The sequence below is a fragment of the Prorops nasuta genome, unplaced genomic scaffold, assembly GCF_024137725.1.
Source record: "Prorops nasuta isolate Cenicafe-Biocafe unplaced genomic scaffold, Cenicafe_Pnas_1.2 PNAS00007, whole genome shotgun sequence".
NCBI classification, from domain to species: Eukaryota; Metazoa; Arthropoda; class Insecta; order Hymenoptera; family Bethylidae; genus Prorops; species Prorops nasuta.
Genome location: NW_027116804.1, coordinates 5,522,722 through 5,594,810, shown reverse-complemented (window position 1 = coordinate 5,594,810; position 72,089 = coordinate 5,522,722). Strand labels below are relative to the sequence as shown.

Below are 72,089 nucleotides of genomic sequence, written 5' to 3'. Positions count from 1 at the left end.
AAACGAGCTCTATGTAAAAGTTTTAAAATGAAAGACTTGGGGAAAGTTTCAAAATATTTAGGAATTACAGTAAAGGAAACAAAGAACTCGATTGAGTTAGACCAAAAAGACTATGTGCAGCAAATACTGCAAAAATATCAAATGGATAACTGTAAGCCGAGTGCTACACCAATAGATCAAGGGCTCAAATTATCAAAAGAAAATTCGGCTAATACAGAGTTAATCATTAAATGCAGACAACTTATAGGCAGTTTGATGTATGTTATGATAGGGACACGTCCTGATATATGCTATACAATAAGTTACTTAAGTAGATATCAGCAATATGCAAGTGAAAGTCTTTGGAAGGCATTGAAAAGATTATTACGATATTTGAAAGGTACATTGGATATGAAGCTAGTTTATAAGACGTATGAAAGCAAAACTATTGTATGTTATACTGACGCTGATTGGGGAGGAGATACCAATGACCGAAAATCAACATCAGGTTATATTGCCAAATTGTATGGTTGTACAGTCTCATGGTGTTCAAATAAGCAACAATGCGTATCGTTATCTACCACCGAAGCAGAGTACGTGGCACTGGCCAAAGGAGTTGCCGAGGGGTGTTGGATAAGAAATATGTTAAAAGAAATAAATCTTGAATACAGCAATGTAAATATGTTAGTAGACAATCAATCAGCAATCTGCGTAGCCAAAAATCCAGAGCACCATAAACGTTTGAAACATATTGATTTGAAGTATCATTTTGTTAGAGAAAAGGTAAATACGAATGAAGTGAATATATGTTATGTGCCATCTGAAAACCAAACCGCTGACATATGTACTAAAGGGTTAAATCGTACTATTTTTGAAAAATTATGTTTGATGTTAAACTTAGAGCAAAAGAAAGATTTAGATTATGAATAAAAAAAAAATTTTTGAATATTGCTTTTATTGAGGAAGGGTGTTAGAAAATAACAATAAAAGTGACTGAACATTTTGGTTGTTTTAGTTTTCTGTCGCTTGGCGGCGCACAACAAGAATCTGCGTCTTATGTATTTTATGTTCTAGTATAGTTTTAAGTTAATGGCTGAGTCGTTTAAAAAGGTAGAAGGTTGTAACGGTTAGAACCAAGAAATGTTCTTTTGTACTTTTAACATTATTCTTGCTTATTAAATAATAAAGTTTTACAAAACAAAAAGGTGTTCATTACATATTCATTTAATTCTACATTAAATGCAAAATTTTTAATATCTACAATTGCACCGTTATTTAGTATACAACATGAATCTCGAAGGGACAATGAAAGTTTAAAGCCTTTTGGAAATTGAACTGATTTATACTGTGAACCAGTACAAGCATCGATTAAAATCCCATGCGTATGCTCCTGTGAAAACTTACATTCTTTCAGAGAATTGCAACTCTCATTAATACTATTTAAATAATACTCGTTAAGTCTTCTAACAACCTGTGCTAAAACATCTCCATGTTTTCTAACTAATTTCTTTATCATTTGCAAATAATTTTCACTTTGAAAGTTACTGAAGTTGTCTAATTTACCAAATTTTCTAACATCGTCTACCAAATGTAATAAATTGTGAACATTGTGTATTAAAAAATGAGATCCATATAATATATTAGTATTCCCTACAAAATGCTTTAGTAAATCATTTGCATAATCAATGTAAAATGTATGAAAATGTTCGCTTATTAGTATACTGATAGCTACATGCAGTGTAATAAAATGATTAAATTTATCATTACTTAAGACATCTTTTAAAACTATAGGACCAGCATACAATAAAAATAGACGGAATTCTGTTGCTTTCCATCTTTTGGATTCTTTCAAAGATCTTGTGCGACGAGGAAATTCTGAAGGAACATACTTTGATAAACTCTCTAATTTGCTTGAAATGTTATTGATATGAGCTGCAGGTAATTTATGTGGTGGTGAACCAAAACACCACGTTGAGACTAAAAACTTTTTCACTACACCTAGACAAATCATATGCATGTTATCTAAAGGTATATCTTCTATCATATTAATTCCAGGAATAGCTGTTAAAATAGTTGTTCCTATATGATGATCAGAGTCAGTTTTATTTATAAAATCTGTATGAGTTCGTTTATTAAAGTTTAAATCTGGAAAGCAAACTCTATCTGATATATAATCACCTTCTTGTGTGCATTTAGTGCAAGAACTATACCCTGTAACACTTTTTATTTGAAGAATATTAGACTTTAGCTACAGCATCAAATAAAAACATTTTTATTTTAAATGAATATTTTTCTTCAAATAAAGTAATTCCATTATTTATAAGATCAGTAGAATCTCTAACAAATTCTTCTAAAAAAACATTAAAATCTGAAGGTTTTTCATATCCATGATAAAGACCAGCAAGACATACATTATTACTATTTTTTAATGTAAAATTAATTAATAAAATAGGATATAATTGACTCGATGAACTTTTAGCTAATGGAAGACCATCCATATTAATTCCTATTTCAACTGGACCTGTAGGTTTTGAATTATTAATTTTATATTGTTGCTCTAACGCAGTCTGAATTCCAACATAATAGCTATATCCAGAATTTATACGAGTTACACTAATAGACCTAATTGTACCTAAGAAAGTTCTGGGATCTTTAGGGAGATTTTTTAAATCATCACTAGTCAGCATTGGTAAATTTTGTAATAAATGCTTAAGAGCAATATGAGTAGTTCCATGCTGTACTGCCCAACTTTTTAATTTATCAATAGAAGTAAAGTTTTCTAAAACTGAGTTACTATTAGAGCTGTCACTTTCTTCTCTATCGAAGGACATTTCATTCATATCATTATAGCTATCTGGCACGTCTTGCTCAATGTTAGTCATTGTATTGTTACATGAAATTGGTACGCTAAGATTATGAGATGTCATTAAAGTTGCTACGCTCTGCCCAATACTATTTGTTTCATTGCTTAAACTTGGTACGCTGTGATTATTATTTAATACTGCACTTGGTACGCTTTGACTAAAATTAAAAATATCATTGTTTGATAAACCTGTTGAACTTTGTCCAATGCTATTTGATTCATTGTAAAAACTTGGTACGCTTTGCCCAATGTTAATCATTGTATTGTTGCATGAAACTGGTAAGCGAAGGTTATGAGATGTCATTAAATTTGCTACGCTCTGCCCAATACTATTTGTTTCATTGCTTAAACTTGGTACACTATGCTTATTATTTAACACTGCACTTGGTATGCTTTGCGTAACATCAGAAATATTATTATTTGATAAACCTATTGAACTCTCCCCAATGCTATTTATTTCATTGCATAAACTTGGTACGCTTTGCCCAATGTTAATCATTGTATTGTTGCATGAAACTGGTAAGCGAAGGTTAGGAGATGTCATTTCAGTTGATACGCTCTGCCCATTACTATTTGTCTCATTGCTTAAACTTGGTACGCTGTGATTATTATTTAATACTGCACTTGGTACGCTTTGCCTAACATCAGAAATATTATTATTTGATAAACCTATTGAACTCTCCCCAATGCTATTTATTTCATTGCATAAACTTGGTACGCTTTGCCCAATGTTAATCATTGTATTGTTGCATGAAACTGGTAAGCGAAGGTTATGAGATGTCATTTCAGTTGATACGCTCTGCCCAATACTATTTGTTTCATTGCTTAAACTTGGTACGCTGTGATTATTATTTAATACTGCACTTCGTACGCTTTGACTAAAATTAAAAATATTACTGTTTGATAAACCTGTTGCACTCTGTCCAATGCTATTTGATTCATTGCATAAACTTGGTACGCTTTGCCCAATATTAATCATTTTATTGTGGCATCAAACTGGTACGCTAAGGTTATGAGATGTCATTAAAGTTGATACGCTCTGCCCAGTACTACTTGTTTCATTGTATAAAGTTTGTACGCTAACTTTATCACACAACACTGCACTTGGTACACTTTGACTAATATTATAAATATTACTATTTGATAAATCTGCTACGCTCTGCTGAAAGTTACTTGTTTCATGGCATAAAGTTTGTACGTTGACTTCATCATACAACACTGCACTTGGTACACTTTGACTAATATTGCATCTGTCTAATATACACCTAATTTCTGACCTAACCTTTCTATAAAAATAATTTTTACTTTTGCTCTTAGGCATTTTAGTATAAATTAAAACCACTTCCCATACAGCACACTTGACTAAAAGTGGTCTTATAGACATCTTTTAGTCTTCCAATTGATTGAAAGGCACCTAAAAGATGTCTTTAAGTATTTTGGTGCTCTGTGGGTTACTTGGTGCTGAATAAAATATCTTGATCAATCAATGTAGTTGTAAATTACCTGCTGTTTAACCTTCCAATTAATGACCAAGCTTAATGAATAGCTGCTAAAGATACTTGAAATCTGGAAAAAAGATATAATTAATATCCATACATTTGATGCAGTTAAAGAAGAAGAAGTTAACACTTATAATTGTTGAAAACAATATTTCAGAGGTTACTTACCACGTAAACATTATTTAACGATGATAACGATAATTCGATGATGATAAACTGCACTTTCAATTTCCAATAACCTTTGCACGTGGGAGCTTTCCAGTAACCAAGTTGCACGTGGTTTCCAAAAACCAGTCGCACGGAGGAGTAACCACTATACACCGGCTAAAGACGCAAATGCAATTGTATCGAATGGCACATGGCAACAGGTGCTAGATCGCTACCAACTATACAATGTTCTATGGATATTCTAAGAATTATCTTGAATGAATATTCCTATAATATTCTATTACAATTTTTTGAGAACATTCGTAAAAGAATATTCGCTGAATATTCCCGAAAAGAAATTTAGAGAATATTCGGAAACGAATATTCCTAGAACAATCTTTTTATAAAGGATGTTCTTAGAATATGCCTATCCGAATGTTCTATGAATATTATTGATAAAATATTATAGAAATCTTCTTTTTTGAATATTCCTTAAAGTTTATTGCCGGAGGTTCTAGGAATATTCAAAATGGAGCATTCTACAAATATTCTTCATTGAATGTTTTATGAATGTTCTTATTTAAATATTTTTAAAAGTTTGTAGAAGGATGTTCTTAGAATATGCCTATCCGAATGTTCTATGAATATTATTGATAAAATATTATAGAAATCTTCTTTTTTGAATATTCCTTAAAGTTTATTGCTGGAGGTTCTAGAAATATTCAAAATGGAGCATTCTATGAATATTCTTGTTTGAATGTTCTAATTTAAATATTTTTAAAAGTTTATTCTATGAATCTTTTTTTAAGAATATTCTAAAAAAACATTCTTAGAATATTATATAAACGGTCAATTAGAAATATTCTTTAAAGAAGGTTCCGGAATATTCATAGAATATCTACAGAATGTTTGTGCCATCTGGGATAGACGTATAATGACCATCCCACAAAAAACAAGCTTTGCTTGTAAAAAAAGGACGGCAAGTACATAAGTCGTATCTATTATGATTAATATATAGTAATATAAAATATTGTAATTAAAAAAAAGTAGTGAAATCCAAATGTTAGGCAAGTATAAATTTTTTCCATGGCGAAAATTGAAATTTAGAAAAAAGTAAATAGTAATACAAAAATTACTTGCCAGGCCCGTTGTATGCAATCGTATTAAATAGCCACATTTTTAACTTACGAGAAGCAATGCTTATATTGCAAGATAGCAACTTACACATGAATATTACGGGCCCGGCAAGTAATTTTTGTATTACTATTTACTTTTTTCTAAATTTCAATTTTCGCCATGGAAAAAATTTATACTTGCCTAACATTTGGATTTCACTACTTTTTTTTAATTAAAATATTTTATATTACTATATATTAATCATAATAGATACGACTTATGTACTTGCCGTCCTTTTTTTACAAGCAAAGCTTGTTTTTTGTGGGATCTTATAACGTTTTGTAAGAATATAGGAATTAAAACTAAAAATTCTTTTAACTAATTCAATCTAATAAAACATTTTCCAATGTTCTCATCGTTCCATAATGTAAAGCTTCAATTCGAGATATTAATTTATTAATCTATTAAATATAATACAAATTATTACAATGATGAGTTCTTATCATAATTACACTTTTAGAGGCATTTAACATAGGATTCAATGACTGTTTGAGTTATATTTTCAACATCATATATCCAATATCACATTAAAGCCTTTCACTTTCAAAAATTTGTTTCTAAATTTACCTTTAAATCCACTTTTTTCTTAGGTGTTACTCTCACTATCATCTTTGCATTATGGCTCTTTCCCTGGTAAACTAGTGACATTTATATATTCTTTTCATTAATATAAACTGTAAAATATATACCAGTTAATGCAATGGAATTCTATGTTTTTTAGGTATACTGCTTTCAGTTTCTTGAAGTTACACACTGTATGTTCTATTACATGTGAAATATTGAAATTATGAATTCCTTTCATATTTACACATTTACATGATTTTATTATAATTTTCATCAACTATGTTATTTCTAATTCCAAAGTTGTATGCCCAAAATCACCTGCAGGCACTTCACTCTCAAGGATTTTCTTATAAATTAACTCATATTTATCCATCACTTTTTTAGCTGTTAACCTCAACATCAACTTTGAATTATGGCACTTTCTCCAGCACACTAGTGCCATTTATATTTTCCCTTCATTAGTATAAACTAGGAAATACACCAATTTATACAATGGATGCCTCTCTTTATTAAATATACAGCTTTCAGTTTCCTAATTTTATTCACCATATGCCTGATCACATGTAAAATATTGCAATCATGAATTCTTTTCATATTTACACATCTACATAAATTTATTATAATTTTCATCAACTATGTGATTTCTAATTCCAAAGTTGTATGCCTAAAATCACCTGCAAGCACTTCACTCTTAAGGATTTTCTTATAAATTAGCTCATATTTATCAATCATTTTCTTAGCTGTTACCGTCAATATCAACTTTGAATTATGGCACTTTCTCCAGCACACTAGTACCATTTATATTTTCCTTTCATTAATATAAACTAGGAAATACACCAATTTATACAATGGAAGCCACTCTTTTGTGGATATACTGCTTTCAGTTTCGCAAAGTTATTCACTGTAAATTCTATTGCATGGAAAATATTAATATGATGACTTCTTTTCATTGTTTCATTTCTAGATGACGTTATCATTAAAATTATGATTTAATTGACTTATATATTTCAAAGGGTTTATGCCCAAAATCACCTGCAAGCCTTTCGCTATTAAAAATTGGCTTCCAAATTAATTTTTTAATTTCTCCACCTTTTCCTTAGGTTTAACTCTCAACATTAACTTTGCATTATGGCTCTTTCTATGGTAAACTGGAATCATTTCTGACTTCTTGTATTAAATATTACAGCTTAACCCTGCACAATGACACAATAAACATGTTATTGTAAATCAATCTGAAATAAAATCTCACTAAGTACCAAAAGATATATTACATATTATATTATAAAAATCAATGTTATTCTTATAAAAAATTAAATTTGAATAATTTTTTTGGTAATAATAATAATTTCTTTCTATTCTGATTGGGGAAGCGTAGGTAAATATATGGTTTTAATACTTTTTTATATTATAATTGAATATTAAATAACGATTAGAAAATATTTATCTGCTTTTCTTTAATCGTAGTAATAAGAAAGATTTATTGTCTCATGGAAAATTGTTTGTATATATGATATAACCTATCGGACAGTTGAAATCCATATGAGTTTAAAGAAAAGAAAAATTTAAACATGAATTTTGTTATTGATTTCCATACCTGGATGTTTAGCATATGTTTAAACCTCATCCTTCTCTGTTTCATTTACAACCTTTGTTAATCTGCATTCTCCAATGACAGGGTATTTCCAAGAATTGTTATAGCATTTGGCACTGTTTGGCATCAAACTGCAAACTATGAAATAATGCCTATATATAACTTTGTTTTAAGGGAGTACTCTTGAAAAATGATTGACGGTTCATAAAATGTTGAAACTTGGTATATAGGTAGATATTATGCAGAATAATATTCAGTTAAATTTTGATGAACCTTTGGAGCTTAAGAAAAAAGTTTTAAACATTTCAATTTTCATAAATCAGTCCATTTTGCTTTAATACATAATTGTAGAAGACTGACGGTTGAGGATTGAATAAAATTTTGCAGAATATGAGTTAAATCAATAATGAACATTTTGGGTACTTAAAAATAAGTATTTGGAGAGTATAACATAAGAAATAAATATATGAAGAACAAAATTTACGTCAATGACATGTGTACCGAACCGTTTACTAAAACAATGTGGCAACGTCGCAAAGGTAGTTAGGTAGCGCGCGCTATTTCAAATGCAATACGATTGTTACAACATAGACAGAGTCAGCAGTAATATTTTCAGAAATAGAAAAAATAAAAATTAATTTTTTTTAAAAGTTAGTTTATTAAAAGACAGAACCGGTTTAACAATAACAATTAAATTTTCTTGAACATACTTATACATTTTCGCAAAAAATACTTATAAATCTGGATTTACACTGTATACATTAATTTATTTATTTAAATAATTAAACAATTTTTGTAGTACAATTTTACTTTTCGTCACCTTTACCCTGTTATTTTCATCTTTTCTTAACAATTCCGATAAACCTTCATAATTATTTTTATTATACGCATCAACAATCATTTGATATGTTATATTAGCTGATACCATTTTTTTTCTAATACTAGCCGAAGTACAATCTTTCAAAGCGCTTAAATCTTTTAATGCAGTCGGTAAATTTTTCGCAAATGTTATTTTATTTTCAGCCGCAGACCAACTCAAATAGTTTTCTTTTAATTTGTCATTCGATATATTTAATTTAATTAAAACTTGCTCCAACATTGTGACATCTGCAATAGCATCATGTGCATTTGCATTATCAATTTGCATATTAATCGCTAAGTTTTGTAATTTATTTGAACCTTTTCCTTTGTTTCCTGTAGTTTTCCTAATAATTGGCAATGTATCACAAAAACCTTCGATAATAGCTTTAAAATGTTCTTTCATAAAAACTTGTTCGATTGCTTGCATAATTCTTGGATAATCAAATGCGCAATTATGTGCTGTTAGAATGCACTTTCTTTCAAAAAGACAAAGAAACTCAAAGAATCCTACAATGGCTTCAAATAAAGTGACAGTGATTATGAGATTTTCATGAAGTTTCAATACTCCATCAGTAAATCGTAAACCATGGACTGCACTCGCTTGCTCTGAAATTTTTTGCGTTGGCTTTATGTACACAGAAAATTCTAAATTATTGCACTTCGCTGCAATCTGCAAAATATCTGATTTTTTCGTAAAATCACCAGTCTCTAAGTCAAATATTACAAATACAGGTTCTTTATTTTCATTTAATATCGGGACACGTATTTGATCATTCAAAGGTCCAAGCAAGCCTACGTCAGTTTCGTACAATTTTCCTTCAGTGCATTCCATTTTATTCCTTAAATCAGTCTTGCTTCGCTTTAATTCTCTACGGCGTAATTTACTTTCTGGTAATAGTGCTTTTAAATATCTTTTTTTAGTGTGCAAATCCACTTTTTCACAATATTTTATGTTGTGTTTATTAGGAGATAATGAGAATTTGGTACGAATGTCTGCAATATATTTTTCTCCTTCATTTTTTTTGCTAACAGTACAAGCTACTCGAATACTTCCTGACGATGACGTGCCATACTGCCTCGTCTTTGGTGCTTTACTAACAATCATTGAGTTGAGACTTTCATTTGGGTTACTCGATGCTCCAGCAAGAAAATGACTACATTTGCTAGCTAAAGTATTGAAAATACTTTTTAAAGCTTCTAACAGTATGGGATCTTGAAAACCATCTCCAATAACTTTATGTTTATAAGTTTCGGGATTCTTGTGATAATTGCACCATGTACCACAGTTATCATGTATGTTATAGCAGTGATAAGGTATATTTTCTATAGCTTTAGTCATAGCTTCAATATCACATTTATTCTGTGAAATGCAGTAATTAAAATTTTTTTGTAAATAATTTATAGCATTAACGCTTAGCTCTTTATGCGACTTTTTAATTTTATATAATTCGTTTACGATTCCCTTACTCGTATGGTTTTTATCTGCTTGTTTTACTACTTCATGATTAGTGACACTTCTCACGGCAGCTATAGCACTGCTATCATTGTCGGCTATAATTACTCCTACTTCAAGATTGCAAGCATTCAAAACAGGGTTGTCTTTAGTAAGTAAAATAGCAGCTTTAGGTTCCATCGCCTTTGCACTTCCCACAAAATTAAGTCTGCAATCATGATTCTTAGTGGAATGTCCAGCATCACACATTTTGCATTTACGGTTCAGTACGATATAAGCAATGACTTTTTTACTGAAATAGCCCATAAAGGTGCCAGTACCTGACAGGCTGTCATAGCTTCTGCCAGTACCTCTTGTAAACCATCCCATATCAAACGATCCAGCTATACGGACAATCATATCATTACCAATCCTTCCACTCTTCGCATCTGTCTCACTTGTACCAGGGAAGATAAAATCATAACTTAAATGGGGAGGTCTGGAAAGGGGGAAAAATACAACAGTTTTATTTATTTATTTTATTATTTTTGTATAATTGTTATGTAAAGATCATAATTTATATAATTTAATTTTTTGTAATAGAAATTGTTTTTAGTATACATAAATATATAGATAATGAAAATCTCGTTCGAATTTTAAAATTACATAATTACTATACAATAAAGATTATACAAAAAATCAAACTTTCTTTTTCATCAGAATAAAAATAATAGTAATTGAAATCACTTGTTCAATAATTTTATCAAAACATTCAACATAAGTGGTTTCTGTGGATGTTATAAATTTTGAAATATTTATACTTATATGAGCTGATCAATAAATAAAACATTTATTGTAAATAGTGCAGTGTCGAAGTATTCCTGTCTGTTTATTGATTTTCTTGAATATCTTATTCCAAAACAAAATTAAGACTCTCATGATTAACTTTAGTGAATACCCCAATTTCAAAGAAAAATAAAAATTCCGATGCATGATTTGAATAAAAATCCTATTTTAAAAGAAAACAAAGATTCCAATGAATGATTTTAATTAATATATCAATTTAAAAGAAAATAAATACTCTGATTAATAATTATGTAGTATACAGTATTTCGATAGAAAGCCAAGACTACGGTGTGATAGCTACTTTTAGGAGTTTCTCAACTTCAAATACATTTTTTATTCCACATGAACAGCTAATATTTATTTCAAACATTCATAATATCAACACAAATTCACTTTGTATAGATTGTTCTAATATAATCTCAACTCACAGTAATTTCATCATCAAATCAATATTTTGAATTGTAAGTCGTCTTTCTTCTAATGCAGATTTCATACAACTCTCTTCGGTGTATTGTTCTACAATTTGCCCAATTTCTTTTTCATAAGTTTTATATGTATTCCAAGTAAACTCTGGAATACCTACTGAAGTTAAAACTTTATTCAAGTGAGTATTACCTAAACCTCCATTTAGAGTACCTAAAAAAATATCAGTAAATAATTCAATGTGTTTGATGTTTTAAATGTTCGTATGCTTATATAAAGCTATATACCCAATACAATTTCCGAATTCACATTATAGTGGAATCTTCCATTCGAAGCTTTGTGTTGTTTATCTGTAGATATACCTGTATGAACATTGCATTTTTGGCACAGTATATAAAAAACTGATGCTAGTCCAAAACGTTTCTCTGATGTTATATCTCCCAAATGTAATTTAGTTTTACATTTATGACAAATCATTTGTGCAGCAAGTGTTTTGATATTGATGAGTCTGCGGCCTTCAACACAAAATTTTTTAGACACAGTAGTATCAGTAGAAAAGGCTACGTCAGTCCCAGTATTCGAAGTATCTTCAGCAAAAGAAGCAATATCAACTGTATGTCTACTTCTATCAATCATTTTATTAGCAGTGGCACCATCAACATTACGCTTACAACCATCATAAACTATACAGCTAGCTTTATCGTGGATAGTAATAAGTGTACCATTAATACCACCGAAAACCGCATCATCAGATATACAAGTTTCGTTGCTAATATCAGTGGAAGTGGCATCAACGCAAGCAGAGATGAATTTATTCTGACTCTCAGTAACATCATTAGCAGAAATAAGTGCATCAACAACAGATGTATTACTATCTTTCTTGGGGTTAGATTTTTGAAATAGTCCACAAACACGCTTCAGCTTTTTTGAAATATTCACTTGCTGACATCTTTTCTTGAAAACTTTTTCCGTTACTCTCTTATTCTTCCAAAAAAAAACTTGGAATTTATTTTTTTCTCTTTAAACTCCGATACCGACATATTCAGGTTATCCATTAATACACGAAACAAGCGAACTTGATGTCAGTTGATGTTATTGTATATATATAAATATATATATAGAATTCAACAACAATGCAACGTTGCCAGATCAAAATACTGCTCAAGTCAAATGCAGTTAACATTCGTTTGACTAACCACCTACCGAGAGTACTGCCTTAATTAAACAAATTCTTTTTACAATGTACTTACTTTACATGAAAATGTTTATGTTTATAGCTATTGAGACACTACCGTGTGTCTTAATTATGAGTGAATGTAACAAGATTATCCTTATCTGTTTTATCTGCAATAACCTGCATTTTTGAATAACAGGGTATTTCAATAACCTTTGAAGTACATCTGGAAAGAGAGACTCAACAAAGTAATTGTTATATTTTAATACATGCTTGAGCTGAATTAAAAAATAAATAAATAAACAATTAATTTTTAATTACATACATTTTAAGCGGTTGAATGAGTTACACATACTTTACCATGTGATAATGAACAATTGGCTTATCTTTTTCTTTCGCTAGTAAATTGACATATCATTGAGTCATCAACAGTTAATCATATTTCAAACTACTGTTTCCATTGCTCAACCAGTACTCCGTAGTTGCATTAAACCAAAGCTCTGTTTTCCAGCAACACATGGCAGCACTATCTTCATTATCTATTTTATTATAAAAAGTAGTAATATCCACTGGAACTGTAACTGATTCCTCTTTAACTATTGTAGTACTTTTTGGTGCTTGCATTTTTCCAAGAATTGTTATAGCATTTGGCACTGGTCTGGCATCAAATTGCAAACTATGAAAGGATACCTTGTATATAACTTTGCTTTAATTAAACTAATTTTTTTCACAATGTACTTACTTTTCTTAAAAACGTTTATGTTAATTGTTGTTGAAACACTACCATGTGTGTTGGTTATGAGTGAACGTAACAACCTCATCCTTCTGTTTCATTTACAATTTTCGTTAATCTACATTCTTCAATAACAGGGTATTTCCAAGAATTGTTAGAGCATTTGGCACTGGTATGACTTCAAATCAGAGGTGCATACAAGGAAAATATTTTATTTATAACCTGAAATAAAATCCCACAAAGTACCACAAAATATTAAATTTTAATATATTTTACAATGTTGTGTTACTTATCTGATTCTCCATCAGACTCCTTCATGTATTTATTCCTTTAGTTTGTTTAATTATCTACACTTTGAATTATATCATACTATTTTTATCCCAACAGAGTAATTTTGATTTTGACAGTTCTATCGAAATCGATCGAAATTTAGGGTTATGCCGGTATTGAATATAGCAGGTGAATATAGCAGCCAACTTCAGCCCGAAACATACAGAAGCGGTCAACTTCAGCCCGAGACATACAGATCAGCCCGAGACATACAGAAAGGAAGGAGAAGAATTTCAACTTCGGCATATATATAGCTAACAGAGTATGAGATCTCTGGATTGCGTGAACCGATTTTAATGTTTATGGGCTCAAATGAAAGCTCGTTCAAAACCATTTTAAGAAAAGCTTTGCTTAAATCATGATAGTGGATTATTCACAAAGAAAAATCGGTTTGAAAATTAGGACAGCCAAACTTGCTGTATAAGAGAGTAGTGCCTCGACGGCCGTATATACATGTCATTATCTACTTTTTTCTGTACTTGCCGTCGAGACACTACCGTGTCTCTTGATTTATAGCATCCTTGTCATCGTTGAAAATTACATAATTTGCTTTATAAACATTATCACCAATTTCTAATATCTCAGAAGGTATATCTTTAATGTTCCAGTTTTAAGATCATTCCAATCTTTAACGTTTTCTATATTTTCTGTTTTGGTATTAAATAATGATAATTTAACAATCTGAAATTTATTAGTAACTGTACTAGCAATTTTTTGCTGAAATTCTAAAGAACTCATGCAATTACTGCACAAAGAATTCTTTAGTTTTTTTCACTGAGAGAAGTTGCTCTGAATTATTTCCTTCATGCTCTAAGCATTACTTTTGTGTAATTTGTAAAGAATTAACAAACTCTTCATACTGTTACGTCTCTAACCAATTAATCCCGAAAAATTAAAATTATTTTATTAAAAGAAATAAGATAGTTGAATGTAATCCCATATGCCAGAATCTGCAGCCACCGTCGCCAGGACCTTATCTTTGCCTACGGTTGCATCTTGCATCGTGCGACTGAAAGTCTGTGTGTGTGAAAGAATTCTACCTCCCACTCACTCTAAGATGCTTTAATTCTTATTGGTCAAAGATAGGATAAATTCATTTCAAAAATGTTTTGATTGGCTTAGCCATCTCCCTGGATCACGGTCCAGAACCCGGCGTCGAATAATTTGATTAGCTTTTAAGCAAGTGCTAATTGTACCTTCAAAAAGAACAGTCTTGCAAGGCTCTCTTATATTTGTTACGGTTAATAAATAAAAACCATTAAGGTAGTAATCTAGTAAATCGACCGATTTTGCAAGGTATTATTCGGGAATTTTTTTGACTATCTAATTGAAGTGCAAAAACTCTGAAAATTTTATGTTATTAATACTATATTGAATTATACAAAAATATATATATTTTTTAATTTTTACGATATTTTATTTACATTATATGGGTTCAAAGTAGATGAAAAAAAAAATAATATATGCTGCTGGCCCGTGAGGTATCTCCAGTTTGGGTAATCGAAAATAAAAAAATGCAATGGATTATTGTTCAGTAGGACTGTCATTCTGGCAGGTACTAGAAAAAATTAATTTGGTTGAAAAATAATATAATGGCGGACTTCGAAAGAAAAAGTTACCAGTTTTTAGTGTAAATTGGGCTGTAAATTGAAAAGTAATGAATGAAAAACATTGATTCTAGTACCCGCCAGAATTACAGATGTTTAGAACAACCTGTAAAAATTTCAGCCCGATCGGTTCAACAGAAAATCTGTTGTGCCTCGGGCCGATCGAGGAAACGTGGTTTCGAGAAAAACGCGTTTAAAGTTTGGCTAACAGAACTTTCATCCTCACACTAATCGTCGATCCCCGGTGCGTGCAACAAGCATTAGGTCTCTTCATACGTGTCAAACGCGGGTATATCTGGTTATATTCTTTTGTATATCAAAAGGTATACGAAACTTCAAGGAAGTATAAAGGTAATGAGTCATAATAGTGAGGAATAACCGTTAGCAGCTGTCGTGCACCTTACAGCGTTCAATTATGCGGCGATCTCGAATATATGTTATATCTTTGTTAATATTTTGAATATCGGTTTAAAATTTATACACCATATTCTCATGTTGGTATACTATCGAAATATGAAAAAAAAATTTCGACCCAAACAATTAGACTACTACCTTAAAAATCATCGTAATCTACTCAACTAAATGTTATCCCTCAATACAAAAATCCTCCATCGAATTTCCTACAACTACTACCAGCTGGTAGGCAGCGGACACTGGAGCTCACAACAAAAACTGTTCCTGAGTTAACTACACAATACAGGACATAACAATACCATCAGGTAACGTAAGTAATAAAATATTAATACAAGATTAGGTAATATCTGTATGGCCACATGAAGTACTACATTTGACCGTTTTTGTAAGATAATGTTCCAAAACGCGATTCAAGCAACTTAATTTATGACACAGACCAGTGATAAAATCACTAGCATCATACTGCCGCTTTTCAACAAATTGGATTCCAGCATATTGCCTAATATCAATATTCTCTAAAGTTTTATCAATATTTCTATAAGCAAAAATAAATGATTTTAGAGCATTGTCTTCTTCTATACGAAATAGTACAGTTCTAATTGAATAACAATTTACAATGCATTGTATAACTGCATTTGCGTATGAAGAAATATTATCACGTTTCATTATTCCTCTTATGTTCCAATAAATCAAGAGACACCGTAGTGTTTCGAAGGCAAGTATATATAAAAGTACCGCCGACGCTACCGTGTAACTTAAACAGCAAGTGTGGCCGTCCCAATTTTCAAACCGATTTATTTCCATCAATGATCCATTGTCATGATTCAACTAAAGCTTTTTCTAAACTGGGTTTGAACAAGCTTTCATTTGAGACCATAAACATCAAAATTGGTTCACACAATCCAGAGATCTCATAATTTGTTAGCAATCTATATATCACGAAAAATTTAATTTCTTTCCGTCATCTTCTTCTTTTTCTCCAGTAAGAATGTATGTCTCGGGCTGAAGTTAACTGCTAAAGAAAATGACGTCATTTTTTCTCAGTGTTACCAACCGGTTATACACAACGACAAAACCAGTGTTGTGAACTATCAAATAAAATCGATGTAATCGATATAATTAATTCGGCGGCTTGTTAACTGTCAATAGTAATGTAAGGTTATTTATATTTAATACAGTGAGGTTAATTATTGCTATATTAGTGAATGTGTTAAATTTTCGAAATGACAAATAAATTCGAATAATAATGAAATAAAGGGTCGACAATTATTAGATAAGTATAACATTATATTTTAAAATACAGGATGTTAATATACTTTGTGGTACTTTGTGAAATTTCTTTTTCAGATAAATTGAGATAGAACATTTCTATTTTCATTGCTGAGGATAGTAGAGCTGACTGGATGAAATAAGATTAATATTTACATATTTTCAACACTGAACCAAGGAGAAGTATACTTTCAACATTTATGTGCATCGGTGATTATCAGGAGCTTATTAATTAAATGAAATTTTTAAGATATTTGATAAACATATGCTAAATATCCAGGTATGGAAATCATTAACAAAATTCATGTTTAACTTTTTCTTTTCTTTAAACTCATATGGATTTCAACTGTCCGATAGGTTATATCATATATATAAACAATTTTCCAGGAAATAATAAAGTTTATGTGTTTACTATGATTATATATAGAAATGAATTTTACAATATAATATGTCATATATTGTTTGGTATTTGTGATATTAATTTTTCAGATTAAATTGAGACAGAACATTTCCATTGCCAATTTCATTGCTGATGATAGAGCTGACTGGATGAAGTAAGATTAATATTTACATATATTTAACACTGTGCCAAGGAGAAGTATACTTTCAACATTTATGTGCATCGGTAATTATCAGGAGCATATTAATTAAAAGAAATTATTCAGATATTTGATAAACATATGCTACAATATCAGGTATGGAAGTCATTAACAAAATTCATGTTTAACTTTTTCTTTTCTTTAAACTCATGTGGACTTCTACTGCCCGATTGGTTATATCACATATAAGAATAGTTTTCCATGAGACAATAACAGTTTCTGTTTATTATATATACAAACAATTTTCCAGGAGACAATAGAACTTTCTTATTACTACGATTAAAGAAAAGTAGATGAATATTTTCTAATCGTTATGTAATATTTAATTATAATATAAAAAATTATTAAAGCCAAATATTTATCTACGCTTCCCTAATCAAAATACAAAGAAATTATTATTATCTTCAAAAAAATTATTCAAATTTAATGTTTTATAAGAATAACATTGAATTTTATAATATAATATGTAATATATTCATTGGTACTTTGTGAGTTTTTATTTCAGATTGAATTACAATAAAGTGTTTATTGTGTTATTGTGCAGATTTGAGCTGTAATATTTAATAGAGGAAGTCAGAAATGATACCAGTTTACCATTCAAAGAGCCATAATGGAAAGTTAATGTTGAGTGTTGAATCTAAGGAAAAGGTGGAGAAATTAAAAAATTTGGAAGCCCATTTTTAATAGTGAAAAGCTTGCAGGTAATTTTGGGCATACACTCTTTGAAATACATAAGTCAATTAAATAATAAATATAATGATAACATCATCTATATATAGAAATGAAACCATGAAAAGAAGGCATCATTTTAATATTTTCCATGCAATAGAATACACAGTGAATAATGTTGTGAAACTGAAAGCAGTATATCCACAAAAGACAGGCTGCCATTGCATTAATTTGTGTATTTTCTAGTTTATATTAATGAAAAGAAAATACAAATGGCACTATATAGTTTGTTTGAAAAAGAACCCTGATTCGTAGTTGATATTGGCAGTAACAGTTAAGAAAAAGGTAAAAAAAGGAATCAATTTCTAAGGAAATTCTTGAAAGTGAAGTGCTTGCAGGTGATTTTGAGGCATATAATTTTAGAAATATAAATCAAATAGTTAATGAATATTATAATAAAATCATATAGATATGTAAAGATGATAATAAATTCATGATTTCAATCATTTACATGTGATGGGGCATGCAATGAATAAATTTATGAAAATGAAAGATGTACATCTAAGAAGAGATGAGGCTACAATTTCATTAATTGGTGTATTTCCCAGGTTATATTAATGAATATAAAATATAAATGGCGCTAGTATGCTGGAGAAAGTGCCATAATTCAAAGTTGATGCTGAAAGTAACAGCTAATAAAATAATGGATAAATATGAGTTAATTTATAAGAAAATCCTTGAGACTGAAGGGCTTGCAGGTGATTTTGGGTATACAATTTTGGAATTAGAAATCACACAGTTGATGAAAATTATAACAAACTCATGTAGATCTGTAAATATGAAAAGAATTTATGATTGTAATATTTTACATGTGATGAGGCATACTGTGAATAAAAGTAGGAAACTAAAAGCTGTGTATTTAATAAAAAGAGGCATCCGTTGTATGAATTGGTGTATTTCCTAATTTATATTAATAAAAGGAAAATATAAATGGCGTTAGTGTGCTGGAGAAAGTGCCATAATTCAAAGTTGAAGTTGCGGGTAACAGCTAAGAAAATGATGCATAATTATGAGTTAATTTATAAGAAAATCCTTGAGAGTGAAGTGCTTGCAGGTGATTTTGGGCATACAATTTTGGAATTAGAAATAACATAGTTGATGAAAATTGTAATAAAATCATGTAGATGTGTAAATATGAATGGAACTCATGAGTTCCATTTTTCATATATAATAGAGCATATGGTGTGTAACATCAAGAAACTGAAAGCAGTATACCTAAAACACATTGGCTTCCATTGCATTAACTGGTATATATTTTACAGTTTATATTAATGAAAAGAATATATAAATGTCACTTGTTTAACAGTGAAAAGAGCCATAATCCAAAGGTGATAGTGAGAGTAACAACTAAGAAAAAGGTGGATTTAAAGGTAAATTTATAAACAAATTTTTGAAAGTGAAAGGCTTTAAGGTGATTTTGGGTATAAGATGTTGAAAATATAATTCAAACAGTAATTGTATCCTATGTTAAATGCCTCTAAAAGTGTAATTATGATAAGAACTTATCATTGTAATATTTTGTGTATTTTATTTAATAGATTAATAAATTAATATCTCGAATTGAAGCTTTACATTATGGAACGATGAGAACATTGGAAAATGTTTTGTTAGATTGAATTAGTTAAAACAATTTTTTAGTTTTAATTTCTATATTCTTACAAAACGTTATAAGATCCCACAATAAAGAAGCTTCGCCTGTAAAAAAAGGACGGCAAGTACATAAGTCGTATCTAGCAAGATTAATATATAGTAATATAAAATATTTTAATTAAAAAAAATAGTGAAATCCAAATGTTAGGCAAGTATAAATTTTTACCATTGCGAAAATTGAAATTTGGAAAAAAGTAAATAGTAATACAAAAATTACTTGCCGGGCCCGTTTTATGCAATCGTATTAAATAGCCATATTTTTAACTTATGAGAAGCAACGCTTATATTGCAAGAAAGCGACTTACACATGAATATTACGGGCCCGGCAAGTAATTTTTGTATTACTATTTACTTTTTTCCAAATTTAAATTTTCGCCATGGTAAAAATTTATACTTGCCCAACATTTGGATTTCACTATTTTTTTTTAATTAAAATATTTTATATTACAATATATTAATCTTGCTAGATACGACTTATGTACTTGCCGTCCTTTTTTTACAGGCGAAGCTTGTTTTTTGTGGGATATCATATACATATACAGCAATTAATGACAAATTTAAATGATGTAAAATCTATTTATTACTACAACCTTATATCCTCTTTAAAATTATCTACCAAAAGTTTTCGCATGTTAAAATGTTTTATCTGCATACCATTATGCAAATATGTGACAGCTCAGTCTATTTTCCACTATTCTAGATGCTCCGTCTTCTTTCTCAAATAACCTGTAAAGAAGGCAAAATTATAATATAAACAATGCTAATTAAGAGAAAGTTTGTTTGGATTAATGTTGGATAAATATTATATCATATAATTTTCTTTCTATTGTTGCTTTGCAACTTTAAAGTTCATCTCATATAAAATAGTGCCCAGACTTAATATTTAAATATACATATATATCAATTAAGGGCTAATTTAAATCAAGAAAGAAGATCAATTTATTAACACAGCCTTCTAACCTTAATTAAATTAATCACAAAATATCCTTGTATGTTAATAAATTATGTCTGCGTACCTGTCCATATAAATATGCACCAGTGTATCTCCCATTGCCCTAGCTGCAACTTGCTTCTTTCAGGAATAACCTACTAACAAGACAATATAATATTTATAATTTTATTAGTTAGAAAAACTGGGTAAATTTAAATTGGATACTACACAATACAATTTACATTCTAATTTATAATTTACTTGTTGTAGTTTTGCTCAATACTTCGCGTCACCTTATAATGACAGTTTGGGTGTAATTGCATTTATTACGTAAGAATAGCCAGGTTGACTTTTCAAACATACATATACATGAATTCATAACAAATTCAAATGATGAAAGAAGGTCATTCATTAACACAACCTTTTAACCTCATTTAAATTTGTCACAAAAAGTCTGTATGTTAAAAAGTCTTGTCTGCGTAGCTTTACAAAATAAAGTGCTGTAATCCTTTTGTCATCGATAATCACAATTTCATGATTCCTCAATTTACTTTATTAATTCCTTATTTTGTATCATTCCTTTATTTACATTGGCCTGTAAAAAATAAAAAGGAACACAGAGTAACAATGCGTTAGTACTTTTTTAACCAATAAATAATACTTAACTGATTAATAGCTGGAGAACTGTATGTAAATTGTAAAATAATTATGATTCATGATAACCACAAAATTTACTGCATATTGAATTACGTGTGAAACACACTTATGGCAAGACACATCAATGGGTGTACATACTACACTGTGGGTGTGTTCGGAAATTACCGGCCAGCTGATGGAAATAAAAATAAAGTTAGCAGCAGTACAGAAGTATTCATCGGCGAGAAGATGGTATTACTTAGAATTACTGGAGATCCGTTTTTTTAAGTTCCAGCAGCCAGTTATGTCAGCAATGCACTGGTTATTAGAATTGTTGGTCTTTTGAGTTTGACAGCTAACACTTTTGATGCATATATCCAGAGACTTATCAACTAACTGTCATTTAAATTTGAAATATATTATATTACTTGTAGTTTACCTTAATTATTATTAATATCTCAAAAGACCAAGCTAAACCAGTATACCCGATGGTAATATTGAATTTACTAAGTTATGTACGTTATCATATGGTAAAGTATGTATAATTTATTAAACTGTTTAAAATGCATATAGATAAAAATTAATAGTTTATTTAGTTATTCTTATTTCAGCTCAAGCTTATATTCAAACACAACATGTACTTTGTTGAGACTCTCTATCCAGATGTACTTTTAAGGTTATTGAAAACCCCTATTCCTCAAGAATGCTGATTAAGAAAGATTGTAGATGAAACAGAGAAGGGGGGATGATGTTATATCCACTCATTATAAACATAAACATTTTCAAGTAAGTACGTTGTAAATAAAATTTGATTAATTAAAACAAACCTACGTATGAGGCAATATTTCATGGTTTACAGTTTGGTGCCATATGCCCTAATCGTTCCTGGAAAAATGCAAGCACCAGCAGGTACTACTAAAGTTACAGAGGAATTAGTTACAGTTCTAGAAGATATTACTACTATTTATAACAAAATAGATAAAGGAGATGAGGACGAAGAAGGAGATACGAAAATCAAGACTGCTAGTTTTGAAATAAATCAAGAGAAAGTTGATGTAATCGAAAAGAGAGATGTATAGAATTGGAGCATCCTATACTAGCAGAGCATGATTTTCGAAATGATACTATTAATCCTGGCATCAATATTGATTTAAAACCATCAACAGTTTTAAGGCCTTATCAGGAGAAATGTTTGAGAAGGATGTTTGACAATGGTTTAGCAAGATCTAGTGTAATAGTGTTACCATGTGGTGATGGAAAAAGTTCAGTCGGAGTCTTAGCTTGTTGTACAGTATGAAAAAGAGCTTTGGTTTTATATAACTCTGGAGTATTGGTTGAGCAGTGGAGACAGCAATTTTAAAAATGGTCAACTGCTGATGACTCAATGATATGTTGGTTTACTAGCGAAGCAAAATATAAGCCAATGGGCTGTGGTATTTTAGTTACAACATATTCCATGATCACACATACAAAAAATGTTTTTGGGAGGCTGAACAATTAATGAAATTGTTGCAGGAACAACAATGGGGTATTATGTGGTCTTGTATGAAGTGCATAAGATTCCTGTACAAATATTTCATTGAGTACTAAAAATTGTCCAAACCCATTCTTAATTATGTTTAATGATTAAATTATTATGAGAAGGTGATAAAATTGTAGATCTTAACTTTCTAATCAGTCCTAAGCTTTATGCAGCCAATTAGTTGGAATTACAAAAAAGAGGTTTTATTGTAAGGGTACAGAGTTCAGAAGTTTGGTGCCCTATGACACTCGAATTTTATAGTGAGTATCTGAATAAAGGAATGATAAGCAAAGAGCTATTGCATTATGTATAGAATCCAAATAAATTTCGTTGCTGACAATATTTGATCCGATATCATGAAAGAAGAGGAGATAAATTAATTGTTTTTTCTGAGAATGTCTTTGCCTTAAAGCATTATGCAATAAAACTAAATAAACCTTATATTTATGATCCTACTAGTCAAAGTGAAAGAATACAAATTATAGAGAATTATAAATTTAATACTGAAGTTAATAGTATATTTTTAAGTAAAGTAGTAGATACACCTTTTTATTTACTAGAAGTCAATGTTCTTATACACCCTTATAAAAAAAATCGATAGAAAGCGATCAAATCTCTATCAAGTTTTATCATAATCTATTGTTTCAATCGTTACTTTTTCCTGAAACGATAGAGATTTCTATCGTATTTTATAAAAATGTATCGTTGTTGAAGTTAATAGGGAAATGACCTAAAAAATTTTAATCGTAACATATGTAACGTCCAGAGTTGTACGATTACTAATTTTAACACGATGCTCAACTACGATTTCATATCGTCGCTGAGCCTTTAGGTAGCGTTATTATATTCTTTTAAATAAGGCGTCGTAGGTAAGGAAAAATAAAACCCTGGGCGTACAAAATGAGAAGAAAATGTGAAATTCAGAATTAAAAACAATATAATTCAAATGTTACCTGATAATGATGAACAACAATAATAAAAAAAAATGAATGAAGAAGGTAGAAGGGAGACTCTCCTATTGCTGCTTATTGGACTACGGTCGTCGTTGCCGTAGGGAACCAGGGATGATTGTGTGAGTGTTCGGTGAAAAGAAATGTGTGCACTGAGTCGATTGTAGCAATTTTTAATTTAGTAATTAATTCACTTGGTTATAAAAAAAACTACTGCTCTTGAATTTTAACAATATTATGAATCGCGAACTTTGTCTCACTTTCTAGGTTCAAAACTTATGCAATTTCTTGAATTTAATTGACTTAATCAAACGTACGAGATGAGTGAAAGTAAACAAAAAATGAGTCTAACTTGGAAAAGAATGAATGAAAGAATGCATGCAGCGTCCATCCGCTCCGCTCTTAAATAATTAGCTAAGGGGGGGGGGGGGGGGAAGAACGTCGCGTCGCCTTCAGCCAATCAGAAGGCGCTACTGCCTAAGCTTGGGTACGCTAGAGAATGAGACAAAGGGTGCTGAGCTTGCACCTTTTGTATACAATCGTTTACTTATAACTAAACGCAATTATTAAATAATATTAACAAAATTTAAAGATTAATACGGCATTAGCCGTCGCATGAGCAAAATGTGTCCTAATCCGGACGCGAGAGAAAAGTAATAATAAAAAAAAGGAAAAAGGAGGAACTGCGAGAAGAAAACGATCACCGTTTTAGGGTTAAAAATCCCACAACAATTAAATTGTTAAACGGTTGACCGCTTCCAAGGGCGAATTATAATAGAAAAAGATTATGCACGTGGCTACCTGTGGTTCGATATCCCGTTACTCATGGGACCGGATATCTAATGTTTCTTGTTCCTATGGTTGGACTTATATAAACGGTGGCCCGAATGGTTACGGAGAAGAAAAAAACGCTAAAATAGTTAAGCGTGAAGAAAAAAAAAGTGCCCGAATGGTTACGGAGGAAAAACGCTTAATATTTTATCGCAATTATGTTCCCCATGGTTTATTGGGGTTAGGAAAATCGAAATTCCAATATCTATCTTCGTAGATAATCGAATTTACAAAGTTCGATTGTTTTCTTTTCGCTGAAAGGTTTCTCTATGCAAATAAAAAGCATGCTTGCAGCAAAGGCATGTGTTAAGTGGGACAATGAAAAGCAATGATCTATGGCAGATGTTACAAAAGATGTGGTTAACATCTTTTGCAGCTCTAAGACGGTGTTGGCGAATTGTTGCTAGGATACTTCGTTTGTTGTCCGGAAGGGCGGCCTCGCAATAGGCACAGATCCTTTGGGCTAGATTGGTCCTAACATATTTGTATAGTAACCGCTCACAAACGAAAAATTCCTTTGGGGCCATGCTGATAATGAAACGGATTTGATGGTTAAAATTTGGACACAGGATGTATTAAAGATAGAATAGAAGAGGCATAAGGCAGTAAGCGTGAGATCCGCTGACTAGTGTCTGAGAGAAACGTTATCGCGAGTAACATGACTAACGGTGGGTTCCTGAGGAAGCAAACAAAGAGGGAGAGAAAGAGAAAATAAGGAAGAGAACAAAATTAGTATTTGTTAAATAAATTAGGGGAAAAAATATGGAGAATTGTAAGATGAGGAGGATTTTGGGCATTGAAGAAAGTATGGATTTAATGTGCTGCCTGCAATCTTTTATTCCCGACTAAGGGAAAGTGCTAGCATTTTAAATGACCAAAAAGGCAAAATAGATTACCCAACAGGAAAGAATGATTAATAAAAGAAAGATTATTTAACAATCGAGTTAATTAATTCCTTTCTAAGAAAGGGGGAGGAGAAAAGGAGCTGGGTCCGCGCGGCGCGATGGTAAGGCGATAGCTGGCGCGTTTTGGAAATATGAAACATTTTTAAATATAAATAAGACATTTACTTTTAGACGCAAGGAAAGATAATGAATGAAGCATTCTTAAATATAAATAAGACATTTACTCTTAAACGCAAGGAAAGATAATGAATGAAACGAAATGTTCAAGAAACAACTTCAAGGGATGCTAATGATCGGTCTGAACAAAATAATGAAAGTATCGAAACAATATTACATTTACTCTAGAGTAACAAATCTATTTAAAAGGAAAAAAAATTCGGGAACGCTTAAGAAATAAGAATAATCGGCCTGGACGTTACACATATCATATGTTATCATTCCAATCGTATTAAATGGGACTCTGACGAATAAATTTTTATCATTTTTATCATATTTCTACAGAACGAAAAGTTTATCAAGTTCAATGAGGCATTCACAAAATGGTTTTAATAGTTTCCTGTCATTTAAAATTGTGACCCTGTACTATTTTACGATAGTACATGTTCACTAAAAAAATATACATGTATTTCTGTAGAACCCTGAGATATATTATGGTCACATTATCAAGGCCATAATATCATATCATATACGATTGTCCAACCTATCATCGGGACTACAGTATAAAGTTCGGTGATTGATAGGTCATAAAAGTAGAGTAACGATCGTGGCCCATAAGTCGTGTGTTAAATGGGCCTAACGAACTACGGCCTCCCGCGACTCCCGAACATTCAAGTTGAATTTTCGGAAGAAGTCGGACTTTGGGTCTGATTGGTGGTACCAATAACTTAATCGGCTCCGCCAATTAGATTTAGAGTTATGAAGAGTTGGGGGTAAGGAGCCAACAGCTCGTTGCTGGTGTCTCCCGATTTTTGCGACACTCGTAATCTAGTCCTGAAGGAGATCAGACGCGATTCTGGCAACTCGTACTTTAAGAGTGTGGAAGCTGTTCTGCTCTGCCCTGCTCGACGCTGTTCTGCTCTGCTCTGACCGACTCTGCTTTGCCCTGCTCAACTCGACTCGGCTCAACTATACTCTGCTCGACGCTGCTCTGCTCAGCCCTGCTCGACGCTACTCGACGCTGCTCTGCTCTGCCCTGCTCGACGCTGCTCTACTCTGCTCGACGCTGCTCTGCTCTGCCCTGCTCGACGCTGCTCTGCTCTGCTCTGCCTGACTCTGCTTTGCCTTGCTTCCGTCGAGGGATCCAGCCGCCTCCTTCAACTTCAGCGGAAAAGGTTGTAACGTTATTCTCGTCAGTGCGAGGGGCCACTCACACTACGGGTTTTCCCATTACCCTCGCCCGTCCTTTTCTATCGGTATCAGGGCGCCAGTTGGTCAGTTGGGTGGCCAACAACCCTACGTTATCAATTGGGTCCTTCGACCCCATTCTCTATGCATCTTATACGGCCCTGCGGCCATGCATATGGACGGTAGCGCTAGCCAGGGTCGCTCAGTATGCTAGGTCGTGGAGAGAGGGGAGGGTCCCTTACGGAAGTCCGAGCCTCGCAGACCTGCCTGCTGAGGGGCATACATTTCTCCCTCACCACCCACACACAGGTGGTGGTGAGGAGTGCGGGAACATGCGGTATCAATTGCCAAAGCATAGCGTTTTGCCAGGAGCGGACCACCACGGAGGCAATGTTCACGGCCCGTCCAGCCATAGCGCACGCCTATGGGATTACGGAGGGCACCGGGACACATTCCAACGGGCTAACTACGCCCCTGCACAACCCACTATGCATTGGCCGGTATCCAGTCGTGACGTACGTGCAGGCTGGCCTATAGCACACGCCTCACGTACGCGAACCGACCCATGGATGTCTGAGTGCCGCGTCACGCGCTCACCAGCACGCACGGACACATCAGCACAGTCCCATGGTCGCGTTCCGACTGCCTGCTATGGCAGTCTGCGCACGACATTCGCGCAGCCTGCTTGACGCGCGTAACCAACGTTCAAGCCAGACTCGATGTTCTATTTCCCCTCCTCGTGGGGACTTATAGACACTGTCATTGTTTTAGGACTCCCCGAGGCCGCTTCTCCTTATCTCAGGTTGCCTGGGTTGTTTGGCATGGCCCTGCCTTACTTCTCAGGACAACCTGGACATCGTTTACTGGAGCGCCGGTCTTTTCATCCGGGCCTCTGCCTGTCAACGGGGTCTATCCTTGACGTTAGCTATAATCCACTCGTGAGCCTATCTCACGAGTCGGTAACGTAGGGATTAATAATATCCACTGTTCGGTAGCTTTTATGTTCTTTATTCGGTATCTCGTATACGTAACGGGGAACTTCGTTACAAGGTTAGCGGGAGTCCCAGCTCCTAGAAATCCTTTTTAATACGAGTAAAATTCGGAAAAACGCGCTTAATCGCCTGGAGATTGTCGAAAATCACGAGTTACGAGTTAAACCTGCTCCCAAAGTGTGTGAATTGGGTATTAGAGCCATAAATCGAACTTTGGAATAATAGTCTAACGTCGAGGAAACTTTGAGATTAGCAATTAATTCAAGGACCAAGTCATTTATGACCTTTCGGATATGGAATGTATATAGATTTATATGTAACTTACGTTAAATTCTTTTATCGATTACCGTGTATATTGTAACGAAGTTCCCCGTTACGTATACGAGATACCGAATAAAGAACACAAAAGCTACCGAACAGTGGATATTATTAATCCCTACGTTACCGACTCGTGAGATAGGCTCACGAGTGGATTATAGCTAACGTCAAGGATAGACCCCGTTGACAGGCAGAGGCCCGGATGAAAAGACCGGCGCTCCAGTAAACGATGTCCAGGTTGCCCTGAGAAGTAAGGCAGGGCCATGCCAAACAACCCAGGCAACCTGAGATAAGGAGAAGCGGCCTCGGGGAGTCCTAAAACAATGACAGTGTCTATAAGTCCCCACGAGGAGGGGAAATAGAACGTCGAGTCTGGCTTGAACGCTGGTTACGCGCTTCAAGCAGGCTGCGCGAATGTCGTGCGCAGACTGCCAGAGCAGGCAGTCGGAACGCGACCGTGGGACTGTGCTGATGTGTCCGTGCGTGCTGGTGAGCGCGTGACGCGGCACTCAGCAGCCATGGGTCGGTTCGCGTACGTGAGGCGTGTGCTATAGGCCAGCCTGCACCTACGCCACGACTGGATACCGGCCAATGCATAGTGGGTTGTGCAGGGGCGTAGTTAGCCCGTTGGAATGTGTCCCGGTGCCCTCCGTAATCCCATAGGCTTGCGCTATGGCTGGACGGGCCGCGAACATTGCCTCCGTGGTGGTCCGCTCCTGGCAAACTCTATGCTTTGGCAAATGATACCGCATGTTCCCGCACTCCTCACCACCACCTGTGTGTGGGTGGTGAAGGATATATGTATGCCCTTCAGCAGATAGGTCTGCGAGGCTCGGACTTCCGTAAGGAACCCTCCCCTCTCTCCACGACCTAGCATACTGAGCAACCCTGGCTACCGCTACCGTCCATATGCATGGCCTCAGGGCTGTATAAGAATGCATAGCAAATGGAGTCGAAAGACTCAAATGATAACGTAGGGTTGTTGGCCACCCAACTGACCAACTGGCGCCCTGATACCGATAGAAAGGACGGGCGAAGGTAAATGGGAAAACCCGTAGAGTGAGTGGCCCCTCACACTGACGGGAAAAGCATTACAATATAATACCGTACTAAAGTCTTGCCGTTTCCGAAAATTTGGATATGCGCTTACAGTATAGTTGAAGGATCGGATTCGGTTATAAAGAGTGATCGGGATATTCGTTCAGCTTCGAATTTCAGTTAGGTTTAGTTTAGTTGGTCGCGTTTAACCAGGGGTGCATCCCGAGGTCGAATTCTCCCCGAAAGGAGCTACCTCGTTCGATCACCTCGTGGGAGTACAGTTCGTTTTTCTCGTTGGAAGGAACCCCGGAGGTGAATTCTCCCCGAAAGGAGCTACTCCGTTCGTTTCTCTTCGAGAAAGTATCGTTTCGTTTCGGTGTAAGGTCGCAGGAGAAACACCTGCCTTGAGAAGGCCTTTAGTTTATTAGTTAGTTAGTAGAGAAATTCATTTGATTAATCCCGAGCACTCCGGAAAACCGTCTTCCAGGCCATCCGTAATTATAGTTTGGTAGAATATGAAGAACCATCTATGCGCTATGGAATTCGACATTACAGCGATGTCTTTACGGAAATATAGAGAATTTATTATCGAATATATTGTGTAGTACTTTGACCCGAACTGCCAAATCCTTCCGTATTTTACGTTTCAGGAACTCACCCAATCTCCGCTTACGCAATCCTAACCCTATATTCACTGAGCTAGTTGGTATTGCCGTTTACCGTATTTTGCGATCACTACCGTACAGTGGTTCTTTAGGGAACCTGGCGCCCAACTTACGTTTTAGATTTTGATTGAGTTACAGTTTACGAATATCAAAGGGTGCGCCAAAAATTTTGTAGCGTAGCAATATGTAACGCCAATTTTGAATATGATTAAATCGTAAACTAACGATACTGTACATCGCACGTAAAACCAATCGTAACCTATAAAATTTTTATGATAAGTTCTCAATAGTATTTTATCGTAATTCTACGGAATGAAAAGTTTACCAAATTTAATGAGGCATTCACGAAATGGTTTTAATAATTCCCTATCGTTTAATATGTATCGTTAATTTTGAATATGATTAAATCGTAAACTAACGATTCTATAAACCGCACGTTGTAACAAGGCAAATTCTCTTGCTTTGATACATAGTTTATTTCTAATTTTTTTTTAAACGCCGCGCTCAAATAAAGTTGCTCTCGATCCCAGGTGGCGGCGCTGTGCCCGCGCGCACAGCTGCCACGCTCGCCTGGGCGAACGAAAAGTTAAGCGCAGACACACCATATTCAAATGTCATAAGGACCAGACGGCCACAAGAGAAATAGGAAGCTTCGACTGAAGAGGAATTGTTCCATGTAAGTGGAAGGACTACTGAAGTTGACGCTGTTGGAAGGAAGAACGGATCGTGGGAGGAAATTTAATTACCCTGGCTGCATTCCCGCTACTGTCCATCCTAACCTACAAAGATTAATAATGCTGTGCATGCTGTCCATAAGTATTGCTTAACTGTTATCACTGCATGGAGGTAAGCGTTGTGGCTCCCGATAGGACCCAACGTTTCATTATTTATAGATCTTTTTAAATTTAATAGTGTCTCCGGTGCAAGCAGGGCGTGGTAGGTCCAATAAATAGAAGTGTCACTCTGACTCTAGTTATAAGAGTCAAATTTAAGTCAATTCTCGGGCCTTAGTTAATTCCAGTATCTTGTTATGTATATCCAGGAAAGGTTTCTTTTGTGTAAATAGTTAAGTTTGAGATGTAGCAGCCTGTCCGGTGACAAAATTTAGGTTTTATGCCACATATATATTAGGGTGGCCATTAAAAAAAAAATTTTTTCCGGTGCTTTTATTTTGTTAAGAATGATGAAAAAATAGAAATCCAATTTTTTTAGATTTTTTTGAAGCCGTTAAATGGTGCTGATATCGTTTTTAAAGTTAAAAATCCAATGTTCTTCCACTTTTTCGATGTTAGATGTAAACCAAAATTCCAATAAGCTTTTAATTTGTCAAAAATTATGAAAAAAAGAGATCCTCAAATTTATAGAATTTTTTGAAGCCGTTAAATTGTGCTAATATCGTTTTTAAAATTAAAAATTTAGATTTATTGAAAACGATTTAACGAAATTATAAATTAATATTGTGCTTTGAAAAGTCCTTTAGTTAAATTACAAGAAAATGTAATAAAAAAAATATTAATCCAGCACAATATTAATTTATAATTTTGTTAAATTGTTTTCAATAAATCTAAATTTTTAATTTTAAAAACGATATCGGCACCATTTAGCGGCTCCAAAAAAATCTAAAAAAATTTGATTCCTCTTTTTTCATCATTCTTAACAAAATAAAAGCACCGGAAAAAATTTTCTTTTTTTCTGGCCACCCTTATATATATATTTTGTTTCTTTCTTTACTTATACGCTTGTATATAGTTTGTATCATACAGTACCTCCAGATTAAGGGCTAATATTATATTCTGGATAGAATATTGTTAATGAATTGGTGCATAAGCACATTAAGAACGGGAGATTCAGAGATTCCGTTAGACAACCCTAGTCATCTAACTTTTCTGGTAGTGATTTAGATATTGATGGACTTGGCTACGCCTTGCTTAACCTGCTGTTACCTTTTTTGCTTGTGTTTTATATTTCCTACAGGAATAGTGCAGCAAGTAATTAGGTTCTTGAAGGGCTAGCGTTGGATGAATTTGGAAAGAGTCTTCTCTCCAATTAGACTTATTTATACCTGGACTGAGGGCCATCTGATTATTCCACATCCTCAATATTATCTAATATTCATATTCATCTTTCTTATTTATGTATAATTACTTTCTTGTGAAAAAATATAACTTCATGGCTCTTGTCTTTATGAGATAGCAGTAGATTTGGGGAAAAATCCCATGTATCTTTATGTAATTATTTAGAGTTGATACTTGTAAAGTAATAGACAAAGCAGTTATAAAATATAATTCCTGTTTTAATTTTCATTAATGTGTAATAGTAATTTTCCTTGAGAAATCACTTTAATTTCATTGAATGCCACTTCCTTGAAAAGTCTCAAGCCGGCAAGCCTCAGACTGGCTCATGTACAAGGTTCATGAGCCTGGCGCTCTTTATAAGTAAAGTCTGGATGCCTTTGTGCTGATTTCGGTTAAAATGTGCTTTCCCCGCATAAGCCAAAAATCATGTCACAACGTAAAACCAATCGTAACCTATAACGTTTTTACTACGAAATTTCAATAGTAGTTTATCGTAATTCTATAGAAAAAAAAATTTATCAAATTCAATTGAGACTTTTAGGGATTGAAAGAAATAGTTTACTATGGTTTAACATGCAATATGCATGAATATTGAATATAATCTGTAACGTGGTGGCACGTTACAGAAATTTCCTTGCCCCCCCCCCCCCCCCTATTCCCCTGGGACTGACTTAGTGTGTGTGGGAGTGAGTGAATGTGTATGTGAGAATTAGTTATAAGTATTGTATTGATGATATTACTTATCGAAAAATCTTTGTGAACTTATGAAATATGTTCTATAGTGTAATGAACAAAGTATATGTCTAAGGATTCAGAGGACCACGGTTCAAGTCCCATCAGAGAATCAGATTTTTCATGGGTAAAAATATATGAAATCATAAAAGCATTAGAAATGAAAGTAATTTACGTTAAATTAAAAGCAAGAAAAATGTAGTAGAGACCTTAAAAAAACATTTTTACTACCACTGTCACAAAGAATTATAGAAAATGATAATATGCTATTCAGTCTTTGAATAGTAAATACACGATAAAAATGTATTGAATTTCTTAAAGTAATAAACGATAGCGTACTATTAATTTTCTATCGTAAAATTCATATCCCACAAAAAACAGACTTCGCCTGTAAAAAAAGGCGGCAAGTACATAAACCATCTAGCATAAATAATATAGTAAAATTATTTAATTAAAAAAAGTAGTGAAATCCAAATATTAGGCAAGTATATTTTTTCACCTTACCAAAGTTAAATTTTCGAAAAAAAAGGAACAAAACAGTTACTTGCCGGGCCCGTAATGTCCATGCACAGTGGGAAATTGAATCGTGTGTGAGATTCAGCTATAGCGTAGTATAGCAAATGTCATGTTAAAATACAGAGTGAAGTTAGCCGATCCACATACGATTCTATTTCTCACTGTGCATGGATATTACGGGCCAGGCAAGTAACTTTTTTGTTCCTTTTTTTTCGAAAATTTAACTTTGGTAAGGTGAAAAAATATACTTGCCTAATATTTGGATTTCACTACTTTTTTTAATTAGATAATTTTACTATATTATTTATGCTAGATGGTTTATGTACTTGCCGCCTTTTTTACAGGCGAAGTCTGTTTTTTGTGGGATTTCATAACGTTTTGTAAGAGTATAATATTTAAAAAATTAAATTATTCTTTTAATTTCTACAGATTTTAAAGAAAATCTCCACCCTTCTCATGTTTTGAAACAGCAGCGCTTAACTAATAAAAATATATATATTTATATTGATAAAATATCGCAGTCAACACATTGATTTTATTGATATTTGTAATGTATTTTGTATAAATGAACTTTATAATTAATGCTCAGGCTAGTTTTTTAATGTTTTCAGTTTCACCATAATAAAAGTATGATTAAATTTATCATAATCAATAAACATACTTTCAACATATAAAAATAATGAAATAAAATGTATATATTTTAATTAATTTACATTTTCTGTTTATGAACATTTGACTTGTTACCAACATCTAACTTTGCCAAACTTCAGTAACTCCCTCAGCTGCTTCAGGTGATACAGGGGCAAGACTGGAATTTTTCATAATCAATAAACATACTTTCAACATATAAAAATAATGAAATAAAATGTATATATTTTAATTAATTTACATTTTCTGTTTATCAACATTTGACTTTTTATCAACATCTAACTTTGCCAAACTTCAGTAACTCCCTCAGCTGCTTCAGGTGATACAGGGGCAAGACAGGAAAAGCAATTCGTAAATCTTCAAATAAGATACAATGAAGCATATAATCGAAGTTGGCATTGTCGTTTTGCATACGCCGTTTCTTTTTAGCACCAATCATTGTCACCTTTATGCTGCTAACACTTGACAAAGGTGACATGAGAGATACATTGGCAAGTCGTCCTTATAACATTTCCTGTGCCAAAGTCCTCAAATTTTCGTTTCGTAAATTTCTATACACTTGAAACTGGTCTGATTTCTGGTGCTGCAAAATGCAGTCGAAACAACTAATTTTTAGACTGAGTTTTTTTCCATTGAGAATAAACGTGCATTTTTTCATCCATACCAATGACCAGTATACTGCCTCTCGTCTTGAATAATTGCATAGGTAATGGAGAAAAACAATCAGCAGCTATTAACTGCATTTTATATCATTTTATCCAATAAATCTCATACTTAAATTGTGGCTGAGCAATGGATGACGTTTATCTGAAAATTGGCTTATTCTTACTTTGCCAATCTTTCAATACTTTTTATATTTGCCTGTTTCAAGTCTCAGAATACAGGAGCGAAAAGCATAATCTTTGATCCAACTCCAATAGTCAGTATGTGTGCGAAAAATCCTCATTGGATTTTTAATTGAATTGTACCAAAAGTATTTAAGTCAAAGCACAAGTATTACTGTTTGCTATAATACACTTGCACAGTGACTGTAAAATACTAAATGATAACACTATGAGTAAGCCTGAAATCAAATTCATCATTTAAGAATTACAATTCCTCAAAGAAAATAAATATTTGAAGGTACATGAAGCATCTTATTTGCTTACCGACATTTGACTTTCTATCACCATCTGACTTGCCAGACTTCACTGGTTTCATCAACTGCTTGAGATGATACTGGGGCAAGGCTGGACAAGCAATTCGCAAAGCTTTGAATAAGCTACAATTAAGCATATAATCAAAGCAGACATTGTCGTTTTGTATACCACGTTTCTTTTTAACATCAATCATTGTTAGATTTATGCTGCTAACTATTGACAAAGGTGTCATGGGAGATACATTGGCGAGTCGTCCTTATAACATTTCCTGTGCCAAGTCCTCAGATGTTCATTTCGCAAATTTCTACGCACTTTTGAAACTGGTCGGATTTCTGGTGCTACAAAATGGAGTGGAAACCATTAATTTTTAGACTTTGCTTCAATTGAGAATAAACGTTCATTTTTTCATCCATACCAATGACCAGTATACTACCTTTGGCGCAGAATACTAGTATAGGTAACAGAGGAAAACAATCAACAGTTATTAACTCAATTTTACAGAATTTCATCCAATGAGTCTCATCCTTAAATTATGGCTGTGCAATGGATGACGTTTTTCTGAATATTGGCTTATTCTTACTTTGCCAATCTTTCAATGCTTTCATCTTTGCCTGTTTCAAGTACCAGAATGCAGGAGTGAAAAGCATAATTGTTGATTCAACTCCAATAGCCAGTATGTATGCGAACCTTCCTCCTTGGATATTTAATTCAATTGTACCAAATGTATTTAAGTCAAAGCACAAGTATTACTATTTGCTATAATACACTTGCACAGTGACTGTAAAATAATAAATGTTAACACTACGAGTAAACCTAAAATCAAATTCATCATTTAACAATCTCAATCTTCAAAGAATATAAATTTTTGAAGAAACATGAAACATCTCAGTTACTTACCAGTATTTGATGTTGCTCCATCTCCATTTTCTTTAGTGCTTGGTGACTTAACTTCCTTGAGACTAAAGATCTGTAATATTTGGGTGTCTTTGCGTCTTTTGTAAACATCTATTATTGTATAATTAGCTTAAATCCAAACACTAGTCAACTGGTACTCTACGTAAATGAAGGCTCATCGGAATGCTTCATATTTTCCAAACAAGCATTACTATAATTTAGTCTGAAATATTTGTACGCATATATGATATTTGTTTTATTTAAAATCTTCCTTAATCTGCATCCTCCAATAACAGGGTATTTCCAAGATTTGATACATTATTTGGCACTGGTTTGGCATCATACTGCAAACTATGAAATGGTGCCTTATATATAACTTTATTTTAATAAAACAAACTTTTTTTACAATGCACTTACTTTACTTAAAAACCTTTATGTTAATTGCTGTTGAGACACTACCATGTGTCTTGATTATGAGTTAACGTAACAACCTCATCCTTCTCTGTTTCATTTACAATCTTCCTCAATCTACATTCTTCAATAACAGGATATTTCCAAGAATTGTTAGAGCATTTGGCATTGGTAGGACTTCAAATCAGAGCTGCATACAAGGAATATGCATATGAGGAATATTATATAACCTGCAATAAAAAAAATCCCACAAAGTACCACCAAACATTAAATTTTATATATATTTTTCAATACAATATGACTTATCTGATAATCTTGCTGGCTCCTTCATGTTTCTCCCTTAAATTATCCGTAGTTTTGATTATATTACACTATTACACTATCATTACAGCCAATTCATTTTTATAAAAATATTAAGGTTATACCGGTAAACCTTACAATTCAATTGACATTCAATTGACAGCTAACAGTAGTCGCCATATTAGTTATCGATTATATCGATTATTTAAACGTCGCGTTTGTAAAAATTACGTCATTTTCTTTAGCGATTAACTTCAGCCCGAGACATACATTCTGGCTGGAGAAGAAGAAGATGACGGAAAGAAATTAAATTCGTTATATATATAGCTAACAGATTATGAGATCTCTGGATTGCGTGAACCAATTTTGATGTTTATGGGCTCAAATAAAAGCTTGTTCCAAACCATTTCAAGAAAAGCTTTACTGAAATCATGACAGTGTTTCATTTACGGAGAAAAATCTATTTAAAAATTGAGACAGCCAAACTTGCTGTATAAGATACAGTAGTTCCTCGACGGCGGTATAGACATGTCTATACCTACTTTTATGTACTTGCCGTTGAGACACTACCGTGTCTCTTGATAGCGCTTTATTAATTACGATTCAAAAGCCTCATTAGAAATGATAGAAAAGTTTTCTATCGTTTTCTATCGATTTTTTTTATAAGGACAAATACCATTGCATGGTGAATCCTACAGATAAGAAGCACAGCGTTTGGGAAGAATTATGCGAACTAAGAAAGGTTGGCACTTGGTTGGTAAAATAAGTTAGAAAATTAAAAAATCCTTATTTTTGTTTCATTTTATAGGAGCCATTGCTGCAGAATACAATGCATTCTTTTATAAATTGGTATCGCACGAAACTATGGAAATGCATTTTTCTCGAAAATGTCAAAGTTTTCTTATTGAATCAGGATTACGCCTATCAAGAGATACGGTAGTGTCTCGACGGCAAGTACATAAAAGTAGGTATAGACGTATCTATACCGCCGTCGAGGCACTACTGTATCTTATACAGCAAGTTTTGCCGTCTCAATTTTTAAATCGATTTTTCTCCGTGAATGATACACTGTCATGATTCAAGTAAAGCTTTCCTTAAAATAGTTTTGAACAAGCTTTCATTTGAGCCCATGAACATCAAAATCGATTCACGCAATCCAGAGATATCATACTCAGTTAGCTATATATATATCGAAAATTAAGATTCTTCTTCGTCATCTTCTCCAGCCAGAATGTATGTCTCGGGCTGAAGTTGGCCGTTAAGAGGAAAATGACGTCATTTCTTCTCAGCGTTGCCAACCGGTTAAACTCAACGACAAAACCACTGTTGTGAACTATCAAATAAAATCGATGTAATCGATATAATTAATCCGGCGACTACTGTTAACTGTCAATTGTAATGTGAGGTTATTTATATTTAATACAGTGAGGTTAATCATTGCTATGTTAGTGAATGTGTTAAATTTTCAAAATGACAAATGAATTCGAATAATAATGACATAAGGTGTCGACAAATATTAGATAAGTATAACATTACATTTTACAATACTAGATGTTAATATACTTTGTGGTACTTTGTGAAATTTCTTTTTCAGATAAATTGAGATAGAACATTTCTATTATCATTGCTGAGGATAGTAGAGCTGACTGGATGAAATAAGATTAATATTTACTTATTTTCAACACTGAGCCAAGGAGAAGTATACTTTCAACATTTATGTGTATCGGTGATTATCAGGAGCATATTAATTAAATTAAATTTTTAAGATATTTGATAAACGTATGCTAAACATCTAGGTATGGAAATCATTAACAAAATTCATGTTTAACTTTTTCTTTTCTTTAAACTCATATGGATTTCAACTGCCTGATAGGTTATATCATATATATGAGCAATTTTCCAGGAGATAATAAAGTTTCTGTTTACTACGATTAGATAAAAATGAATTTTACAATATAATATGTCATATATTGTTTGGTATTTGTGAAATCGCTTATTCAGATTAAATTGAGACAGAACATTTCCATTGCCAATTTCATTGCTGATGATAGAGCTGACTGGATGAAGCAAGATTAATATTTACTTATTATCAACACTGTGCCAAGGAGAAGTATACGTTCAACTTTTATGTGCATCGATGATTATCAGGAACATATAATTTAAAAGAAATTGTTAAGATATTTGATAAACGTATGCTAAACATCTAGGTATGGAAATCATTAACAAAATTCATGTTTAACTTTTTCTTTTCTTTAAACTCATATGGATTTCAACTGCCTGATAGGTTATATCACATATAAGAATAATTTTTCATGAGACAAGAAGAGTTTCTGCTTATTATATATACAAACAATTTTCCAAGAGATAATAAAACTTTCTTATTACTATGATTAATGAAAAGTATATGAATATTTTCTAATCGTTATTTAATATTCAATTATAATATAAAAAAGTATTATAACCAAATATTTATCTACGCTTCCTTAATCAGAATAGAAACAAATTACTATTATCTCCAAAATAATTATTCAAATGTAATTTTTTATAAAAATAACATTAAATTTTATAATATAATATATAATACATTTTTTGGTACTTAGTGAGATTTTATTTCAGATTGACTTACAATAACGTGTTTATTGTGTCTGTGTGCAGGGTTGAGCTGTAATATTTAATAGAAGAAGTCAGAAATGATACCAGTTTACCATAGAAAGAGCCATAATGAAAAGTTAATATTGAGAGTTAAACGTAAGGTAAAGGTGGAGAAATTACAAAATTTGGAAACCAATTTTTAATAGTGAATAGCTTGCAGGTGATTCTTGGCATAATAAACTCTTTGGAATATATAAGTTAATTAAATAATAAATATAATGATAACATCATCTAGAAATGAGACCATCACAAGAAGTCATCATTTTAATATTTTCTATGCAATAGAATATACAGTGAAAAATTTTGCGACACTGAAAGCAGTATATCCACAAAAGAGAGGCTTCCATTGCATTAATTTATGTATTTTCTAGTATATTAATGCAAAGAAAATACAAATGGCACTATATAGTTTGCTTGAAAAAGAACCCTGATTCATAGTTGATATTGGGAGTAATAGTTAAGAAAAAGGTAAAAAAAGGGATCAATTTCTAAGCAAATTCTTGAAAGTGAAGGGCTTGTAGGTGATTTCAGACATAAAGTTTTAGAAATATAAATCAAATAGTTAATGAATATTATAATAAAATCATATAGATGTGTAAAGATGATAATAATTCATGATTTCAATCATTTACATGTGATGGGGCATACAATAAATAAATTTAGGAAACTGAAAGATGTACATCTATATAAGAAGAGATGAGGCTGCCATTTCATTAATTGATGTAATTTCAAGGTTATATTTATGATTATAAAATATAAATGGCACTAGTATGCTGGAGAAAGTGCCATAATTCAAAGTTGATGTTGAAAGTAACAGTTAATAAAATGATGGATAAATATGTTAATTTATAAGAAAATCCTTGAGACTGAAGTGCTTGGCAGGTGATTTTGGGTATACAATTGTGGAATTAGAAATCACATAGTTGATGAAAATAATAACAAACTCATGTAGATCTGTAAATATGACAAGAATTCATGATTGCAATATTTTACATGTGATGAGGCATACGGTGAATAAAATTAGGAAACATAAAGCTGTATATTTAATAAAGAGAGGCATCCATCGTATGAATTGGTGTATTTCCTAATTTATATTAATAAAAGGAAAATATAAATGGCACTAGTGTGCTGAAGAAAATGCCATAATTCAAAGTTGATGTGTAGGGAAACAGCTAATAAAATGATGGATGAATATGAGTTAATTTATCAAGAGACACGGAAGTGTCTCGACGGCAAGTACATAAAAGTAGGTATAGACGTGTCTATACCGCCGTCGAGGCACTACTGTATCTTATACAGCAAGTTTGGCTGTCTCAATTTTTAAATAGATTTTTCTCCGTAAATGAAACACTGTCATGACTTCAGTAAAGCTTTTCTTGAAATGGTTTGGAACAAGCTTTTATTTGAGCCCATAAATATCAAAATTGGTTCACGCAATCCAGAGATCTCATAATCTGTTAGCTATATATATAACGAATTTAATTTCTTTCCGTCATCTTCTTCTTCTCCAGCCAGAATGTATGTCTCGGGCTGAAGTTAATCGCTAAAGAAAATGACGTAATTTTTACAAACGCGACGTTTAAATAATCGATAACTAATATGGCGACTACTGTTAGCTGTCAATTGAATGTCAATTGAATTGTAAGGTTTACCGGTATAACCTTAATATTTTTATAAAAATGAATTGGCTGTAATGATAGTGTAATAGTGTAATATAATCAAAACTACGGATAATTTAAGGGAGAAGGATGAAGGAGCCAGCAAGATTATCAGATAAGTCACATTGTATTCAAAAATATGTATAAAATTTAATGTTCGGTGGTACTTTGTGGGATATTTTTTATTGCAGGTTATATAAAATATTCCTTATATGCATATTCCTTGTATGCAGCTCTGATTTGAAGTCCTACCAATGCCAAATGCTCTAACAATTCTTGGAAATATCCTCTTATTGAAGAATGTAGATTGAGGAAGATTGTAAATGAAACAGAGAAGGATGAGGTTGTTACGTTAACTCATAATCAAGACACATGGTAGTGTCTCAACAGCAATTAACATAAAGGTTTTTAAGTAAAGTAAGTGCGTTGTAAAAAAAGTTTGTTTTATTAAAACAAAGTTATATATAAGGCACCATTTCATAGTTTGCTGTTTGATGCCAAACCAGTGCCAAATAATGTAACAATTCTTGGAAATACCCTGTTATTGGAAAATGCAGATTAACGAAGATTGTAAATGAAACAAATAACGTAACAATTCTTGGAAATACCCTGTTATTGGAGGATGCAGATTAAGGAAGATTTTAAATAAAACAAATAATGTAACAATTCTTGGAAATACCCTGTTATTGGAGAATGCAGATAAAGGAAGATTGTAAATGAAACAAATATCATATATGCGTACAAATATTTGAGACTAAATTATAGTAATGCTTGTTTGGAAAATATGAAGCATTCCGATGAACCTTCATTTACGTAGAGTACCAGTTGACTAGTGTTTGGATTTAAGCTAATTATACAATAATAGATGTTTACAAAAGACGCAAAGACACCCAAATATTACAGATCTTTAGTCTCAAGGAAGTTAAGTCACCAAGTACTAAAGAAAATGGTGATGGAGCAACATCAAATACTGGTAAGTAACTGAGATGCTTCATGTTTCTTCAAAAATTTATTTTCTTTGAAGATTGAGATTGTTAAATGATGAATTTGATTTTAGGTTTACTCGTAGTGTCATCATTTATTATTTTACAGTCACTGTGCAAGTGTATTATAGCAAATAGTAATACTTGTGCTTTGACTTAAATACATTTGGTACAATTGAATTAAATATCCAAGGAGGAAGGTTCGCATACATACTGGCTATTGGAGTTGAATCAACAATTGTGCTTTTCACTCCTGCATTCTGGTACTTGAAACAGGCAAAGATGAAAGCATTGAAAGATTGGCAAAGTAAGAATAAGCCAATATTCAGAAAAACGTCATCCATTGCACAGCCATAATTTAAGGATGAGACTCATTGGATGCAATTCTGTAAAATTGAGTTAATAACTGTTGATTGTTTTCCTCTGTTACCTATACTAGTATTCTACGGCAAAGGTAGTATACTAGTCATTGGTATGGATGAAAAAATGAACGTTTATTCTCAATTGAAGCAAAGTCTAAAAATTAATGGTTTCCACTCCATTTTGTAGCACCAGAAATCCGACCAGTTTCAAAAGTGCGTAGAAATTTGCGAAATGAACATCTGAGGACTCTGGCACAGGAAATATTATAAGGACGACTCGCCAATGTATCTCCCATGTCACCTTTGTCAAGTGTTAGCAGCATAAAGGTGACAATGATTGGTGCTAAAAAGAAACGGCGTATGCAAAACGACAATGCCAACTTCGATTATATGCTTCATTGTATCTTATTTGAAGGTTTACGAATTGCTTTTCCAGTCTTGCCCCTGTATCACCTGAAGCAGCTGAGGGAGTTACTGAAGTTTGGCAAAGTTAGATGTTGGTAAAAAGTCAAATGTTGATAAACAAAAAATGTAAATTAATTAAAATATACATTTTACTTAATTATTTTTATATGTTGAAAGTATGTTTATTGATTATGAAAAATTCCAGTCTTGCCCCTGTATCACCTGAAGCAGCTGAGGGAGTTACTGAAGTTTGGCAAAGTTAGATGTTGGTAAAAAGTCAAATATTGATAAACAGAAAATGTAAATTAATTAAAATATATACATTTTATTTCATTATTTTTATATGTTGAAAGTATGTTTATTGATTATGATAAATTTAATCATACTTTTATTATGGTGAAACTGAAAACATTAAAAAACTAGCCTGAGCATTAATTATAAAGTTCATTTATGCCAAATGCATTACAAATATCAATAAAATCAATGTGTTGACTGTGATATTTTTTCAATATAAATATATATTTTTATTAATTAAGCGCTGCTGTTTCAAAAAATGAGAAGGGTGGAAATTTTCTTTAAATCTGTAGAAATTAAAACAATAATTTAATTTTTTAAATATTATACTCTTACAAAACGTTATGAAATCCCACAAAAAACAGACTTCGCCTGTAAAAAAAGGCGGCAAGTACATAAACCATCTAGCATAAATAATATAGTAAAATTATTTAATTAAAAAAAGTAGTGAAATCCAAATATTAGGCAAGTATATTTTTTCACCTTAGCAAAAGTTAAATTTTCGAAAAAAAAGGAACAAAAAAGTTACTTGCCGGGCCCGTAATATCCATGCACAGTGGGAAATTGAATCGTGTGTGAGATTCAGCTATAGCGTAGTATAGCAAATGTCATGTTAAAATACAGAGTGAAGTTAGCCGATCCACATACGATTCTATTTCTCACTGTGCATGGATATTACGGGCCCGGCAAGTCACTTTTTTGTTCCTTTTTTTTCGAAAATTTAACTTTTGCTAAGGTGAAAAAATATACTTGCCTAATATTTGGATTTCACTACTTTTTTTAATTAGATAATTTTTACTATTTTATTTATGCTAGATGGTTTATGTACTTGCCGCCTTTTTTTACAGGCGAAGTCTGTTTTTTGTGGGTAAGAAAATCCTTGAGAGTGAAGTGCTTGCAAGAGATTTTGGGCATACAATTAGGGATTAGAAATCACATAGTTGATGAAAATTATAATAAAATCATGTAAATGTGTAAATATGAAAGGAATTCATGATTTCAATATTTCACATGTAATAGAGCATATAGTGTGTAACTTCAGGAAACTGAAAGCAGTATACCTAAAAAACATAGGATTCCATTGCATTAAATGGTATATATTTTATATTTTATATTAATGAAAAGAATATATAAATGTCTTTGGTTTACCAGAAAAAGAGCCAAAATGAAAGTTGATAGTGAGAATAATACCTAAGAAAAAGGTGGATTTAGAGGTAAATTTAGAAGCATATTCTTGAAAGCTAAAGGCTTTAAGGTGATTTTGGGTATGAGATGTTGAAAATATAACTCAAACAGTCATTGAATCCTAGGTTAAATGCCTCTAAAAGTGTAATTATGATAAGATGTCATCATTGTAATATATTGCATTTTATTTAATATATTAATAAATAAATATCTCGAATTGGAGCTTTACATTATGGAACGATGAGAACATTGGAAAATGTTTTGTTAGATTGAATTAGTTAAAATAATTTTTAATTTTAATTCCTATATTCTTACTAAACGTTCTAAGATCCCACAAAAAACAAGCTTCGCTTGTAAAAAAAGGACGGCAAGTACATAAGTCGTAACTAGCATGATTAAAATATAGTAATATAAAATATTTTAATTAAAAAAATAGTGAAATCCAATTGTTAGGCAAGTATAAATTTTTACCATGGCGAAAATTGAAATTTGGAGAAAAATGTAAATAGTAATACAAAAATTACTTGCCGGGCCCGTTGTATGCAATCGTATTGAATAGCCACATTTTTAACTTACGAGAAGCAACGCTTATATAGCAAAGATAGTGACTTACACATGGATATTACAGGCTCGGCAAGTAGTTTTTTATTACTATTTACTTTTTTCCAAATTTCAATTTTCGCCATGGTAAAAATTTATACTTGCCTAACATTTGGATTTCACTATTTTTTTTAATTAAAATATTTTATATTACTATATTTTATTCATGCTAGTTACGATTTATGTACTTGCCGTCCTTTTTTTACAAGCGAAGCTTGTTTTTTGTGGGATATAGTTATTACAAACTATCTGGAATGGATGAGGTATTGTTTTTCATTACGAAGTTTTTAAAATAGTTTTGCCAGAAAAAAAAGTGTTTTTAATTGTAATGAATTTTTAGGAGCCAAATTTGATGTATAGGATTAGAGAGGAATAATGTCATTTACTACAGCAAGTGTTATCAGCAAATGACAATGATGCCGACGAAGAAAGAATACATGGAGTATGGCCCAGATCGGTATAATAAATAAAATAATAATATTCATTTATTTATATTTTAATATACAATATTTACTTCATATGTTACATTACCGTTTATGAGTAGAGTAGCAATGCGGTTCCGATGACAGGGAGTGGGGGAAGCTGTTTGTGGTGTGGAAGGGGGATGAGTGGGAATAAACTTTCTTAGTATGGTAGCGGTGGGGATGAGGAAGGAAAGGGTCTTATAGTGGGTTCGAGTTTGGTTAGGGAGGGTGGGGGTATCTTTCACCCTATGTCACAGTTGGAAGGTCTTATAGTGGGACCGAGTTTGGTTAGGGAGGGGGTATTTTTCACCCTATGGTACCGTTGGTTAGTTATCCTTCGGGGACCCTAGTTGAGGGAAGGTTTTTTCACCCTTCGAAGTCGATGGTTAGTTACCTTACGTAGCCTAACTGTTTCCGACTCTGCTACACAGATAAACTAGCTTGAGTTAATTGCTAGTTCCAGTAGTCACCGCTAGGTGACTGCCTTCCCTAGTCTTCTTTGGCGCTAATGGTATTTTAATATTACGTAATTACACACACGGGTGAACTAGTTCAATTTAATTGATAGTACCAGTAATTGCCGCTAGGTGGCTACCGCAATCTCCCCTTTTCTCGTTAGTTAAATTGTAGATAGCTATTGTGATAAGTTGCTGATATCGTGCAAGGAATTAACTTTCCATCGAGCATGGAATTATAACTTTGCATGGTTTTAACTAAACCGATGCAAAGAATAACCAAATATCTTTAAATGAAATGATACAATTTTAATAGTCTCCCCTATTGGGGAGAATAACAATTTAACATCAATTTCAGGAATATTAACATTTTTGCTAGGACAACTTATTTAGTCCTAGCTCTTACTACACCCCAGGTCAGGTTTACCCTTTGAATGGAGGTTCTCCATCGATTTGGGGAGAATAATAATTTAATATCAATTTCAGGAATATTAATATTTTGATAGGACAACTTATTGAGTCCTAGCTCTTATAAAACTTTATATATTGAATAAAAAACTGTTCTACGAATTTTTATAGCCTATCCTTAAGATTATCCTAACCTATGTCGTGCCATTTCTCCCGGACTTATCTTTTAACCATTTTTTTAGATTTTTCAGTTATGCATATCATACAATCCATCTAACAAGCAGGTTAGGCTTTAGAAAGGGAAAGAGTTGTCAGAGCACTTCAGTTTTTTTGAAGGGTAAAGCAAAACATAACTTTTACCTAGACATTAAGAAGCTGTATTGGCACCATTCTAGCGATTGGAGAACTGATTGCTGAGTGTGCTGATATCTTCTAGAAAGGATATGCTCGAGTACCTCACGCCTGAAATCGTGTCATGACTTGTTACTTGATTTATGACCTTTTAAATCCTTGATTTTTTCATATTCTCTCAATTTTTTTATATGCCTAGCTATCGAGAGGAATGTGCTCGTAAATTTTACCGTTTCACTTAAGAAAAGTCTGCAACACGTTTATGCAATTAAAAGAATTCTGGAGAAACCACTGGTAACGTGTCATGACCTGTTTGACGCAAATCGCAAATTTTCCCCAGTTCACTTTAGAAAAGTCTACAACATGATTATGCAATTAAAAGAATTCAGGAGAAACCGTTTGTAACGTGTTACAACTTGTTTGACGCAAATTTCGTAGGCGGGCAAGAATACCCACCACCCAAATATTAGCTTCCAATAAAATTGAATCTCATCCCCTTCCATGAATGCATCTCATCCCTTCCACCATTTTTTAAAACCAATGTTGTTAGCAATCGGGAAATTTCAGTCAGTCAGTTTTCATTAGAAGCTTCAAGGAGTTGAAAGATCCAGTGCAAAGCTATATTCCGAATATTTTCCTTGCTGTACCACAGAAACTCTTTTTGGGTGGTAAGAATTATTCTTTTATTATTCTCTTTTCTTGCTATTCTATTTCAAAGTTTTTTCTTTTCTCAATTTGTTTTTTTTTTTCACAGAAAAATGGATTTAACCAAGATCAATGCACTTGCAAGTGTAACTTACGAACCTAAGACTTTCATAAAGCTGAATACTTTTGAGGAGAATAAGGAGTATCAAATCACTGAATTAGTGAAAATTAAGATCAAATATGGAGAGAAATTAATAGCGAAGCTGGTTACAGACGAATGGTTCTCCCTACCCTCAAGGATGATGAAATTATTGGAGTCGCCTGAACTAATCAAAGAACTTCAAAATGCTGCATCAGCGAATACATTAAAAATCTTATATGTTGGAGGACGATACAATAATTTAGACTTTAAAGTTAACCAATGATAATCATAAGATAAATTTTGGAAATGTTTGTAAGGAATGTTTTTAAGGAATGATATCAATAAATGTTTTATTATATCTTATTTATTTATTTTTTCTTTATCCCTCACTACATCAGTAAGATACATATAAATCTAGTCTATTGTAACGAAGTTCCCCGTTACGTATACGAGATACCGAATAAAAAGTATAAAAGCTACCGAACAGTGGATATTATTAATCCCTACGTTACCGACTCGTGAGATAGGCTCACGAGTGGAGTATAGCTAACGTCAAGGATAGACCCCGTTGACAGACAGAGGCCCGAATGAAAAGACCGGCGCTCCAGTAAACGATGTCCAGGTTACCCTGAGAAGTAAGGCAGGGCCATGCCAAACAATCCAGGCAACCTGAGATAAGGAGAAGCGGCCCCGGGGAGTCCTAAAAAGAATGACCGTGTCTATAAGTCCCCACGAGGAGGGGAGGTAGAACATCGAGTCTGGCTTGAACGCTAGTTACGCGCTTCAAGCAGGCTGCGCGAATGTTGTGCGCAGACTGTCATAGCAGTCAGTCGGAACGCGATCACAAGACTGTGCTGATCTGTCCGTGCGTGCTGGTGAGCGCGTGACGCGGCACTCAGACAGCCATGGGTCCATTCGCGTACGTGGGGCGTGTGCTATAGGCCAGTCTGCACGTACGTCACGACTGGATACCGGCCAATGCATAGTGGGTTGTGCAGGGGCGTAGTTAGCCCGTTGGAATGTGTCCCGGTGCCCTCCGTAATCCCATAGGCTGCGCTATGGCTGGACGGGCCATGAACATTGCCTCCGTGGTGTTCTGCTCCTGGCAGGCTCTATGCTTGGCAAATGATTCCGTATGTTCCCGCACTCCTCACCACCACCTGGGTGTGGGTGGTGATGGGTAAATGTATGCCCCTCAGCAGGTAGGTCTGCGAGGTTCGGACTTCCGTAAGGTACCCTCCCCTCTCCACGACCTAGCATCCTGAGCGACCCTGGCTACCGCTACCGTCCAAATGCATAGCCGCAGGGCCGTATTAGATGCATAAAGAATGGAGTCGACAGACTCAAATGATAACGTAGGGTTGTTGGCCACCAAACTGACCAACTGGCGCCCTGATACCGATAGAAAAGGACGGGCGAAGGTAATGAGAAAGTCCGTAGTGTGAGTGACCCCTTACACTGACGGGAATAACATTACATTATTAACTTACATTTCTAACAATACTAGTAAGCGGGTTATATTCAACAATTTTATCATTTATAATTAAACAAAACGCAGTAGTATTACTTGGAATATTTCTAGTACAATCAATCTCGATTTTAACGTCAACAGTGCCCAATTTTATAGATTCATTTTGATGCGAACAATCGATGACGAAGAGAGGACAGTATTACAGAAAGTTTTTGTAATTAAGCATTGGTTTCGACTGTTTTTCTCCTGCATAATATGAATGGATAAATTTAACATACATATCATATAGTACAGAATAACGGTTTTTTTCGCTATCACTATCAATTCGGTCATATGGATAAAATTCTGAATTCAGATAGACTTTAGCATCACGAACAGAACTGTCATTGAATCTAAGCACCTCCATATGCTGTGTACTCTTCTTAATTTGTCTAAATGCTAGTATAACATATCGAGGTTTCTCCAATTGTGTTGCAGCTTTTACGGCCCATGTATGCCTCTGTGTTTCAGGTAGAAGTGGATATTCGTAGAGTTCCCAGGAACGAAAGGCCATGGTTTGACTTTTGTTTTGCTCAATCAAACGTAGAAATTTAAGTTTTGTATAATCATTCAGTGATACATGAGGAATCCTCCAGTGCACTTTTTGCAAATCAATTTTGGAGTTGATGATTTATCTCGAAGAATGTAGTGAATTTATATCATCACGTGCTCGAATAAGAACGAGTTCATGACGTGCATTTATTATAACTCTTCTGTAGTCTTCACAAAACCCAACAGCATTTGCAATGGTACAAAAAAGTTGAAATGATTCGTAGACCTGTGATCTGTTAGAAACCATCCTGAATGACGTAGACTTGCACTTTCCTCAGCAGTTAAGGAGATGAGATTCTTCATGGAGCTAGTAATACCCACATTCTTGCAGCGATCAATCTCAATACCATTCAATTCATAACGAGTTTCATCAAACAAGAATGCCATGGAATTACAGTCAAGTCCTATGACATCTTGGGTTGCTGTATCCGGAGCACGGGTTCCAACGATTATCTTTCCCTCAATGTAGAGATAACTTTCACAGGGTAGAAGAATTAAATCTTGCTGTTGTATAGGAATTCGAATTTCATCACTATTTCCCAATGAGGCATTTGCATAAGGATTGTATCCATGCATTTCCATTTTAGTGATGCGATTGTCGAACACCGGTTGAGCGGTTACATACAGGGTGTAACGAAACGACCGCATTTTCTCGTAACTGGAGGTTCGGGGTGACAAACTGAGCGAACGTGTAAAATTTCGTTCGAATCGTTCAAGAGGTTTAAAAGTTATTTACATTTAAAAATCACCCTTTTTCGGTCTTTTTCGAACGACTTTAATTGCACAATGGAAAGTGAAAAAACAATTGATGAACACCCCAATTATAATGTAAAAGTTATCGATCGCACGCGATAATACTTTTGCTATTTATTCCATTAATCTGGCTATCAGATTAATTTTAAAAATAGCAAAATCCTTTTTTTCACATTTCCAATTCAATTCAGTACAATTATCATTGACTGAATTTATGGAAAGAGCGAGAAGACGCAATGAAAAGGAAAGTATCAAAAACTAAGATGTCGCGCGAACGCACTGATAATTTAGTAGGAAACGCATGAGGGCATTCTCTTTCTACTAACGAAGCTAAAGAGAATGATTCAAAATCAATACATTGATGATAGAGAAAACTAAACTTACCCATTTAATGTTCTCCAAGTTCTTTTACATCAAAGTTTTTAAGAAAGCTTTAAACTGGCTCCTCGATGATTTCCAGAAAGCACACTATCACTGATTTTGCATTTAAAAACTCGCGAATTTAAGCAATTTAGGTATTAACCTACGTTTCTTCAAAACACTGGTTAATTTGACACTTTTGAACTGTTTGAAGTATGCTGAAGAGAAAGAGAGAGAGAGACACAGAGAGGAGAAATAATAAGTAATTCGTTTCGACTACTCTTAATCAGCCTACTTCAAACAGTTCAAAAGTGTCAAATTAACCAGTGTTTTGAAGAAACGTAGGTTAATACCTAAATTGCTTAAATTCGCGAGTTTTTAAATGCAAAATCAGTGATAGTGTGCTTTCTGGAAATCATCGAGGAGCCAGTTTAAAGCTTTCTTAAAAACTTTGATGTAAAAGAACTTGGAGAACATTAAATGGGTAAGTTTAGTTTTCTCTATCATCAATGTATTGATTTTGAATCATTCTCTTTAGCTTTGTTAATAGAAAAAGAATGCCCTCATGCGTTTCCTATTAAATTATCAGTGCGTTCGCGCGACATCTTAGTATTTGATACTTTCCTTTTCATTGCGTCTTCTCGCTCTTTCCATAAATTCAGTCAATGATAATTGTACTGAATTGAATTGGAAATCTAAAAAAAAGGATTTTGCTATTTTTAAAATTAATCTGATAGCCAGATTAATGGAATAAATAGCGAAAGTATTATCGCGTGCGATCGATAACTTTTACATTCTAATTGGGGTGTTCATCAATTGTTTTTTCACTTTCCATTGTGCAATCAAAGTCGTTCGAAAAGGACCGAAAAAGGGTGATTTTTAAATGTAAATAACTTTTAAACACCTTGAACGATTCGAACGAAATTTTACACGTGCACTCAGTTTGTCACCCCGAACCTCCAGTTACGAGAAAATGCGGTCGTTTCGTTACACCCTGTATAATGGATCCATTTTTATTTCTAACGTTGAAACCCAGTGATTGTAGAAAGGTGATATTTCTTCTTTTTAATGATGCTCCAACGTTACCTTCGCTCAATGTATTTTGTTCTCCAGCGTTACCTTCACTCAATTTATTCTGTCCTGCTGCAGCAGTTGGACTGATAGGCTCATCGAGTATCGGTGATTTATAAGTATTCTTGTAAATCAACATTTTCTAATATGTAAACGAATTGTGATTTCTTCACCTCCGAAATTTACTATACGATCTTCCTGATCGAGAATACGCAAGGTGAGACGGTCAATTACTTTCGCAATGACTGGCAAGTACATGACGTTTTTCGGTGTTTCTGCGATTTTATAACCTGGCGGAACACTCGGAAAAAATTCATGTATAACATGTCGAGGTCTACCGTTTGTGTACGCACCCGCTGTAATGTTGCATTCAATTCGTAGAATTTACTCTTATAATGTTTACGGGCTCGTCTGATTCAGCTAGTGTGTTCGGTGGAATAACACGATCTGATGAAAAACCCAACAAAGAGCCTATATTGTTAGGTTGTGTAAAATCAATCTGATATTTACACTTTATTTCACTTTTTAATGTTTTATTATTAGCACGTAGAACAATTACTTCTTCTTCATCACCTTCGAACATCTGAGCACGTAAAAAGTCGTTTATAGCATTGAGCTCATAACAACCTGTAGATATAGGTAGCTCCTGATCATCAACGTAAAATATATTGTTTGTCTCATCAACATTAGAGATTGAATTGAAGCTCTGAAAGTCTACGAGACCGAGTTCATAATGTCCATCTCGAAGATAGTTCGGGGGGAAAAAATCTGACCCCAATACCGAGTCACGGCCAGAGAGTGTAACTGTTAAAGACATTGTTCACGTAGAAACTTGACACACAACTGACCGCATATGCTTGAATCATACGATTGATATTGGTCGTGGTTGTAGTAGATTATAGTAGAAGGTCCAAAATATTCCACAAGTTCAATTGGAGGTTTTAAATTTCCGAAGGAATCGAAATACTTAACGTGCTTATTACGTTTAACGTAAGCGACCCAATGTGTTCCAGGACCTTTTTCGTCATCAAGATTCACAATTGCGCACTCATTGCGTTGCGCATCTTGAGGTAGAGATGTACTCATAAAGACTCCCCGAAAATGCGGTATTTTACGGCAGACGTTTGATAATTGCATATTACTAGTAGGTCCAGATTTAGGAAGTCCATTTATTTTCTTTTCCTTTTCCTTTTCACTCCCTCTCCTATTCGACTGTATGGTGCGAGGTATAAACCTTGTCCCCGTCTCGCTTCCATTAAGCGATTGTGTCGATGCATTTCTTCCAATTGTTTTTTGGCTGCTTTGGTGTCGTTTACAGCCTTTGCTATACCTGCCGCACTGCCAGCTAATGCGCACACCGCACTCAGCAGCGGAAGCAATGGTAATAAACCCCCCCGTTTTGTTTTAGTAAGTGACTTTTTCCTCAATAAACCACCTCGTTTTTTCGGTACACGAATTTTTCTTGTCTTCGTACTTTTTCTAGACACTCGCAGTCCTAAGCCGAGTTTCCGATTTGTATTCATTGATGCCCAGATAGCAGTCGCTGTCGCTCGTTCACCTACGGATGAGTCACTAGCTATGATACGTTATCGTGCACGGCGTACAAGTACTTTCTCAGCATGATGACGCGAGGGCAGGTCCTTATATACTGAATATGCGATATCATGCTCACGGCAAGCATCATGCAGAGGGTTTGTTCCTCGATCACCACGTGCTAACCGTTCATGAAGGCGAGTACCTGGACCGCAATAATTGTAGCCAGGTACATGCAGCTCGAAGGGTAGTTTATTTAGCAGCTTATTGAAAAAAGTTCCACAACCATATCTCATCATGTCATTATTTCTTAACGGGTTCGTTGACACATCCAGCAATTTTTTATTGAAGGCGGTATTCCATCAAAATGATCTTGATTAGGTAAATTATAAAGTTCCGTACAGGCACGATATTGTTGCACTTCAGGATCTGCACGAATGTGCTCAGGCAATTTACACCAAACAAGTCGAATACTGTTTGGAAAGCGCTTCAATAGTAAAATTTTTGGAATGTATTCAAGCTGCTCAATAGTTAAATCCTCCAAACGTAGCACATCTAACATTAACAACGACATAATGAGAACTGATGAGATAATCTGCTTCACGCCAAAAATAGCTTGCATGATCATAGAGTTTTACAGTTATGGATTTCGTAAAGCAACCACTGCACATTCGTGTCTCCAACGCCGATCGCTTTATTGTCGGTGGGGGTTGCGGAGGAAGGAGTAAACGTCATGGATCCCTACTTCCATCTACAATTCGTAGTATAATTTGCAGACCCTCGAATTGCGGTATAACAAACGTACTACTTAGTCTCGTAGAAAGTCCTAACAGTGTGAGATTTGAAAATATTTATGTATGCTCAAATTCGCTTCAACAACCCTAGTATCAATACCTTGAACGGTTATTAAAAGGACTAAAATGTATTGGATATTTTAAATTTTCAAACAATAGTGACGTTATAAAGGTAACTGAGGCGTTACCCAATTCTATTTTCATATTTGATGATGTTGCTAACGATAAGCAGGATAATATCAGAGACTACTTCTCCATGGGTAGACATTCAAATATTGACTGCTTCTACCTATGCCAGACTTATGCTAAAATTCCTAAACACATGATTCGGGATAATGCAAATCTTCTCATAATCTTTAAGCAAGATGATACTAATTTAAAACATATTTATAACGATCATGTAAACACGGATATGTCATTTGAAAAATTCAATGAATTGTGTTCAAAGTGCTGGCACCATGATAATGGATTTCTAGTGATCGACAAGGATAGTACAATTCAAAATGGTAGATATCGGAAAGGTTTCGATGAGTATGCTAAGATTAAATAGTATACCGTTTGCTTAAGATTGTTCAGTTTAGAGCTAAGTGTCCATCAAAACACACACATCAAATGAGCGTGGAATAAACCTAGTATAAACGTGGAAATAAAAACGTGGACTGAACCTGGATTGAAAGTGGATTGAACATGGATTGAACGTTGATTGAACGTGGATTGAACGTGGATTGAACGTGGATTTAACGTGGATTGAACGTTGATTGAACGTGGAAAACATGGAAAGCAGGAAAATGGAAGAAAAGATGCTGCTTAAGAAGATTGCCGCGAAAAGTAAAGTAATTCGTGAAAAATATCGTGCACTCAAATCAGGAAGAGAAATGATGGAAACCAATTTAAATGAAACTTTTAAACCAATTGTTGAGCCATTGAAGAAGCTCACTGAACATAATGAGATGACCTTCGTGTCCCCGAAATATGAGTATAAACAGGAACCGCTACAGAAGACTACTGTAAGCGATAATTCTTTGATTATTCCATCGAAACGTAAAAGGACTTATTTCTCATCGACTCCACAACGTCAATATTTCGCAGACAACTTTAGAATTAAAATTCCAACCCCTTCATCTGATAATGATGATGATGATGAGCAAGGAAATTCACGACCTAATGAAACATTATACCTTTCTCTGGAAGAGGATGGGGATGAGGAGGAGGAGGGAGTGAAAGTGGAAAAGGATGTTAATGATTAAGCAATACCATCACCAATGCAAGCAGAAACTCCATCATCGCCATTGCTAAGATCCTTAGATTTAAATAGTTCTTTGTCAGAATATGCACCAACTGGACGTAAATATATAGAGATGTTTATGCGTAAAAATAAGGATTTAATTGATGATAATTTTGGAGTTGAACAAGATGGTAGCATTAACAAAATGAGACTTGGAAAATGTGCTTTTAAAGTAGATCGTGGAGATTTTATTATTATTGATGTGGAGTATTATCAGGGTACTATTGGTCTATTTGAATTGATCTTCATGAAAGAGCCACATGATTATACTGAAGATGATTTAAAAACATATAAGAATATTCTTTCTCAAACTAATGTACACAGAGCAGATTACAGTAGCGAGGGAAAGCTTCGTGGGAATAAGGGTCATAAATGGAAGAAAATAATTAGCCCATTATTTCCTCCAAAGAATCTTGTAAAAGGCAGCGGTTATATGTGTGTTAATGATAAACCAGTGAACTATGTACATTGGAATGATCCGAACGAATTAGTTGAACGTTTGAGACTTTTGATACCATCATCTGCTGCAGGACATACGAATCATCATAATGAGATACAATCAATAATTTAGGAGCTTCATGAAGAACGTATTATCCTATAAAAGAGATTACACTTTCCATAATTTCCCAGTTGATTGTGTTACTTCACAATGTCGATAAATAAATTTGGAGGTATTTCCACTGCCAGTAATGTGAGAAAATATTTCCGCAAAACTGAAGATGAAACATTAAAATTTGATAAACGTATGAATGCATTTAATGCTAAGGGGAATATTATTTCAAATTTAGGATTTGATGCTACTGATGAGAAATGTGCTGTGAATAGGCGTGTTCTGCTGGATAATATGAATGTGCTGTACGTGAGAACCTTAAAAATGAAATGCAAGAAAACAGTGATATTTTACGAAGTATTGCGTTAAGACTGGAAGAAACCGAGTTAAGGCTGAATGATTTTCAAGTGAAATTGAGTAATTTCATGCAGAAACATGCTGAAGATAATGCAGATTTAAAGAAATATGCATCAATTTTCATGGAGAATCAGACTAAAGAGGATGCTGAATCAAAGAAACATAATGAAGATAATGCGAAATTAAAAAAAAAGTGCTATTTTTCATGGGAAGAATCATGCTAAGGAGAATTCTTCTTGAAATAATTCGACAAAGGGTTTTATTAGGAAAAAGAAACTTTTACTACCATCAGTGCTCGTTGTACTCTTGTAAACCTAACACATACCTGAAGAGTTATGGATAGTGAAGAAAAGAAAAAATTGGTCGAAGAGCTGCATGTACCTGCAAGACGGAATTTTCAACGTAAAAGAGTTATAATACGAGGCTTCAATGAACTCTGGCAAGCAGATCTGGTTGATATGAAGAATTATACTGACGGAGGTTACCACTATATTCTCACAGTTATTGATGCATTGTCGAAATTTGGATGGGCAGTAGCACTAAAAACCAAGACTGGCAAGGAAATGACAGACGCATTTACGAAGATTCTGAAAAGTGGGAGATGTCCCAAAAATTTGCAGACAGATGATGGCAAGGAGTTTTATAATAGTGATTTCAAATCGCTTGTAAAAAAACGTAGAATAAATCATTGCTCAACATACAGCGTATTAAAAGCTACGATAGTTGAGCGCTGGAATCGCACGCTTAAGACTGAAATGTGGAAACGATTTACGTTGAATGGAAATTATAAGTGGCGAGGCATACTGCAGCGACTAATTGAAGACTACAACGCAAGAAAACATCGTACTATAGGAATGCGACCAGTTGATGTGACGCCAGATCATGCTAATATGCTCCTAACTACAGTATACAATAATATAAAGATTGTTGGCCGTGCCAAGTTCAAAGTATGTGATTTTGTACGAATCAGTAAATACAAGAATGTATTCGCAAAGGGATACACACCAAATTGGACAACTGAAATATTTGAAATTATAAAAGTGCAGAAAACAAATCCTGTTACATATTTACTTAGAGACTCTAGTGGTACTGATATATACGGAGGATTCTACGACTATGAACTTTTAAAAACTGCTAATCCTAATGTATATCTAGTGGAGAAGGTATTACGTAAAAAGGGTGATAAGGTCTTTGTGAAGTGGATAGGATTCGATAATAAATATAATTCATGGATAAATAAAGATAATATTTTGTAAAAACAATATTTATTAATAAAATTATTCAATTTAAATATAATTAATTTATTCTATAATGACCCCATGGTAGAGTCGATACAGTTCCGTGCACGATATAACGCTTATCATCGTATGGGCTGAGAGCTACTTTCCTTTGCGTAATCGAATAAACATTATGCAATTTTGAGCGAATTAAATTTTGATTGCGGACTTGTACAGTAAAATTTGTTAAACAGTCATTATAGTCCTCGAAGGTTATGTTTCTAGCAACAACGTAAGTCTTAATACCTTTAGCTTTTTTGATCATTTTATTTTGTACTTTAAATGTGTACATTTTTGATCTCAGTCCAATAAACTCTGTCATTATTTGCCCATTATTCTCATCTTTCATCTGCCCAGGGACTTTTTTATTTACTAGACGTAAATTGTACTGATTGTTGGGAGAATAATCGCTTGTATCGAATCTAGCAAGATTCTCCCTCATAATAGTGTAAATATCATCACACTCAATGCTGTATATTAGACTATCCGTATCGGTATATAACGCTTTACATCTGCTACCGAACGTAGGAAGCATATAATCATAATGAAAATCATACAAACATGTTTTCGAAATATCAAGAATGCTCATACCTACGTATATAGGCTTATCGAATTTAGCTGCTAATTTTGTTAATTCAATCGTGACCAAATTCTCACTGAATATAGTGCGACTGTGAAAATTAGGCTTAGCAATCATTGCTTCAGCACCATATTTTCCCTCCCACCTACTCACGAGTCTCACATCAACTCTATTTCTACCATTCTCCATAGTCTTACCGAACACCGCATTGTTCATTAATTTGAAACGAATTTTCTCAAACTCATTTTTAGATGCTGCACGCAAACTAGTGTTCAGATCGATATATTTACGTAACCAGGTGGACTGCTGAAATCCGAAAACGCAATGAATGTGTTTTAAGACAACACCATTACGCATACATTGCTGTAAAGCACAATAGTGTATAACATAGCGCTCCTTATTTTCTAAAGTTGCAAGCAGCTTCTTCTGACGTGTACCCGGTGGTGCATCACGTACGGGACAAAATGGAAGGTCGGAATGTTTATCGTGAAGCATGCTTGGATACTCTAAGTCAACCTCTAAAATATAACCCTCGAGCGAATCTATCGGTATATTAGAGATAACCAAATTATTAACATTTTCAATCCAGCGAAATCCGTGAGTAGGTAGCGGTTGAGACATTGCTCACCCATACAAATTATTTACATCGTAGTACATTAAATACTTAAAAGGTTCCTCGGGATTGTAGTTTTGCATGTACCGATTGTTAGCCTTTTCATAGCGGTGCGAGCATTGGCTTAAACCACCACGTATGCCCCGTTCTACGAAAAGCAGCATTTCTACGTCAGTGAAAAGTTCTAATCTTATTCCTGTATGTCTGAGGATTGCATCCCAAGTGAAGCCTGGGAGTGTATAATAATGAGCAGGATCCAAATTATAAGTTTGCATGCAGCTATCACGAAAATTTTCGAAAACGTCAGCCAACAATAGTACATCAGTTTTCAAATAGAGATCGCTATACTCCCCAAGTGTTCGTATTTGAAATTTGGTCCATACCTCCTTAGCGTGATTATACGCACCCTCACTAATATCACTATCGGATAATCTATTATAGAATATCTCGCGTGGAGGTAAAGCAGTTTCTTCCAGACGGTTCAGACTATCTATGTAATCGTAAGGAAAAATACCTTTCCTTGTCAGAAGGTTAAATTGTTCTATGTTTAAATATGAGAATTCTGACTCTAAATTTTTTAACTGTGATCTCGTTAAATATGAACTCAATTTGTCTAAACTAGATGCCATAAATTTGAAAGAATCGATAAACCTTAGTTGTATATTATATTTACGGATGAATTTAGTGAATGAAATATACTTCTCCTTATGTACAAGTAACAGGTGTACTGAACCTTCATACAAGTTAGCGATTGTACCGAAAATAAAATGTGCATCATAACCTGATAAATTATGAAAAATTACTGGTATTACATGTGGATCTTTAAAGTTTAAATTACAATTATTATGAGCAGGTCCCCTATATTTACCAGTTAAATGATCATGATCGCGAACACGTATTTGATCTGGAAGAAATGGCTTTTTACATATATGACAGTTGGGCTCAGTATAATGCCTTGAATTTTCACTAATACTTAGCATTCTCATAGGCACTACAGTCTTTAGTTTTTCGCTCGCTATGCTAGCAATTTTATCGAGTTCTCGCACAAACCATTCTATACACTCGAGTCCACGATATGATTTGTAAATTGAGAGCGATGAATCACGAACGCTTTTAAAATAATAACCTATACTAAAAGGTATGTGTTTTTGATAAATACCAATATCGTCATCCGTTTGCTCAACTTTTTCAAGCAAGCATTCAATGTCAGCGTATATGACAAATGGCACCCTCTCACTGTTCTTCATGTTATTGAAGGAAACCCAACGGTCCTTGTCAGGTAGCACAATTCTGATGTTTTTATTGAGTTGCGCACAATCACGTTCATGCGATTTTAGTTTCTCATCATTGTGGAAATAGTGTAAGCAACTATAGGAGGGAAAAAGTAATATTAGAATATAGAAGCAGTAATTATATATATATATATATATATATATAGTAAAACATACCGATCACAAATAAGATGAGAGCGTTTTCCTCTAGTAAGCTGTCCATTTAGCAGTCTGGAAAGGTTCCTGATGCATATAAAATGTGCTGCTGCTCCTTGATGCTCGAGAAGAAGAAGAAGATTAGAGTGTCTGGTCCTCTTGCATTTTGTTAATTGTAGAGGTGCTATGATTGTATTCTCATTCGTCTCAGTCTCTTCCACCATAGTAAAAATATTAATAGAGACATCATTATCTTCCTCAAATTTCGGAATCTGTTTTAATGTAGTCGGAAACGTTATACTTCTAACATCGAAAACAGTTTTAAAATGAGGATATGAAGATTTTTGTTGTGGATGAGTATTCGGTTTTGCCGGATAGAGTGCAGCCGTTACAGCCCATGCAAAACATGTATTATCATCACTGTGTATGTTTATCACAGCCTGTTTATTCTTAATAGATTCTGGAAGCTGGATGGCACTACCTATATGCAGCGGGTTATAATAATTTATATTTATAATTAAATTTAGAATTTTTTCCAACGCCCATCCACTATCACGCTCTTGAAACTCACTCAATTCTTTTAGAATTTTGTTTATTATATTTGTATTGTACCATTAACTAAAACTATCATTTTTGTATAACACTGCATTGCGGGTTGAGATATGTTTAATATCACTTATCTCTTTACAAATAAATTGTCCGTTAAAGATGCAATTTATCTTAACTGCGTTCACGTTATTAAACACTTTTTCTGTGTAGGTCTGTACTAAGTCTTTTGCACCTGTTAGAAAATCACGTGGTTCTATATAATTATAATTTACAACCATTCCGCTACATATTCGAGATTTAAATGAAGACTCGAGATCTTTCCAAATAAGCTTTCTCACTCCAATTGATTTCTTATTTTTTGGCACATGCAGAAGTAGACGCTGGATAGATGTTATTTCAGTCAGATTTTTGTGTACTGTATCGGGAGCTGCAGATCTATTAGCATCTCTTAAACTTCGAATATAATCACGACACTTGCGTACCCACTCATGATAATTATGCTGATTTCCTAAATCAGGATTCTTGAGAGCATGATTCAAACAATAACTCTTATCCTTAGCTGCTCTAAGTAGAAGACACTGTATTTGTGCAATTTCTGCAAAATTTTTCTGCAGCGTGCCTATAGGTGCGTTGCGATTAGAGATTCTGAGTTTATGAATATATTCACGACACTCGCGTACCCACTCGCGATATTCTTTTTGCGTTTTCAAAACTCTATTTCGTAGAGACATCTTTTGTTCTTTTCTTCGAGAGGACTAATCAGGAACTGAGGAAAGTGGGTGGGAAACTGAGCTCACTTTAGATAAAGGATCTCTGAAACACTTCAGGGGGTAAGAGAACATTGAGGACAGGTAACGACATGTTAGAAAATAGATGCAAGCGTTTTTCAGTTATACATATATTCCAGATTTTTGCTCATACATATATTTCATATAATAGACATTTTTTAAGGCACATTCACCTTCATGATTCAAACATGCTGGAAGATGTGAATTATGCAAGCTATCTTCTAAATCATAATCCCCCCACATAAAATTATCTACATTAGTTATTTCTAAATTACAAATATCTCTTAACCAATTTGTATTTTCAATTCCTTTCACAAAAATATCATCCTCATCATCATAGATATACTTCCTTATAATATCTTTATATTTATAGTAGGGTGAGTAGCCATCCGCCCAATTTAAGCCGTGATAATTTAGAAAGAACCAGCTAAAAAGAAACATTATATTAAACAAAAATAATATATATTTTTTCTTTTTCATATACTTACTCTGTCCGCTTTCGCTCCTCTTCACTTAGCCATGAATATGAATAGGGAGGCGAAAATAAAATATGGAACACTTTTTGTTCTTGTACAACAGTAAATTCTTTGATTATAAATGACTTATCCGTCAAACGGAATCCTTGAAAATCAAGGAACGTTGGTGCCATTATGCCTACGTTTTTTATACTAAAATAATTCTATTTAAATATGCATGTTTCATGAAAATTTCCCCCTCTCTTCAACCTAATTGTTCTTCATCCCTCCTACTATCCTCACCATAGGTCAAAACTATCTCCCACTATACGTAGCATAGGTCATAAATATTCTCTTGAGGACCAATGATGTTTCCGTTCTTCGAAGAGTGGCAGGTCAGTCATTTCCCCACCGTAGGACAAACGTTTTGTCAACCCTTAAAGCATCTTAGAATTACCACCCACTACATGTAGCATAGGGCAGAAAATATTCTCTCTTAGAGTCAATGACGTTTCCGTTCTTCTTCTAAGAAGAGTAGTATAGGCATCTTCCTACCGTAGATTATACTGGAACTAGCAATTAACTCAACCTAGTTTATCTGTGTAGCAGAGTCGGAAATAGTTAGGCTACGTAAGGTAACTAACCATCGACTTCGAAGGGTGAAAAAACCTTCCCTCAACTAGGGCCCCGTAGGATAACTAACCAACGGTACCATAGGGTGAAAAATACCCCCTCCCTAATCAAACTCGGTCCCACTATAAGACCTTCCAACTGTGACATAGGATGAAAAATACCCCCACCCTCCCTAACCAAACTCGATCCCACTATAAGACCCTTTCCTTCCTCATCCCCACCACTACCATACTAAGAGAGCTTATTCCCACCCATCCCCCTTCCACACCACAAAACAGCTTCCCGCACTCCCTGTCATCGGAACCGCATTTCTCCTCTACTTCCGCTAAATCTTGCGTGCCATATTCATTATTCTTTTTCACCTTCTCCTCCTCCTCCTCCTCATCATCATCATCTTCCAGAGAAAGGTACTGTGTTTCGTGCGACTGTGAATATTCCTGCTCATCATCCGATGAATGATCTTGAAAGTTAATTCTGGAGCTGCGTATGAAATCTTTCCGCTGTGGAGTCGATGTGAGATAAGACTTTCTTCGTTTCATCGGAATTATGAAAGATTCCTCGTGTGAGATAGATCTCTTTATAGGTTCCATTTTCATCTCATGTTTCGGTGCAACAAAAATTGCTTGATTATTTTTGGTGAGCTTCTTTAATGGTTCAACTATTGATTTAAAAGTTTCATTTAAACTGTCTTCCATCATTACTCTGTCTGATTTGAGTGCGCGATATTTTTGACGAATTACTTCACTTGCTTCAGCAATATTCTTTAGAAGCTTTTTCTCCTTCATTTTGTAAAGCTATTCTCTATTCAATATATAGACTTGTTCAACGTTCAAGGTTAAACTAACATTTTTGACCATTAACATCACTCTTTAATCACAGCATATTTATTTTAAACCCTTTCGATATCGTCCATTTTGCATTGCACTGTCTTTATCAATTACTAAAAATCTATAATAACGCTTCCAACAATTTGAACACAATTCACAAAATTTTTCAAACGCCATATCTGTATTTACATGTTTGTTATATATATGTTTTAGGTTAGTTCCAACTTGTTTAATAATAATTAAAAAATTTGCATTATCACTTATTAGATGTTTTGGTATCTTTGCATAAGTCTGACAAAGATAAAAGCAATCAATCTTAGAATGTCTACCCATGGAGAAGTAGTCTCTTATATTGTCTTGCTTATCGGTTGCAACATCATCAAATATGAAAATTGAATTTGGCAGTGCTTCAGCTACTTTTATAACCTCACTGTTATTAGCAAATTGGAAATAACTCATTTCTTCATTGTCCGATAATAGTCGCTCCAAGTATCGATATTTTGGTTGCTGCAACGATTTTGAATAAACGTTGTAACGTTACGTTCCCGCAGCGTTACAATAGCTGCCATCTAGCGCTTTGCTAATCTCAAGCGCTAGATAGGCGGGTCGGTAGTATGCAATTTGACCCAAAAAATTTTTAGGAAGCGGTAGCTGCTCTATAGAGTTCTGGCAACATGGAGAAATCTGGGGAAATTAAACCGGAAGTTGCACAGTAAATATGAGCAGAATATTATGTTGTGTTTTTAAAGTGCTTTAAATAGTAAATAAAAGGTTAGAAGAAATTGATATAGCAGAAAATATGACCCAAGCAACAAAACAGCATGAAATTAACATTTTTAAGATAAGAATTTATATTATTTATTGCGAACTCTTATGTTTAGTAGAATACAATACTTTGTGTAAAATTTTTAGGTTTTAGATGGTAGTATAATGAAGGCAGAAAGGACGAATAAGAGAATACGATGCAGAATGTGGATTTTCCCTGTGGTTAATTAGATGGACTGGCATGAGGTTTTCGTCAACCTATTGTTAAATGTGGTTTGTTTACTATAGAAAAGTTTCGCCAGGTATCTATTAACCAATTAATAAGTAGAATACTATGCATGCAGCATGTATATTTAATTTTCCCACCGACTTGCATTCTTAAGTCTGATTGTTTCCTGTATGATTTATTACATACATGCTCCATGAATATTATGTGATTCCTCCTGCACTCACAAGTGTAATCATGTATGTATTTTTTATGGTAAGAGCAGGTTTTTCAGTATTCATTACATTACACCGTTATATTAAATATTACAAACAGCTCATTAACATTATAATAAGAATCGTCATACATTTGTATTGTTGCAGATTTATTTGATCATTTTAAGAATGCAGACTATTCACAAATAATCAGAAGCAGAACTATGATTACCTAACCACATTCTATGATAACTTCCAACTTATCGTACTGTACTTTTGTGTTTGGATAAGCATCAGGAGTAGAATGATTTCAACGTAACCACTTCTTATAATAACTTTACCTTCCACGCTACACTTTTGTACTTCAATGTGCTGTTAGTTGGATATTCTATTGTTATACATGACTTTAGCCGCAGTACTTGTAGTGTAAGTAGTAAAACTTCTTTATGATTTTCCATGTACTGATAATTTATAAAGTTATGATAATAATGATTTCAGTGAACATGTAAAATTTCTTTGGCTTAAGCTATAACTTTTATTAGCAAGTAAATAAAAAGTAAACTTTCCATTAATTATGCTATGCATATACCTACCACTTGTCAAATACTTTTCTTTTATAAGCTTTAAAGTATTTTTTGTACTCTTGCTTCAACGTATGGACAGAATCAAGTTGTCGCATTCTGAAACTAAAATTTAACTAAGAAATGATAGCTTTGTTTAATCTGCTTTTATACAAAAGGAAAACCATAAGAATGAAAATATATTTACCTTAATCGTAGAACATTTTTTTTATTCTGTATCCTATTTGCATTTATGAACTTATTGAAATGTTTCAATATTTCAGAAACAGCCTTAACATTATCAAGTTTCTGCCATCAAAAACATGGAGAAAAGTAGCTATTATCAGAGTATACTGGTGAAATGTAGGAGTTCGATAACTAATGGTGTTAAATGAAACGAAGAGTAAACTGGCAGCTATGACGAGGAGCCAAGAAAAATGAAGTAAATAGACAAGAAATAATTTGCATGTGGATTAAATGAAGAGAGAAGAATGTCATGTACAAATTAGAAGAATCAAAGAAATATGAAGTTAAGGCAAATAGTGAGGAGGCTTTGAGAAGATGGACAAACAGAGCAATTGGATTTAAAGTGACAGTAGTAAAGAAAATAAGGAGCTGATGAAGAAAGTAGTTATAAGAGTGGTATAAGGGTAGATGAAGGAGGACTAAGGAGGAATCAATAAAAAACATGTGGGTTAGTTCAGATGAGAGCAATAGTAGTGCAGATGTATAAAAATGAAATAAGTGAGCGTTAATAGAAAATGGTAAGAAGGAAAGGGTATTGTATTAACTAAATCTAGTCAGCCAGAAAGAAAAACTGCGGTATTTTTAAATTCAAAATGAGATTAATGAAAAACAAATCAATTATAAGGAATCAAATTGTGAAGTAACAAGAAAAGCAAATTGATAATAAAGGAAGAGCAAGGAAGATCTTATTTTTAGAGGACAAGCAATCATCAGTAGCATGCGAAATGTAAGTTTTGTGAGACATAACAGAAAGGGATAGGCTGAGAAATTATTAAGACCCTAATAAGTAAGAAATTTTATCTTAGATCAGAAAACTTGAAAAGGGTTAATAACGAAACAGTGGAGGGAATTAGTAGCATGTTATGAAAGTTAAAGAAAACATTAAATGAGAAGAGTCTGGAAACACTAGTGTTTTTGAATACGGCAGAAGGGAGAAGAAAGGATAAAGGTTTTAGCGGTTAAGAATGAAAGATTATGATAATGTTGCCATTTCATGATAAAAGGAAAGAAATTAACATAGGGTGATGAGAAGCTTGGCAACGGGATACAAATGAGGGATGTAATTGAGTAAATAGATAGTAGAAGGAAGGGAGAAAAAAGGGTGAAATGATGTTAGGGTACAGAGAAAACATGTACGAAGATATAGTGAGACAGATGAGAAAGAAAATGTTAAGGAGAAATGATATAGGAAATGAAATGAGTGTGCGATATCATAGTTATACCAAAACACTAAAAAAATAAGTTACATTTTTGAATAATTATGTTAAATCTAGATCTGTGGATATATCCTTCAGAGTAATAATATATTATTAAATTGGAACATTTATGAAATTTACTTGATAATCATTGTATACTCTTTTTCAATATTACCCAATGAATTTGTAACAATAAAATCTCCGATCTTCGATAATTACATAATGAAAAAAATAAAAATCGTTTTTTGTTTTCATGTTTAGGCCATAACTCTTAATATTTGAATGTCATTAACTATAATGGATGAAAATAAAAAGAAAATGTCCAGTGCATCATATCCCGACGGATATATTTATTATAGAAAACATTTTTACAAAAAAAAGGATGGTAATACTGTTATGTAAGTAAATTAAATTAAATAATGTTTAGGCTTTAAGATTTACTTATTTATATTTGTAACCCAACCTCTGCGCCTAATAACAAGATAGATTTCATCACATATATAAAGTATAATTATTTTCATGTATGATTAATTATAATTGTTTGAAATTACATACACCAAATTTCTGGATAGATACTTGAGATGTGAAAATAAAAAATGTATTGGAACAGCGCAAATAATTAATTGTAATTTTGCAAACAAAAAACCTCATAATCATGAAAAACCTGCAAAATTAAAGAATATGCTGCAGTTTAAACACAAATTACTAAAAGCAACCAAATCAGGATTGGGCACAACAAAAAATATTTATGATTCTGTGGCAATAAAGTAAATTTAAATAATATATATCTATTCTGCATGTTTTTTATAATTAATTTATGTCAATGCAGGTATCCTTCCTTAGCAGCAAATATACCATATAAAAAAATTCAGTGAGCAATGCATAATTGGAAAATGCACAAAACTACTAAAAATCCTAAAAATATACAAGAGATTGGAAGTATTTTTAATAGCATAGAGTGGCAAAATCTTTTAAAATATAAGGCGAATAAGCAGAAACATAAAATTAGTGTTTATCAATATGAGCACAACAATAAAAACGTGTCTATTTTTTTTACGGATAAAAAATTAGTATCGAAGTTATCATGCTGTACAATTTTTTCAGTCGACGCGACATTCGATTCCAGACCAAACATAAAAGGTGCTAGCCAATTGTTAACAATAATGGCGAAATATAAAGAGAAGGTTTTTTTAAATATTTAAGCTTACTTTGCGTAAATTATTTAGAAAAATATAATTAATTCTGTTTATATTTTTTATGAATTATAGTTTGTACCATTTTTATGGGTCCTTATGCCGAATAAATATCAAACATCATATATACATATTTTTCTATTCGCACAAAATAAAATAATGAAGAATATGGAGCCACTACAATGCCTATGTGATTTCGAGATTGGGCTGCATAATGCCATTCAAAAAGTTTTCACAAATTGCCATATAACAGGATGTTACTTCCATTACGTGCATGTTAGTGTATTTGCTTCTTCCTATAATTTTGTTACTCGTATATATCATCAACATTTTATATTTATCAGGTATCTGCAAACAATATGTCAATTTAATTAAATCTTATTTTTATAACAGAGTCTAATCAAAAACGCTAGAAAAAAAAAGATTTTTCAAAATTTGAAGTCCAAACCAATTGACATTCATATAAAAGGAACTATACTATTCAGAAAGATATGTCATTTACCTTATTTACCTCAAAGTTACATTAATGAAATGTTTGACCAAATAGTACACGAAACTAAGCAGAGCGATATTCTTCGAAATATTTTCAGCCATTTCTGTAAATATTATAAAAATTTTTGGTTAAAATCGATAAATCCAAAAGTTCTATCAATATATAGATCCAACGATACCTCCAATAACAGTCAAGAGAGATACCATAGAACATTGAGCGAAAAACTTGGTTCAAAACCCCGTCTACATAATTTTATTAGTAAGTATATCCATGCAGGCCTATACCTGTAATTTATCATTTTTAAGTATAATGTCAATATATTTTTTAACTAATTGCCCTAATCACTGAAACTCAATCTTTTGTATACAATAAATATAATTTTCAGTAAAGTTAATTGAAATAATTAAAATATACCATGTTGAAATGACACAATTGGAAAGAGGATTTACCAAAAACATTATTCATAAGAGACCAAATTATGATTCTTTTAAAGCATGGCTGACTGATGAAAATGACGGTGGGTGGTTAATGGTGGAGAAAGGCTTACAGTGTAGTAGCAAAGAAGAAAAATTGCGACATTTAAACAATTTTATGAATGTTTCAATCTTAAAACATCGAAAAACAATAAATAGAATTGAAAAAATGTTAAAAAATAAAAATAAATAGATATTTTCTCTAACTCATTTTATGTTATAAAAGCAGCTTGATAGAAGCTATCATTCTTGATTTCTTTAGTTTCAGAACTGCAACTTGATTGTTTCAAGTCTTCAAGCATAAGTACTATAAACCAGGGAGCTTATAAAGGACTGACGTTAGTTAAGATTTAGTTGCTTGCGAATCAATATTTTCATTCTTCCGTCTGCATAAATAAAAGTTGCTGTAAATATATAAGGCCAGCCAACATTGTATAATAATCTTACATAAGTCATTATTATTTGTATGTCCATCCTATGGGTATCGATGTTTTCCAATAACATGCATGTATCATAATCGGTCCTCCAAAAATAAGGTCTTCCTTGCTCTTCCTTTATTATCAATTTGCTTTTCTTGTTACTTCACAATTTGATTCCTTATAATTGATTTGTTTTTCATTAATCTCATTTTGAATTTAAAAATACCGCAGTTTTTCTTTCTGGCTGACTAGATTTAGTTAATACAATACCCTTTCCTTCTTACCATTTTCTATTAACGCTCACTTATTTCATTTTTATACATCTGCACTACTATTGCTCTCATCTGAACTAACCCACATGTTTTTTATTGATTCCTCCTTAGTCCTCCTTCATCTACCCTTATACCACTCTTATAACTACTTTCTTCATCAGCTCCTTATTTTCTTTACTACTGTCACTTTAAATCCAATTGCTCTGTTTGTCCATCTTCTCAAAGCCTCCTCACTATTTGCCTTAACTTCATATTTCTTTGATTCTTCTAATTTGTACATGACATTCTTCTCTCTTCATTTAATCCACATGCAAATTATTTCTTGTCTATTTACTTCATTTTTCTTGGCTCCTCGTCATAGCTGCCAGTTTACTCTTCGTTTCATTTAACACCATTAGTTATCGAACTCCTACATTTCACCAGTATACTCTGATAATAGCTACTTTTCTCCATGTTTTTGATGGCAGAAACTTGATAATGTTAAGGCTGTTTCTGAAATATTGAAACATTTCAATAAGTTCATAAATGCAAATAGGATACAGAATAAAAAAAATGTTCTACGATTAAGGTAAATATATTTTCATTCTTATGGTTTTCCTTTTGTATAAAAGCAGATTAAACAAAGCTATCATTTCTTAGTTAAATTTTAGTTTCAGAATGCGACAACTTGATTCTGTCCATACGTTGAAGCAAGAGTACAAAAAATACTTTAAAGCTTATAAAAGAAAAGTATTTGACAAGTGGTAGGTATATGCATAGCATAATTAATGGAAAGTTTACTTTTTATTTACTTGCTAATAAAAGTTATAGCTTAAGCCAAAGAAATTTTACATGTTCACTGAAATCATTATTATCATAACTTTATAAATTATCAGTACATGGAAAATCATAAAGAAGTTTTACTACTTACACTACAAGTACTGCGGCTAAAGTCATGTATAACAATAGAATATCCAACTAACAGCACATTGAAGTACAAAAGTGTAGCGTGGAAGGTAAAGTTATTATAAGAAGTGGTTACGTTGAAATCATTCTACTCCTGATGCTTATCCAAACACAAAAGTACAGTACGATAAGTTGGAAGTTATCATAGAATGTGGTTAGGTAATCATAGTTCTGCTTCTGATTATTTGTGAATAGTCTGCATTCTTAAAATGATCAAATAAATCTGCAACAATACAAATGTATGACGATTCTTATTATAATGTTAATGAGCTGTTTGTAATATTTAATATAACGGTGTAATGTAATGAATACTGAAAAACCTGCTCTTACCATAAAAAATACATACATGATTACACTTGTGAGTGCAGGAGGAATCACATAATATTCATGGAGCATGTATGTAATAAATCATACAGGAAACAATCAGACTTAAGAATGCAAGTCGGTGGGAAAATTAAATATACATGCTGCATGCATAGTATTCTACTTATTAATTGGTTAATAGATACCTGGCGAAACTTTTTCTATAGTAAACAAACCACATTTAACAATAGGTTGACGAAAACCTCATGCCAGTCCATCTAATTAACCACAGGGAAAATCCACATTCTGCATCGTATTCTCTTATTCGTCCTTTCTGCCTTCATTATACTACCATCTAAAACCTAAAAATTTTACACAAAGTATTGTATTCTACTAAACATAAGAGTTCGCAATAAATAATATAAATTCTTATCTTAAAAATGTTAATTTCATGCTGTTTTGTTGCTTGGGTCGTATTTTCTGCTATATCAATTTCTTCTAACCTTTTATTTACTATTTAAAGCACTTTAAAAACACAACATAATATTCTGCTCATATTTACTGTGCAACTTCCGGTTTAATTTCCCCAGATTTCTCCATGTTGCCAGAACTCTATAGAGCAGCTACCGCTTCCTAAAAATTTTTTGGGTCAAATTGCATACTGCCGGCGGGTCGCGTGCGAACTAGGGAGTTATCAACCGATAACTATTGATCTAGGATCGATAACTTGTCGGCTTCCTAGTGTCGCGCGAGGGGTGTAGCGGGGCAGCGGCGGGACAGGAGCAGGGCCTTACCTGCTCCCGCGAACTGCCCCGACACACGTAGTTTAGATGTCAAAGGTGACACATAGTGCCCAGGATGTTCCCCGCCGCCGATGTTGATTCTGCGACAGAGCAGCAGCCGCCGCATAAGTGAATAAAGAGAAAACTTGCGATTAAGTGCGACGACTGCCGCCCTACCGCCAACCCATACCGGACAGCGGAGCCTACCAGCCCTTTGGGCCATTGCCAAGGGCGAGAAAAAGCGAGAGACGAGAGCGAGAGCGAAGAGAGAGAGAGAGAGGAAAGAGCGAGAGCGAAGAGAGAGAGAGAGAGGAAAGAGCGAGAAAGAGACGAGAGAGATAGAGAAGAGAGCCAGCCCTTGAAAGCAGAAGTAAGGGTAATTATTCGTTTAGTGTTAAAGTCCTGTGACGTCCCGGGGTGTGCTAGGGCTTTAGGGCTCGTAGCACCGAACGGTTTTATAGGGAACCGCTGGCACTGCTCACCTGTCACGGGTAAGCGGGCAACTTAGCGGAGTGGTCATTCCGTCGGACCTGTAACGAACGTATTATTGTATAACAGCGCGAACTAGTAAAAGTGTTCGCGATTATATCGTTTCGATGTGAGTGACCGTTGACAGGAACGTTCCCTTCAGGCAGTTCAAGGCCGCGGACTTCGTATAATTATCGGGAGGACTCGCGACCTTAGACTTCCGAGAGTAAACAATCCGGGTCATTGTTGTGTTTGAGTACGCGGGAACGGAGTGAGTGCGAATAACCGTCGGGTGACGCGCAC

At 33.5% G+C, this 72,089-nt stretch overlaps 1 protein-coding gene and 1 pseudogene across 1 annotated transcript; one reads left to right on the top strand and one right to left on the bottom strand.

Annotated features, from left to right (window-relative positions):
- Window positions 1-8,585: 8,585 nt before the first annotated feature.
- On the bottom strand, window positions 8,586-10,502 carry LOC136774956 (uncharacterized). The gene has a single exon (XM_066729430.1). The coding sequence runs from the start codon at window positions 10,500-10,502 to the stop codon at window positions 8,586-8,588; it is 1,917 nt and encodes a 638-aa protein (XP_066585527.1).
- Window positions 10,503-21,910: 11,408 nt separating this feature from the next.
- LOC136774955 (general transcription and DNA repair factor IIH helicase/translocase subunit XPB-like) lies at window positions 21,911-45,335 on the top strand (annotated as a pseudogene).
- Window positions 45,336-72,089: the final 26,754 nt, after the last annotated feature.

What these genes read in the sequence shown, in the direction of transcription:
- LOC136774956 (XM_066729430.1), bottom strand. Translation starts at nt 10,502, where the DNA reads ATGGGATGGTTTACAAGAGGTACTGGCAGAAGCTATGACAGCCTGTCA.